This window comes from Schistocerca piceifrons, chromosome 2 (genome assembly GCF_021461385.2).
Source record: "Schistocerca piceifrons isolate TAMUIC-IGC-003096 chromosome 2, iqSchPice1.1, whole genome shotgun sequence".
In the NCBI taxonomy this organism is placed as follows: Eukaryota; Metazoa; Arthropoda; class Insecta; order Orthoptera; family Acrididae; genus Schistocerca; species Schistocerca piceifrons.
The window spans coordinates 648,558,827-648,619,774 of NC_060139.1; the positions used below are offsets into that span (position 1 = coordinate 648,558,827).

Sequence of the window (60,948 nt, forward strand, 5' to 3'; positions counted from 1 at the left end):
CTGCTAGACATGTGCAAAGTGATGTTAGAGGAGATGTTTCTCAAAGCAAAAATGGACAGATACTGAACATTGGATTTGTAGCATAGATAGGAAATGTAAAAACTGTTGTAAAGGTTTATCATGTTGATTCCACGGGGAACCAGTAAAATGTTTTCTGTTTCAGGTATTAAAAATTGCAATCATGTTATTCATTGAATGAAGTGTACATCATTGTAAAAATTGTAAAATAAATTGTACATTCATACTACCAGAAAACAGAATTGTAATGGTGATATGAAATGTCTCATAATATAAAATAAAATGTGTCTAAATTTTAGGTGTCAGAATTGCAACGATGATAGGAAATGTAAGAACGTAAATGTGTTTCTCTTCCATGAAAAGATTTGTTTATATGTATTTCTTTAGTTGACTATTGTAAATCATTTATGTATGTGTTTTGAGTATATTATAAAGCAATTGAGTACTTTTCCAACTAACTGAATAAAGCTAGGGCAAAAATTTTTAGTCGCTGAGGGCAGTGCCTGCAGATTTTTCCCCAACAGTGGCAGGTGTCATGTATTTAGAAATGAAACATCAGGAACGCCAAGAACAGGAGTCAGAATGAATAAGCTTGTTAGCAGAGTGCAGTTTGGTATGGCAGGCGGTGACCATACACAACTGCATGTGCTGCCTCGTAGAGTCATGGGAGGAAACCAGCATGGAAGGCATGGTGCAGTCTACCACACAGTATAAAGATGGAGGTGGCAGTGCCTGTCAGAGTTCAGTTTAGACAGTCATTCTGAGAGGGGCTTCAATGTAGGCCAGGCCTGGGACATAGACTTGGCAATATTTGCTCTGGCTGTGCTCGCGTTCATATTTAGCCATGTATTTCCCTACTGGGGAACTTGATAGGCCAAAACAGTGCAATTTCGTGGAGTAATTCATTCAATTTCTGCTCAGACAAGCATTTTGAATTGCTGTTGTTCAAGTCTTGCCTTCTGTTCATTTATTTCCCAACCAAGTTCCACAATTCCTTCAAAATATTCAGCTAGCTATCTCCATGTCAGGGAAACGGACGGACCTTTCTGACTCTGTGTGTCATTAAGTGTCTAACCTGCTCACTGGATGTGACACTATGCAGAATATTTATATCATTATAATCAGTCTAATATAAATTACACTTCATATATTTGCACCATTGAAAGGCATATAAACAAGACAGAAAAAATTGCTAGCTTTTGGACAAATAATTTCTCACAGTTAATGGAATACACATATACATCTGCACAGCTACTTTGTTCCCACTAACTACTTTGTGCCAGAACTGCAGCTGAACTGGAATCAAGGGTTGTGTTGGGTGAAATGGGTGAGGGTAAAAAGAAGGCAAGGAGGGCTGGGGAAGGCCTGTTGATGGATAGGAGGGAGAGGCAGTCAGCACATGGGATTTTAAAGTGGCACCAGTGAGCTCGTTCCAGCCACAGACAGGGAAGTTGTACATAACACACAATGCCTTGAAGGAGTGGATTGGGAAACGGGAGACATTGAAGAGAAGGGTATGAGGGCAGAGTGAGTGAATTCTGGCATTGTTGTAGGGCAGGGAGGGGCTAGCAGAGATTGAGGGTAGAATGATAATGAGATCAAAGGATTTGTTGTAAGTACAACTCCTACATATGTAAGTCAAAGAAGCTGGTATTGGAGGAAGAATCCAGATGATACAGACCAGGAAGCGGCCCTTGTAATCAAGCATATTATGCTCAGCATTATGTTCTGTCACTGGGTAGTCAATATTACTCTTGGCCACTGTCTGGTGGTGACCGTAATTTGGGTGAACAACTGGTTATTGGTCATGCCCATATAAAATTCTGTGCACAAGTTACAGCAGTGCTGGTGTATGATATGGCTGCTTTCACAGTGTCTCTAATAAGATGGGATAGGTCTGTGACAGGACTGGTGTAGGATGAGCTGGGTGGGAGAATCAGACAGGTCTTGTGTTTGGGGTAAGAGGTTGGGTGTATGCGTTGCATAAAGATGAACTACAATGATGGTTTTATGCTTCTTATCTGTACATCACCAGCATCGTTACTGGTAGTGAACATTAAATACTTTTGTGGAGCACAATATGTTGCAATATTTTTGGTGGCATTAGTGAATACGGCAGGGGCAGTGTCACCTGAAATGTGGTAGTTTGACTTGCTGCTCTTGGACCTAACAACCTCAGGTTCAGCTGCACTTCTCTGAAGTTTACTTAATGTCAGAGTTGTAAATACTGTTTTGTGCCTTTTGATTTCAAGTGATACATTATATAACGCACTGTGTTCTGTCAGGCAAGTTGTGCTTTCTGTTTATATCAGAAGATTCACATTTATTTTATGATGGGTTGAATACTCAACATTTATATTTCATTGTTTATAGTGGACTCAACTGTATGTATCTGATATCCTTGCCTTCACTGCATTTTCTTGGCCAGTGCACAGTGCTTCACATCCAAAACTCCTGGTCGAGTAGATATAGTCCCAAAACAATTAATCAGTGTCAAGAAAACACCTGTCATCTATTGAAACCATTGTTCTCTTCAGAGTAATGAAAGTGACTTATTAGTTTAGTCCTTGCACATACAATTTATATTATTAATTATTGACATTATCTGATTACTTTTGAAGGTACAAGTAAACCTTCATATATATGTAATGGGTATGTTCAGCAAGAACACCATGAGTAACATAATTGTATAAAATTAGAATAATTTTCTTAGGCCACTATTTACAATGATTTCGCACAGTTTTTAGTCTGAACAGAACCACTGTTACCTCTTTGTAAGCAATTTTGACTTAGAAAAAAGTCCTCATTTAGCATTTGGCAGCTGTAACACATAATAATGACAACCTTCGACCACAGAGATCCACGTCAGTTTTAACATCATGAATATTTCGTACCTGGCACACATGTCAGTTGATATAAATGTATGCAACATATGCTCCAAATGGGGAGCTATATGCTTGAATACTTGTTTGGTAATTAAATATTTTTACATGCAGCTCATGGTGTACTGCAAGATGTTTACAACAAGTACTTGCAAGCTGTGGAGCACAAACCATACAAGATTTTCTGTAAGTCATCTGCACATGCAACTAATCCATTTACATTTTTGTTGTGTACCCTCTGTAGTGCAAGGTCCACTACTACATTCAAAGACCATGGATCACAACTGACCCATGGTAATAACCTTTCCGAGTGGCCTCTGTCAATTCCTGCACAATTAATTACGTAGTTTTTTTGTGATCCATCTTATAAGCAATTCCGTTGGGGTCTCCAAGTTCATCCAATTACTAAAAGACAGGCATAAGAAATTCCCTAAACACCCTGTAAGATTAACCTTTGTTGTCATATACTTCCCTACATTGTATGTACTGTAACTAGTACATTCAGTAAGGATTGCTACAAATAAAGGAATTTGTAGGTTTAGGTGATGTTGGCCCAACACTGAAACATTTCTTGCCACTACTGAACTCATCTAGCAAACAAAACTGTCTGCAGTAACACTGCAGTATCCACTGTTGAATCCCTTGTTTCATTCTCTAAGCATAACTTGTAACAATAAGTATCATCTTTGAAGGCAGTTTTAGTTTTAATTTTGATTATACAAAACATTTAATCACTAATTATTTTCATATGTCATTTCCACCTTCATAATTCATCTTTTGATAAATTACCACGAGTTGTGGTGTGGTGTAGTAGTTAGCATCGCCAGACGGCATGCTGTGGGTACCCAGTTAAAATGCAAATACCAGCAATTATTTGTTATTTAGTACGTATCATTTATAGGTTCTTAAAATGTCTTACATTTGTATAAATACCAGTATCGTGGAGTATTCTATGTTTGTAAAAATAGCATCACTCTGCATTCCAGAATTCTGTTCTGGCTGTACGTTGGTGTTCCTAATAAACTTGTTGCTAGTGTTAAATGTGTATTTCATTGAAGAATCTACTTTTGTATTTGGACTTGAGTGTGGTAATAACATGGCAGGTTGCAAGAAAGAGGATGTACTTGTTTCCTCCTCACTGTTTCTTTCCATATGACACTGTGGGAAGCTTTCAACTGCTGTCAGCCACAGTGCCAAGTTCAGTGAGGTTACATTTATTGTGTATTTTGTGGATGTGCCTCTTCTCAATGTATAATGATAAGAATCCAGTTTGTGCAATAGGTAGTGAAGGGAGATGGTCAGTTTGAGGGGCCAGCAATAATTATATGAGTAGGGAGAATGTGGGTGGGAGATGGGTTGCTGGTTTTCAAGTCATTCATTATCTTTTAGCTGGATTATTTATGTGAAATCCCTCTTAGATGTTTCTGTTCCTTATTATAATTACTGCTGAGTTATTCAATTGTCATTAGTCAAATGTAAGGTGTTCTTGCAGAAAATCAATTCATCATAGGTGTTCGTGCCTCCTTCACTGTTAGATCGGTCTCTGTCGCTTCCTTAACTTTTACATCTGCCTTGCGACAAAGGGATCTTTCAAGTGAACTTTTACGATGAGTTAGTTTGTTCTATAAGCCACGATTTCTATCCTCCCTTAGCATATGACTCTTGGAACGCACATCAATTTATGACCCTCATACAGTACTCTGTTTTTCTTTTGTCCCTCTCTCTTTCTATTGATACTTTGTGTGTACCAAATAGTCTGCCTATACCTGTCAGTAACCTGATGTTTCTAAGCTATAAAGGTCATTTCTTCTTTTAAGAAAACTATTTCAAAGTATTCCCAGCTTATCTATGGGCAGACTCATTCTTTTGAGTTGCAATATGTCAGAAGAAGTACAAGGGGAAAAGCATCTATTCCATTTTCGGTATGTCTGTATATTCTACAATTACAGTAAGAGTTACAAAGTCTAGTAACCTAATGAGTCACATTACCTCTTCACAAACCATTCAAGAATTGATTTGAAGTTGTGTTACAATCATATTTCTCTGATGGGAGGTCTTTATTTTGTCTTGTTAGCTGACTGCTGTCAGCCTCATACTCCTTTTCTCACTAATTTTCCTGCAGTGAAAGCTAATGACAGGTGTCGTCTTCAAGCTGCACACTGGCACGTTCCACATTAGATCTGTATTCCACAAGCCACAGTACAGCATGCGGCAGATAATATTCATGCATTTTTACTATCCTGTCTTGTTTCATTATAATGTGTATATCCTCTATGCCCATCAAGATGGCATCGAGTGAACATTTTTCGTGTAGTGATGTCCCAGTTTCTTTAAAAAGTGATAGTGAGATTTGTAAAATTTGCGTGAAGAAGGTCAAAAGAGGTATCCTGTGTGCCGACTGCAAGTGACTCATAGTCACAGGCAGGTGGCATCTGCATCAGTGACACTGCAAGGCCACTGACTGCAGTAGCCTCGGGAGTAGGCGGCCAGGGCGAGCATGATCACGATGTAGACTGCGGACAAAGGAAGCGCTGCCCGCAGTGGAGTATGTCCACAAGGACAGTGCAGGCAGCTGGAAATTTGTCCACATAAGTGGAACCACATGAGCAGCTCCATGTCCCTGATCACACCCAGCAATTTGAGGATATACTCTTTTCAAACGGAATTACCAAAGGAATGAAATGTGTATTGCTACCTCCAGCAGTGCTAGACAATCTGGAGTGGATCAATTCTTTCTGTGTCCTTGGGATAGCTGAAGGTGTTTCTTGTTTTCAGGATCCAAAATGACATCTTACATTGTGCGCTAGGAGCCAGGCAGTTTGTGAGAACTGTGTTACGATAACTGCTTGTATTCTTTCCTGGTCTTGAGAGAGTGGCCCAGATATTTTCTCTATAGAGTTACAGTATTGACTTCCAGACAAAATTTTGCTAAAACAAAGGCAAATAGGATTACCTTGGATGGCATACACAACATTTTTTTGTGACTTAATGAATCATATATGTTCCTGCAGTGATGTGTTGAGAGGAAGTCAGTGCAGTATGAAGTTGTAATATGTAAAAGGGTTGTTTGTCTATTTAGTCATTTTTGGAATTCCAGTTTGTTCTCCTCTTTGGCTTGGCAGTTTGTGCGAAAGAAACAAACTCTGACTCTCAGAAAACTTAATAATGCAGAAAAATTGTGCCTTTATTTTAACTTCCTCTTGCCATGCCTTTGTGAAAATACCTTTATTCAATACTACTGTATAGTGGAATGATCTATCTTTACAGGAAGCCCTCCTTACTGACTACTATAAGTTGGAATGGTTGCTGGAATTCAGAAACTAATACATGACTTTGTTCTGCTTTTTAAATTATCTCCTGGCGGTTATCTCTCAGTATTCAATATGTTGTGATTTTCCATTCATGAACTTTCTTGACCTCCACAGCACTGCGTGCATGAGAGATGGCCTCCTTATTGCAGCGTAACTCTACTCATTCCGCCATGGGACAAGTTTTCTTCTAAGGTGTTCTGAAGACCATGGTTTAGGTATCTTCATGGCTGTACAAAACTGCATTGGATTTACGTTTCGTACTGTTCTGAAAACTTGTCTTGCCACTCAAATATAGCAAAATTTAACAATAATCCAATTTTGTCATCTGCTTCCACCTACTTCTCTCCAGGAAGGTGCATTCAGTTTGGTGAAGGGTTACTGAACACTATCTGCATGTTCTGGAGAGCAGGAGATGAAGTTAACAGCAAAAAATTACTCTGATGATGTGTCAAAAGTGCATTAGGCTCCCTTTAGTAAGAAGGCGTATTTCTCCTACTAGCAAGAGGCTTCCAAATCTTAGGGCATTGTTTTTTCTGTGATGCCTATAGCCCTGGAACGCAAGTGTTTAGGACTGTATAAAGTAAGTTTCTTTCGAATGCATAAAAATGGGTATTTCTTCACAAGTCTTAAAGCCATTTTTATTCAGCTGTACAACTGAAGCCATTTTTTGTTTGTTGCCTCTCATATAGTCATATCTTTCAATATCAATAGAAAAACAATCGAGATGGTTGATTTAGCCGGACTTAGTGGTCAACTCATTACGACTTCATCAGGTATTGAAGTACCAAGATCAGTTGCCACTGTTGTAATGTAGGCCTCAGTAAATGTTACATTCTTCCATTAAGTTCATTACAATTGCATCCTATATGCTTAAGAGGAGATGGTACACTGGATGTCACTGATTGCACAGTTCATGTCAGATACAGTGTTGTGCTCAGCCAGTGACCTATACCTTGGATGTGACCGCAGATTCAATTGTTGGTCTCCTTTTACAAAAGGCACAAGTGCTAGGGAACATATTCCATCTTATGACTATGTCTGCATGGTAGTAGATTTTTCTCTACCCACCAATGAGCATTGTCTGCTCCAATGCAGATGATTATATGAACAGTTCAGACATACCAGAGGATGTACTTGTGGTACGAGGCTCACGAGCAGCCATAGTGGACTATCCACAAGTTTGATTGCCTTATATTTTGAAGTTAATTGATCAAAGTTCTGACCCCTGCAATATGTGTTTGGGTTTGGGATGTACGGCTGCAGGTGTAGAGATGGAAACACTAAAACCTACCTTGATATATTCAGCTTGAACAGGATATCTAGTCATGGTAAAGTCACTAGACTTTTCTAATTTGCCCTTTATCATTCTTATTATATTTTTCACTTCTATGAATCCACCCTCACCACTTTCTTTCAGGTGTTATGAAGTGTTCTATTCCATAACGTCAATATAAGATGCAACACTTTACCAGGTGTACCAGTCCGAAATGAGCGTTAAGATACAAATGTGTCGATAGGGAACATTTGTTGTGAATGAGCGTTAATTTTTTTTTTATGTGGTTGGTACGACATCTGTCAAAGATATTTAGTATACATCAAGTCATGGAACAAAGAACATCATATGTTTTCATCATGTTAATAATGTTGCATTTTGTGCCAGAAAGTGATGATTTGCGGAAAGCATTAATTGTTTGTTTTTATTTGAAAAAAAGTGCTGCTGAGTCGCATCGAATGCTTGTCGAGGCATATGGTGATCATGCTCTATCAGAAGCAACATGCAAAAGATGGTTTCAACAGTTCAGAAATAATGATTTTGATGTAAGAAATGAAGAACGTGGAAGACCACCAAAAAAAGTTCTAAGACGCCCAATTGCAAGCAATATTGGATGAAGATGATACTTTGAGTCAGAAGCAAATGGCAGCAATGCTAAATGTTGCACAACAAACAATTTCTGACCGTTTGAAAGCTATGGGAAAGATCCAAAAGTGTGCAAAATGGGTACCACATGAATTGAATGAAAGACAGATGGAAAACCGAAAAACCATTTGTCATATTTTGCTTCAAAGGCATGAAAGAAAATCAATTTTGCAACGAATTGTTACTGGTGATGAAAAATGGATTTATTTTAAGAATTCTAAACAGGAAAAATCATGGGTTAATCCGGGACAACCATCAACATCGACTTCAAAACCAGATCGATTCGGCAAGAAGACAATGCTCTGCGTTTGGTGGGATCAGAAAGGTGTGGTGTATCATGAGCTTCTAAAACCCAGTGAAACTGTGAATATTAATCGCTACAGACAACAAATGATCAATTTGAACTATGCATTGATCGAAAAAAGACCAGAATGGGCCAGAAGACATGGCAAAGTAATTTTTTTACACGACAATGCACCTGCACACAAAGCAAAACTGGTTGAGGATACAATCAAAACACTTGGCTGGGAGCTGCTACCCCACCCGCCGTACTCACCGGACTTGGCCCCTTCTGACTACCATTTGTTTTCATCAATGGGACATGCATTGGCTGAGGAACACTTCGATTCGTACGAAGAAGTCAAAAATTGGGTGTCTGATTGGTTTGCTTCAAAAGACGAACATTTCTATTGGTGTGGTGTCCACAAATTGCCAGAAAGGTTGTCAAAATGTATAGAAAGCAATGGTCAGTACTTTGAATAAAATGTGTTTACTTTTCAATTCAAAATTAGTGTTTCATTTTCACAAAAAAACGCTCATTTCATACCGGTACTCCTGGTAGTTACAAATGAGAGACTTATGCACGTTCGTTTTACTGCTTATTCACGGACACTATTAATTCTGAGATTACTGTCCTGACTCGAGGCAAATGTTTCCAGTACCATAGTAGAACGATGTATCTACATCTCTGCTCCACAAGCCACTTTCCAGTGTGTGCCACCATCTCCATGTCCTTTTGCACTTACTTACTAAACAAACCTAAGACAAAATGCACGACTCTTCTTTGGATCCCTTCTATATCTTCAATCTGGTAAGGGTTGCACAGTAGTACTCAAGAATCAATCAACAAGGATTTTGTAAACTAACTCTTTCATGAGCGGACTAGACTTTCTGAGAATTCTTCCATTAAATCTGTCTGGCATCTGGCTTTTCTCCAATTAGTTTCATGTGGTTGCACTTAAAACCACTTTGTACACGTACTCCCAGATATTGAATAGATGTGAGTGCGTCCAGTGATTGTTTGATAATCATATAATAACAGGTTTTCTTACCTATTAATGCACATATGTTACATTTGAGCATGTAAAAGGTCGATTGCCAATCCCTGCACCAAGGTGTCAGTCCTTTGCAGGTCATTCTTGATTTCTGTACAGCTTTCTGGCACTGTGATTTCCAGAGTTCAAAATATTTTATATCAATATCTACAAGAAGCCTGGGGAGTTTCTTTACCCCCTTTTGTGTGTGCATTTTTTGTAGTGACTCAGTGAAGTTAATTTTTTTGGTATTGTATTACAATATTGTAATCAAATGACTATATTTCTTTTTTTTTATAATTTTTTAAATTGTGGTTCAGGACCAAAAACTATGGTGGTATGTATATCACCACAGCACCTTTGTGGCTCTTATTTTGGTGGCATGTGTATTTCTCGTTGTAGAAACAAAGCAATTTTTTCCAAATTCACAAGTGACCAAAGTTGTTATATCGTGACAAACAAAAACTGATTGTTGTGTAAGTTTTCATACTCTTGGCAACAGTATGCTACCACAAGATGTCAGCCACATCCGAAGGTGGTACACCATATTCCCAAAAACTATGTAAAACTACTAAGTTGGTCTACATTCTTTGAGAAACTACCTTGGTGGTAATCATACTGCTCAAGAGCCTTCCGAACAATTTTATTCCGTGGGAAGTATAATTCCCACAACCCTAAAAGCTATATTTCACAACAAACAGAAACTACAGCTGGTGCAGCAGACTATAGTAACAATAAATGCCAAGAGTATGCAGAAGTGGTATGATGTATCTCTAGCTATAAATGCAGTTAAGAAATACAGTTGTTGTTAAGTATATCCCCCATGACCCGTGAAAAGCCATCCACCTCATTAGCACATAGCACATATTGATGTAAAGAGATATTAATTTTTTTTATTTGACTGTAATCCTGGTCGGTGTTTCAGTTAAACTAATATTAGCAGGATTAAGAAGTTTTAATTAGATAAGAAAATCTGGATGATTACCAGTCCTATTGATGACATTGATACATGGCATTTCAGGCTTGCACCTTCTCAAAATGTTTGAATTTCCATATGGCACTTATGCATTTGGTCCCATTGTTGGAAATGACAATGCTTAGGTGTAGCCTGTACTTAAAAAGTGAGCACTACATACCTCAACTGATATTTCTGTATTTCGTGAAGTATTGCATAATGGTATTTATGAACTTTTTCATGTGCCATTATTTTAAATGCTGTAAGTTGTCAAAAAACACACATGTGTGGCTGGTTTAGCACTGACCTAAAAAAGAATGAGCCAATTACTCTACAACACATTAAATTCTTCAGTCAAATACTTTGGCTGGAGTCCATACAGAACAGAAACTTTTTAAAGATTTATCACACTTGCTTCAGCTAAAGCACAGAGAGCCACCACTCACTTCAATCTGTAGTGATCCTCTGGTCAGGTAAAAAGTTACGTAACTCTACTGAAATATGGCATACCAACTATGTACACTGTTGTAGTTGTGGTCTTCAGTCCTGAGACTGGTTTGATGCAGCTCCCCATGCTACTCTATCCTGTGCAAGCCTCTTCATCTCCCAGTACTTACTGCAACCTACATCCTTCTAAATCTGCTTAGTGTATTCATCTCTTGGTCTCCATCTACGATTTTTACCCTCCACGCTGCCATCCAATGCTAAATTTGTGATCCCTTGATGCCTCAGAACATGTACTACCAATTGGTCCCTTCTTTTTGTTGTGCCACAAACTCCTCTTCTCCCTAATTCTATTCAATACCTCCTCATTATTTATGTGATATACCCATATAATCTTCAGCAGTCTTCTGTAGCACCACATTTCAAAAGCTTCTATTTTCTTCTTGTCCAAACTATTTATCGTCCATTTTTCACTTCCATACATGGCTACACTCCATACAAATACTTTCAGAAACGACTTCCTGACACTTAAATCTATACTTGATGCAAACAAATTTCTCTTCTTCAGAAATGCTTTCCTTGCCATTGTCAGTCTACATTTTATATCCTCTCTACTTCAACCATCATCAGTTATTTTACTCCCCAAATAGCAAAACTCCTTAACTACTTTAAGTGTCTCATTTCCTAATCTAATTCCCTCAGCATCACCCGACTTAATTCGGCTACATTCCATTATCCTCGTTTTGCTTTTGTTGATGTTCATGTTATATCCTCCTTTCAAGACACTGTCCATTCCGTTCAACTGCTCTTCCAAGTCCTTTGATGTCTCTGACAGAATTACAACGTCATAGGCAAACCTCAAAGTTTTTATTTCTTCTCCATGGATTTTAATTCCTCCTCCGAATTTTTTTTCGTTTCCTTTCATGCTTGCTCAATGTACACATTGAATAACATCGGGGAGAGGCTACAACCCTGTCTCACTCCCTTCCCAATCACTGCTTCCCTTTCATGTCCCTTGACTCTTATAACTGCCATCTGGTTTCTGTACAAATTGTAAATAGCCTTTTGCTCCCTGTATTTTACCCCTGCCACCTTTAGAATTTGAAAGAGAGTATTCCAGGCAACATTGTCAAAAGTTTTTTCTAAGTCTACAAATGCTAGAATCATAGGTTTGCCGTTCCTTAATCTATCTTCTAAGTTAAGTTGTATGGTCAGTATTGCCTCACATGTTTAAATATTTCTATGGAATCCAAACTGATCTTCCTCGAGGTCAGCTTCTACCAGTTTTTCCATTCATCTGTAAAGAATTCGTGTTTGTATTTTGCTGCCATGACTTATTAAACTGGTAGTTTGGTAATTTTCACACCTGTCAACACCTGCTTTCTTTGGGATTGGAATTATTATATTCTTCTTGAAGTCTGAGAGTATTTCGCCTGTCTCATACATCTTGCTCACCAGATGGAAGAGATTTGTGATGACTGGCTCTGCTAAGGCTATCAGTAGTTCTAATGGAATGTTGTCTACTCCCGGGGCCTTATTTCGACTAAGGTCTTTCAGTGCTCTGTCAAACTCTTCACGCAGTATTGTATCTCCCATTTCATCTTCATCTACATCCTCTTCCATTTCCATAATATTGTCCTCAAGTACATCGCCCTTGTATAGACCCTCTATATACCCCTTCCACCTTTCTGCTTTCCCTTCTTTGCTTAGAACTGGGTTTCCATCTGAGCTCTTGATATTCATACAAGTGGTTCTCTTTTCTCCAAAGGTATATTTAATTTTCCTGTAATGAGATAAGCCCCTACATCCTTACACTTGTTCTCTAGCCATCCCTGCTTAGCCATTTTGCACTTCCTGTCGATCTCATTTTTGAGACGTTTGTAATTCTTTTTGCCTGCTTCATTTACTGCATTTTTACATTTTCTCCTTTCATCAGTTAAATTCAATATTTCTTCTGTTACCCAAGGATTTCTACTAGCCCTCGTCTTTTTACCTACTTCATCGTCTGCTGCCTTCACTACTTCATCCCTCAAAGCTACCCAATTTTCTTCTACTGTATTTCTTTCCCCCATTCCTGTCAATCGTTCCCTTATGCTCTCCCTGAAACTCTGTACAACCTCTGGTTCTTTCAGTTTATCCAGGTCCCATCTCCTTAAATTCCCACCTTTTTGCAGTTTCTTCAGTTTTAACCTACAGTTCATAACCAATAGAATGTGGTCGAAGTCCACATCTGCTCCTGGAAATGTCTTACAATTTAAAACCTGGTTCCTAAATCTCTGTCTTACCATTATATAATCTATCTGATACCTTTTAGTATCTCCAGGATTCCTCCATGTATACAACCTTCTTTTATGATTCTTGAACCAAGTGTTAGCTATGATTAAGTTATGCTCCGTGCAAAATTCTACCAGGCGGCTTCCTCTTTTATTTCTTAGCCCTAATCCATATTCACCTACTACGTTTCCTTCTCTTCCTTTTCCTACTGTTGAATTCCAATCACCCATGACTATTAAATTTTCATCTCCATTCACTACCTGAATGATTTCTTTTATCTCATCATACATTTCATCAATTTCTTCGTCATCTGCAGAGCTAGTTGGCATATAAACTTGTACTACTGTAGTAGGCGTGGGCTTCGTGTCTATCTCTGCCACAATAACGCGTTCACTTTCTCCCCTCCCTCCCCCCTCAAAAGAGCTGTTTTTCTTCTAATGTACATATACATGTATAAGGTAATCAAGTAGTTCCAATAATTATCACTGTGAACCGATTAGCACTAAAGTGGCATGCACGTAAAAAGGCGACAATACATGTTCTACTCATATGCGACTCAACTGCGCATTCACAAGAGTCCGCCCGCAACTGCTCAAACGAATCTAATGTAAGCTGCTGTCACGTCACGCTCATCAGAGACAATTTGTTGTTAGGAAGCATTGCATAGTCTTCCTAAAGCCTTTGATACACTTTGCTGTTGGCAGACGCTTGTATGAGCACTGTGTTTTATTGTTGTATATGGCATATTTCCTTTGCGACTTAAGTTTTGTTTTCGTTTTTTTCTCTCGTTCATGTTTTGTTGTTGCAGTATTATTCTGCAGAAGCGGGATACAGTAATATCCTTCTCAGAGTGTTAGTTCTTACCAGTCAAAATCACAAAAAGTTAACTGAAAACTAAAACAATGAAAAATTCCCGGAATTCAAAAAAAAATCCCGGGTTTTTCCCAGATCTCCCGGGTCGTATACACCCTAGTCTGCAGTAGTTGCTTCTGCATGTTAATGTATAACTTAACTTGTTCCATATCACTGATAGCTCTCCTTCATGATGTGTTAATGAATGACTCAACCAACCAACATATTCTGGTAACAACAGTGTGTTTACACAAGTATAAATGTAGCTGTCTCAAACTTGCAATTGACCCACATAAACATTTTTACACTATGGTTCATCGGGTAAGTGTCAGACAACAAATCCTCAAGGTCCAGTCATCAATCCATCCTAGGAATTTTTCCTGTCACTTTTTAATTCTTTTACTTCTGTCAATGACCTGTAATGATGAAAAAATCAAGTTGTTCTGTAGTTTGCAGAAACATAGGCCCACTTTAAAACTCTTCTCAACCAAAGGTTTTCTTCTGTACACCGCAAAGCACTTTCAATATGGAATAGCAAGACAATGAGCACCTCTTGTGACATTTCAATATGAACAAAACATTCTGCGATACTGTACATGTTCTGTTAGTTAATCTCTTCAGTGCTGTCATTCTTGGCGTAGTCCCCCCACCCTCAAGATATCTTTTGGTTGGCAGGCAGGGAGGGGGGGGGGGGGGTTTAACACTTGGTAGTCATTCAGAATTCCCTCAAACCTGAGTAATCAATACTTAAGAAACTTGCTCATACCTCCATTCACCACCTCAGGAACTGGGCCAGAAAAAATAGCCTATAAAGGGTCAGACCCTCTGAAAGGGATCATTTTTAGCCAAGTCAACAGTAGAAAATTCAACCACCGCACCAGCAGTGTCGCTGAAATTGGCCAGACATACTCACTCCAATTTCCAGCAAATACCTGTGGTGCTTGTGTTGCCAATATTTCTGTTATTATATTTTGCAAATTGCTTACACGTTATCTTTACATCATGTTTGCAATTTACATAAAATTTTTTAGTCCACAGACAAATATATGGTAGAAGACTGTACAGTCTGCCCATTTGGCTTTGTTGTAGTTTTTTGATACTTGTGGAGGTAGACATCTCAAATGGCTGCCCCCGAGGTTGAGGGCAAGAGAGAATAAGTAATACATTTGCAGTTATCACTTATCATTCCCTGCTGTCTAATCCCTGGCATATTATCTGATATGTTGTCCCTATTTAATTCCTGCCTCAATACTATTCATTGTCTTTTTCTTAGCAAAGCAAAACAAATACAAAAAGTTTATCATCTTTTGAGTAGTTGCCACTTTATGTCCTACCAATAAAAAATAAAGGGAGTTGTGTATACAATGGACCCTTTTTCATTAGTTTTTGTTTCATTTTTACTTCTGGAGCTGAAGAGGACAGAAATAATTTTTTGCAGTCTACGCAAAAATGTTATCTTTAATAAAAAGTGTAATTATAATCACAAAATATTACAACACTATTACAATCTATTAAGTAGTATAATTTCTAGAGTCAGTATCACAAACATAAAAGCATACCAAAACTGTTATACAGGTGGAAAAAGATCTTACTTTTTTTGTCCAGCCTTTAACTAATAAGAGACTTCCTTTAGGGCCACATTTTATCAATTAATGAGCAATTCAGTCATTTCGGTTGCATATGTGTCATTCCTGAGCAATCTACTTTGAGCTCTCTGAAGGTGGCAAGGCTTAAACTAAAGCCTTTGCTTTTTGTTGTAGAGACTATTAGTTAGTTACATCCTCTCTGCATAGTCTAAACTGAAACAGTTTTTGGCTACAGTTGGTTCATACCGCTGTGGCATCAGTACCATAAGCAAGTGGGAAATTCACTGTGTTCAATGCTTACATGATTAATGGCAACTGTAAAAATTACCACTAAATCATTTATTATATCTGCTGCTATGCTTTAAAATTTGATGAAGAATGTTGAAATTACTGAATTTAGAATTCTTGACTCTGACATGGCATATCACGGGTTAATAAATAGACACAACATAGATGTCAAACAAGGCATGAGGGAGCAGATACTTCTACTGATTGTAATTTCTCAGAGAAAATGACATGGCATATCATGGGTTAATAAATAGACACAACATAGATGTCAAACAAGGCATGAGGGAGCAGATACTTCTACTGATTGTAATTTCTCAGAGAAAATCCGTATTATGCCAGTAATTTAGTGTTTTGTTTCTGAATGCTAGAGAGCATAGTAACTGACTAGGTTTGCATGTCTCATAACTAAATGTTACTTTTTTTAAAAAAAAATTGGCTTCAATTTTAACAAATTTTGAAGAAGTAATTGTAATAAATACCTAATAAATGTACTCTATCTTAACTGCAACAGACAGTCGATAACTAATTACAAATAAATGGCACATGCAATTTGTTTTTAGTAAATTCCACATTTTTCAGAATACATTATGGCATCATTCTTACATGAATAAGTTTTAGACTAGCTCAATAATCTGGGTAACCAGGCAGAGAAAATTTTCTGGCAAAGGTTTCCACTTCTTCTCGTAGTGCCTTCACCTTAGGCACAATGTTGGTATCTGTCGCCAAAACTCGCTTGAAGTCTACCATCTTTGGCCCAGATATGGTGGTTATGTCTTTTGCAAGCTTCAGTCCTGTTTTAGAAAATTACAATGACACTTTAAACATATTTGGTGGTCGTGACAATTACACACAGTAACACAAACATTAAAAACTCAACTACTCAGGTATTACCTTTTACTTACGGATAATAAAGTGCACAAATTTTTGGTATACAAGATACTTTGGTGGACATGGAGGGACAGGTAAGATTAAATGGAGTAGAACAGAGTAAACTGAAGTGTGGAGAAAAAATAAAGATCAGAAAGAGTTACAATCAGAGGGTTTACTACGAATGAACAGAACAGGGAGGAAATTAATGTGTAGGCATTATTGTAGACAAGAAATTGAAAATAATACTACCGATACTGAAGGAATCTCAGACAGAATAAATAGCAAGACTTTATTTTCAAAAGATATACAGTCTGTGCACCTACGTTCTCTTACTTTGAGAAGGATGCACAAAATATCTACAAAGAGCTGTAGAAAGTCACAAACGAAATCACATCCGACAACAAGATGATAATTCGGGTAAAAACTTTGTGTATGATACCAGAAATGGCAGAATTTGCCAATAGGAACAACATATTTGTTCCCAGCACATTCCTCCCAAATAAATATAGAAAACGAGCTTAGCTAGAACTGAAACTCAAAGGAATTCTGCTCAGTGGCACAAGAGTTAGGGACCAGACACACTCAGAATATTTACCTGGACTTGCAAGGGACCTATGCTAGTAACTGAAGAAACCATGACAGCTGTTCATCTTGATGTCTTCCCTTATGGTGGACATCTTCCGGCAGGATAACTGCCCATGTTAGAAGGCCAGAATCGTGTTTTGGTGGTTTGAGGAGCACGACAATGAACTCACATTGACATTTTGGCCACCAAATTCACTTGATCTGGGCTTGATGTAATACATCTGGGATGATACTGGGCACCAGCTCCGCACCCAAAAACGACCGGCCTATAATTTATAGCAGTTATGCGACTTGCTTGTAGACATGGTGTGCCACATACCTCTGAAAACACATCAAGGACTTGTCAAATCCATGATGTGCAGAATCACTGTGCGTTGTCTTCCAAGGGTGGACAAATACACAGATAGTAGTAATGTTTTGACTCATTGCATACACTTACCATGTGTAAAAGTGTGTCATGTAGCTAGGAGGACTTATTCTACCAACTAGAACATTTCAGGTTATACATTTGCACATACTTCTGAACTCTGTGGCTAACTTCAGACAACCTCTGATCAGAGTTAACACTTACCATAAACTGCAAATATTTGTGTAAGTTTATAAAATAGTTTGACATTTCTCACAAAAAATGTCAGCTTGCAATGGAAACATACCTCTGTCTATAAACTCCACCACTTTGTCAATATCACTCTCCACTAGGCCTCTGGTGGTAAGAGCAGGAGTGCCAAGACGAATGCCACTTGGGTTGAAGGCACTTTTGTCACCTGGAACTGTGGCAAAACAGATTTACAGCTGCAGAGATTTAGATAGAATAAGAGATCTCCACCTTAATAACTTAAATGAAATTTAACACAGACCTAAATTAGAAGGATAAGAAGCAAGATTGGGGTTTTATACCCCATTTATGAGAATGTAATTATCAGCAGAGCACAAGCCAGGGGAGGAATTGGGCAGGAAATCAGCTTTCTACTTTTCATGGGAACTACCCCAACAGTTATTTTAAAACGATTTAACTGACTACAAAACTCTTAACTTAGTAAGCCTGAAAGGGAAATGGAGCCCAGTCTTTCTGAATAAGAGTCCAGTGCCTTTAAAACTGTGACAGCTTGCTCGTGGTCACAGGACTTGCATACTACAGCAACATTTTATACTTCAAAACGCTGCCTTCATTCGTAAGATACATCAACATGAAGCACCCTACATCCACTGCCAGATGATGGTTGCCTCAACTTCTCCGTGTGTTACAGTCTTCTTGTATACGCATCCCTCTTGCCCCTACATCCTTTCTAGTTGTCACCTCTGCCTTTCCCTATCTACTGGCTGTCAGCAAAGAACATTCTTCTACCATCAACCAACATAAACCATCCATCCACTTCCACTGCATTTTTCTTACAGTACTGCTGTTTTCCTTTTGAGAGACATCAAAAGCTATGCCTTGAACATTACTTGTTAAGTCAAAAATATGCCACACCAGTTTTATTCCTCGAAGTATCTCTCTTCCTGCCCTTCAACAGCCGAAAATACAAAATCTGTTCAGTCAGTGCTATGACCTCATTGTTAATACGTACTACTATCTTCTTGATGTGTTGTTTATACATTATTTTAGAATTATTTTCATATATTGTGGGACCTACTGTCAAACTTGGGTAATCATGCTCTTGAACTCTATCTGTACTAAAGGAGAATCACACATTGTAGTCTGCATCTGCAAAATACAGATTCGTTCAGTATCTTCCACTAACACACAGTCGTAGAGGTGCTGAGACTAGACCTGGTGATCCCCTTACCTGGCTAATTCCAATTCTGACCTATTTACTATACTTATGCACCAATAACTCTAATGGAAGCTACAGTATTCATTGAGAAGCTTTTCAATGCATTAATGTAAGTTGAATCGTCATTGGTTGTCGAGGGCTATTTTTGTATAAATGATGTTGAAAGTATGCCTACCAGATTAGGTGAGTGAAACTACTTGGAAGACAGGCACAGTGTGCAGGATGAAGATTCATGCCTGGGATCTTCTCCTTTCACAGAGAACTGCTCTACTGACTGAGGTATTCAGGAATGATTCTTGAATTACACTCTACCACAAAGTTTTGACACTGCTCTCATTCAGCTCCATAATGCAGATTTATTTTAGATGGTAATTCTCTGTTGCATTCTACAATTCTATTCATGATTTGCAAATAGTCAACTGTGTTATATCCACTTTTAAAGCCCGCTTATTACTTTACCTGATGAAAATCAGGTGTTCTTTCAACATGGTTTGTGATACTTTTAGTTGTGTATTTTACATTGTTGAGAGAATGATGAAACCTATAATCTTTTGTGTCTTGCCTATGTATTTTCTTTTGAAGTAAAATAACTGTTCCAATTTTGAGGAACTATCTTCTTCTGCAGATGCATAAAAAAAGAATTTGCAAATTTTTCTATATTATTTTACTCCAATTTTAATCACTGATATTGAAGTTCCGCCATCTCTTGGCACTTATACTCAAGGTGGGTGTAAGGAACTTGCTTCGATGATATGAGCTTGAGTACCATTCTTTCTGCCCTCCATGTTGCTTCCATTGTCTTAAGATTGACCCTGACAATCAGCAAGTGGTATACCACAGTAATGTAGTATTTTAAGCCACAACGGTGTAAGACATGTTCTGGTAATGTCTCTCATGCACATAAAAAAGAAAGTTACACACCTAACACTCTTAAAACCACACTAATCTCATGTATAGTCCAATATTATTGAAAACCATATATTTTTGATTATGGTATTCTTCATGATAGATACAATCTCTATAACGATTTCATTTTGTTTGCCCTTACTTAAGTAACAAACTGGTCTTGCAGATTTAGTCACACAATTAATATGATAATTTAATATGGGATCGAACTTCGCCATTAATTCTCTTCACCCTAGAAAGTTTCTATTACATAGATGTCTAAAAATTTCATAATTGCCTTTTAATGGAAGATTTCTTTTGGCAAGGAAATCTACTGTGGAAAACAACATTAAGAAAACTGATCTCCACCTCTTTTCTTCCTATTCAGTTTGGTCTTGAATTGCTTGATCCATTAATTTTGAATTTTTAACTCTCTGTGGAAGCTCTTTCCACTTACACATTTCAGTAATATGGTTGTGGGGCAGTTCATGGTTGGAGACTTGCAACCAAAGCAATACACAGCATTTTTTTCTTTTCTTCTTTTTCTTATAAGTAGGCAGAAAACATCATTCCGACTATAGAAAGGTTTTTTTTCTTAAATCCACAATCTGTTTCACACCAATTTAGGTGCATCCTCAGGTGATATAAATTATTTTATGCTGTCCTGAAGCCTCTCTCCATCCTTCACATCACAGATATATTGAAACCCACTAGATGCATCAGTCAAATTGATACAAGGTGGGTGTCCCATATTATCAGCTGGAGGCAATGCAGGCACAGCCATACGAAACCATTAACTCAGTTCTTGGTGATGTCGGCTTGCTCCAGTTTCTTCCGTAGTGACACTATTGCACACTATTTCTGTTAGTGGAACTGTTTCATCACCCACTGGTTCTAGTTTGCACGAAGCATATGATTCTTCAATATTATCGAATGATGAAGCTGCAGTAACATTAAATTCTTTCACATACACTGTACAGTCACAGAAACACTTTCAGTTCGATTCACAAATTTATTTAATGAACCCTTTTGGCAGAACTGCTCTTTCACAATATCCCACCTAAGTTTCCATTTTTGACATCTGACAAGCACTTGTTATCCATTCTATTCTCTTGAAAAAAAATCACAGGCTCCAATAGCACCAGACATAGACATACAGGCTGCTTGAGTCTTCATGCCTGACTGGGCTGCTGAACCCAATACCAAAAACATTTGGGAGCTTTACTCTAAGATGCCCAGCCTACAGTTTAGCAATGGAAATTCCAAACCAAAGGCCAGTCGCAAGGGTTGAGGGCTGTCACTGCAGGCTACCTGTCTGTCTCAGCCTAAAAAATTGTACTTTGTCTAGAATCAAAGACAACTGCACATTTACTTAACCTTTACGTATGTTCTCTCCTGGCAATTCTTGGCGAGTAGATTTTTTTATAAACCCAATACATTGCTTTTTCAAAAACTGATTATTTTCGCTGTTTTACTGTAGGCAAAATCGTTTACCGCACCGATCAGCAACATCGAACATTTCCGGTATTTCAGCACAAGCCAGCAGCTGACTGGGAAAGAAATGGAAATCCGTATTGTCATCAGTTCACATGGAGAATGACTGCTGCAGTATTTATCAATGCCGACTGGTTTGAGGGAAAATAGAATCAATAATAAAGGAGTTCTCAACAGGGGGCTAGTGTAAATATAGCCTATTAACATTCTAAATTTGAAGATTTTTTTTTCTTTTACCAGGAAACCAGACTGTTTGCTAAGAAAGGGCAAATTCTGACAAGAACAAGAGGTAACCCACTCACCTGTATTTTTATTGCATGCAATAGATATTTCCTCAAGAATGTGTTCTGCCTTGCTTCCTGTCAGCCCAGCTGAACGAAGATCTACCAAGACCAAATGAACGTCAGTTCCATCAGTTGTTATCTTGTAGCCAGCTGACTTTAAGCGATCACTTAGTCTTTTTGCATTTTTTATAACCTGGAACAGATATCCTGCCTTGAATTTCACAAGTACTGTCCACCATGATGACAGCTTCCATTAAATTCAAGTTTTGCGCATAAAGAATTATAGCAAAATGGCAGCCATATATTCTACCGTTCAGAAACAACGATAACCAAATAATTGTGTCATGTTCTAGTTTGAGAAAGCATGATAAGTAGAAAATTTTAGGATCAGAGCTTTTGCTGTCATTTCCAAATGGAAAGCAAGGACCATTTTTACAAAAATTTTAAAACAGATAGGTAATATATATATTCTAGTGACTAGGTGAGTCCCTTCTATGCCGAGGCACAAGTGATCCGCCCCTAATTTGTAACCTTCCCCCAACAAAAACAGCAGTAATAATACAATTTTTTGGAATTGGATTTACTTCAGTAATTAACTCATATGCAGTTGCAACAGACATCATTTAATATTATGTGGAATTACAATAACTAATAATGCATACTGGAACTAAGTACGATCATTTCACACAAATATATATTTTTTGTACAATTTTAGTTCTGCGATTCATGGAGAATGTATAGTCTTTCTGATCCAAAACTTGCACACACATGCACACCCACACAATAGGCAGGCTTGGAAAGCAATGCTTCAACCTCCCTGCAAACAGCCTGCCAAGAATATGAACATGTTCCGAACCTGTGCATTGTAACATCCTTGTATCCTCAATGGCACGCTGTCCATAAGGTGGTAGACACACTGCCTCCTGAGCCTATCCCACTCTTCAATGACGGCCCTCCTGGGTCGTCCAGTGAACAAGGAGGCTGCCTCTTATGACACACTTTAAATTTTAACCGGGTGGTTCATGTCAGCAGAAACCACATGCCATTTTGTTATATAGATTCCAGCCTTTGGAGGAAGGTGTTCAGGAGATGGGCATAGTGTGTTCATGGGTTACTCTCTTCACTTAAATGTTGATGGTAAGGTTAGCTGTTACCTTTGCTCTCAAATTACTCTCTAGAGCAATGAGACACATCTGATACCTGCACACAATATCAACTCACACCAAGACTGACCTACTTCAATCCTGAAACCATGGGATCTACAGTGTAAGATTACAATGGCCCTTTGAGATATGCGGACAGATTGTACAGTGTGCACAAGTTGCTCTGTCCTGTTCATGAGTAGAGACAGTGTGTATCATCATCTTCAGTCTTGTGTAGCCAGAATTAAATAAAAATAGAATAGGCAACACAAAACAGCAAACTATAAACAGTATAATACTTTCATGGAAGTACCATGGGAAATAACTGAGCACGTGGCAGAAGAATACATTCACAAACCTGAAGAATGACCTACTAACACAATTAATGATAGTTAAAAACTTTTCGATAACATTATCCACTACATTACCTGTTCTTGATACTTCTTGAATTCTGGTGTGGTAGCCTGCTTCATTGCAGTTGCAATACCTGCAATAGCATTATTATGTGGCCCGCCTTGGAGTCCGGGGAACACAGCCTGGTTAATTTTCGATTCCAAGTCGTACATAATGTTTTCACCATTCTTGCCCACACTGCGAATACCTTTTCAGAAGAAAAGCAAACAAAGAAGCATTGATTTAGAAAAATAAAATTAATCCAGTGTGCGCTGATACACTGTCCAGTGACATTAATGTAACCATCTGTTGAAAGCCTGAATAACCCCATTTTTGCAATGCAGACCGCTGTGAGAGATGCAGAAAGCTAGTCAGTGAGGTTCTGAAATGTACCTACAGGCTTGTGGAGCCATGCTAATTCCAGTGCAGTGGCCAGCTGTGCTTGATTTCTCGGTAGAGGGACCATGGTGTGAACAGCACAGTTGAAGTGGTACCATAGATTCTCAACTGGATTCAAATCATGGGAGTTTGGTGACCAGGAGAGTACAATAAACTCAATGTGGTTCTCTTCAAACTTTGTATATACACTGTGAGCTGTGTGATACATTGCATTATCCTGCTCGTAGATGCCATCATGCTGAGAAAAAACCAACTGCATGTAGGGGTGGATGTGGCCCCTAAGGATAGCTGCATACTTGTGTTGATCCACTGTGTCTTCCAGAATAACACAATCACCCAGGGAACGCCCTCCAGCATGGAACCTCCCACCTGTAGTTGCAGGGTGTTTGCTTTCAGACATTTCACACTGTACATGCCAACAGCCACCTGTCCAATGGAGCACAAAACAGAGTTCATCTAAAAAGACCAGTGGACATCCAGTTGCAGTATTGGCATGCAAATTCTAGCCTTTGTTGCTGATGAACAGCAGTCAGCACGTATGCCACGAACAGGTACCTGCTGAGGTGGTCCATATGCAGCAACATTCAATGAATGGTCATTAAGCAGACGTTGTTAGTGGCCCTTTGGTTCATATGGGCAGTCATCTGTTGAACAGTTACACATCTATTGTCCCATACACATCACCATAGCCGTTGTTCACCCAGCCATCTATGGCCCGTAATGCACCACAGTTGCCTTGGTGCTGGTTTTCGATAGCGCCATTCTGCCATCCACGGTATACTTCAACCACAGCATAACATGAACAGTTTAAAACTTTGCCATTTTGGACATTATTCCACCTTTGGCCCGAAAGCCAATGACCATACCATTTTTGACATCAGATAAATTGCTCTGTTTCTGCATTATGACAAAGACAGCACTGTTGTCCACGCACTGATCCAACATACTTTATACAACCTCCATTGCTTGTGCTGCCATCTGCTGTCTGCGAGTGGTTATTGCACATTGGTGTCTAACACATGCAATGGTCACATTAATGCAACTGGACCATGAAATGGCTCTGAGCACTATGGGACTTAAAATCTGTGGTCATCAGTCCCCTAGAACGTAGAACTACTTAAACCTAACTAACCTAAGGACATCACACACATCCATGCCCGAGGCAGGATTCGAACCTGCGACCGTAGCAGTCGCGCGGTTCCGGACTGAGCGCCTAGAACCGCTAGACCACCGCGGCCAGCCCTGGACCAGGAAGCAGTACTACAGTAATCAATTAGTAATGAAACAAAAAACTAAATAAGCATATTCTACCATGTCAGAGGCAGGGCCACCTGTGACGGCAGTTTGTTTACCAGCTATGCTGGAACTTTGACACTGCATTTTATGTAGACATGACTATAAATGAACTGTCCACCTGAATGAATGGCCGAAGCTAAACTGTGGCCAAGAGCAGAGTTGATCACCCAATGGCACAACTCACTCCAGTCGAGCCACAGAACTGAGACAATGTACTTGTAGCTGCATCTGTGTTTCGTATAGTCTGTGACTCATTAGTAACGTAAAGGAGCAAAGATTGTTGCAATATAATCCAGAAGAGGATGTGCAGGGAACTACTACCAAACTGAAAATTGCAACATTCAAAAGATATTCCTGCAATAATAAGCACTGTTATGATACTAATGTGCAGATCTTCCTTTTAGCTATGTACCAAATATTTTAACTGGATTGGCTTTAAGTACTCCAACTGTTTATAACAGATCATTGAGACTAGTTTGCTCCTATCCCTCAGAAATACAGCAATGCTCAGAGTGGGAAACTCTGTATTTACCGTTTGACGTCCTATCAGGAAGAAGTGTGAAGGGCTGTTATCTACAAGAACAAATGAACACCTTGTGGATGACAGAGTTATGAATACAATGAAACAGTAGATACAGGAGTTCTACAGAAAGTTGGTTTCCTTGCAGTAAACTTAAAAATAAGATACCGTATTTACTTGAATCCAAGCCACACTCAAATCTAAACTGCACCTGAAAAATGAGACTCGAAATTCAAGGGGAGAGAAAAGTTTTAGACCACACCTACAAATCGAAACAAAAATGGTCCTTTGCAACATGAGACACAATTTAGGTTGAATGGATGAAGATACAGCTACAGTAGTTTGGTTCGAGTCGTAAGCTTAGAAGTTAAGCTTTAGCAGGTAGCCATTGCTACGCTTCAGGCACTCCGTCCGTATTTATACGGGTACCCTTCCTTTTTCAAGTGCTTCGTCTGGTTTTAATCGATTGCTTATTTTGCTTTGATCTGATAAGTGCCGTTCTCTTTGCTATAGGTGTTTATGTCACTCTAAGCTGAAAATGCATTATTGTACTGTGTCATGCATTGCCTGTCACATTCTTATAATGAGTGTTTAGGACCTGTCGCCGCTTGCGGCATGGCTTGCTTTTGTGTGTGCTACTGCCACTTACAATAAATAAAAAAAAAAAAAAAAAAAAGGAATTGTCTGATTAGCGAAACAATGGCAAGAGACTGCCATTTGTTGTTACTTACACTGCTGGTTTTTTTGATAATGATCAACAAGAACCAAATAATAGACTGCATATGATAGAAGATGTTCTGAACGAGAGTTTAGTGAAAATTTTTCTCCGTTTGAAAATCTTTCCAGATGCTTCTTTAGTACATTACATTCTGCATAGAAATTAAGAGTCATCTTAGATTTAAAAATCTAGTCGGTTGCCGTGCTTCATTTCTTACTGCATCACTATTCAGCATAAGAATAATACGAATATAAAGATGACGTTATATGTATATTCTTCCGCCTTTGCTGTTGTCTCAGTCTAGTTTCGTAGTTTATTAGGCAGACAGGATTTAAATGAGATAGCAGCAAACAGTAAAGAATACACAGCATAATGTTTACTTTCATATTAATCTTATGGTGACGAGAATACTGCATGTGATCCACTATTCATAAAAGTTGGCCATATTGACATACATCTCAAACAGTCTTGCCAGTCAGATTTTCATGGTAGATTTTTAGTGATGACTTCAAATGCAGAGTATGATGGTGATGGTGTTGTTGTTGTTGTTGTTGTTGTCTTCAGTCCATAGACTGGTTTGATGCAGCTCTCCATGCTTTTCTATCCTGTGCAATGCAGAGTAGCAACACTTATAAAATAAGAATGAAAATAACTTAGAAATTAAACGCTGAAATTTAAAACAAAATTTATTATGTTTGTAATACATCTTATACGAAATGTTTAAAATATCAGTCATGATTCTGAATCGCTATCACTCGATTCTTTGTTGCTCATTTCTTCATACAGAGCATCATCCTCCGTACCATGTAGTGCACTGGATATCGAGCATTTTTTAAATGCTTGTTGCAGAGTCTGATTTGGAACACACTTCCGTGCATCATAAATCCATTAGTACACTTGCGACAAACATGCAGTTCTACATGCCCTGTTGGTGTCAGTTGTCTGTCGCTTTTCGAAAACCAGTCTGTGTACATGCGTTTAAGCTTGTCCTTAAATGCTTTATTCAAACAGACGTCAAGTGGTTGCAGAATTGAAGTCATCCCGCCTGGAATTACTGCCAAATCCGTTTTGCTTTCCTCTAATTTTCGTTTTACTGCAGGTGTTGTATGGTGTGCGTACTCATCTAATATCAACAGACTGCGTACATCAAGCATTGCGCCCATGACAACTGTTCCACAAAAGCCTAATCCATTCCAGCACCACGTCCTCTGAAAACCACCCACTTTCGTTTGCTTGTACAGTTACACTTTTTGGAAACACTTCCAATTTTGGTAAGGTCTTTCGCTTGAAAACTATGAATGGGGGTAATTTATGTCCATCTGCTGTGCAAGTAAGCATGACGGACACCCGCTGTTTGTCATCCCCTCATGTAAGAACATATGTCTTTCTTTCCTTTGGCGTCAACCATATAATTTGACAGCATGTCAAAATATATGGGAGTTTGGTCATCATTTCTTATCTGACCAAGAAGGTATTGCTTTCCTGTGCGCGACCTAATTATGAAACGCTGAAATTCCACAAGTTTTTCTTCATAATTTTTTGGCAGCTTCTGTGCAACTGAAGTTCGGCTCCAAAGTGAAAAACCCCAGCACTTCATAAACAGAACAATCCACCTGTGACTAGCCTTAAAATTTTCAATTTTTTGCTCTCTAGCAATTTCATATGCCTTAATTTTTATAACTTCAGCGTTCACAGGCAGGAATTTCTGACGCTGTTCCTTGACAAATTCATTTAAAATCACTTCTAGTGATTATCGGCCACACTTTGGCCCACTAAATGTTTTCCTGCTACTTGAACATACAAATAATTTGTCTCTCTGCAGTCGCCATCGCCTGACACTGCTCTCATCAATCCCGTATCACAGACCTGCAGCACTGTTAGAACTTCATTCTGCAAAACAAATAACTCCCATCTTGAATTTGGCACTATAATGAAAGCACTTCATTATGGTTCACTAACACCAACAAGCACTTCACAAAACTCCACGAAGCAATAGGTGCCGCTACGTGAAATCTTAATGGGCCCCAGCACATCAACTTGTGCAACAATCCTAAAGCCTTGTGCATTGTTGGTATTTTTGTGTAAAGAAAATTAATTGTGTTGCTACGAATATTTGAAAGGCTGCTACTTTCGAAGATTAACAATATGGAACTTCTATTAACTTCGTTGGATATTGTATGAAAATGCAGTGGTCGAAACTCGGGGCAGAGAAAAAAAGCTCTTCTTCTACCTTTTTTTTTTTAATTTATTTACTGACGCAGAGGTTTTGGTGCCAGTATTTATCTTTGTGCCTGCAAATCATGCCTGTGTAGTGCTACATATATTCGATGGCAGAAGTTAGTTGTGGCGGCACCTACCAACATTTTTCAGAACTTCCGTTTACTTTGCACTCTATTCTAAGCTGCAGACAGTTATTTGGATGACAAAAACCGGAAAAATAGTGCAGCTTAGATTCGAGTAAATGTACAACTTTCTTCTTTTTCCCTTAATATTCGAAAATTAAGAATTTTTAAATACGGTATGTACTAGTTTCTTCTTTTCCCCTTAATATTAAAAAATTTTGCATCTTACCTTTCCTGAAGAAGATTATGCCAGCTCTAGGACCCCTCAGTGTCTTGTGAGTGGTGGTTGTGACAATATCACTGAACTCAAATGGACTCGGTATAAGTCCAGCAGCAACCAACCCAGACACATGAGCCATATCAGCCATAAGGTATGCTCCATTTTCATCAGCAATTTGTCGGAAACGCTTGTAATCCAGACAGCGCGAATAACAACTAATACCTGAAATTTTTACATGATACTTGATGTTATAAGTTCATATAGTGTAAACTAGGTTACATTAAAAGGCTTTATTTCACATAGAAAAAGCTAATACATACAACTCTTCTGTGGCAGTTTGTTTCTAACAAGAGAATGCTCAGACACATCACATGGAAAGCTCTTCTGCGGTAGCATCATGTGCACAAGGTATAAAAAGGCAGAGCATCAGCAGTGCTACCATTTATAGTAGGCTGATTCATGTGAATGGATTTCCAACATGATTATGGCCGCATGACGGGAATTATCAGACTTTGAATGCCAGATGGTAGTTGGAACTAGACGCATGGAACATTCAAGTTCCAAAATCTTTGGGGCATTCTATATTCTGAGGTCTACTGTGCCAACAGTGTGCAGAGAATACCAAATTTCAAGCATTACATCTCACAGAGGTCAATGCAGTGGCCAACAGCCTTCACTAAACTACTGAGAGCAGTGGGGTTTGCTTAGAGTTTTCAGTGCCAGCACACTAAATGAATTGACTACAGAAATCAATGTGGAATGTATGAGCTAGATATTCCTTAGGACAGTGTGGCGAAATGTGACATTAATGGGCTATGGCAGCAGATGACAATATGGGCATCTTTGCTAACAGCTTGACATCATCTGCAGCACCTTGACTATATCATTTGGAACCTAGACAATTGCTAAACCGTGTCCTGGTCAGGCGAGTCCCAATTTTAGTTGGTAAGAGCTGATGGTAGGGTTCGAGTGGGACACAGATGCCAAGAAGCTATGGTCGTTCCACTATTTGGAGACCATTTGCAGCCATTCATATACTTCATGTTCCCAAATGATAATGGAATGTTTAAGGATGACGAATACCATGTCACTGTGTCACAATTGGTCTGAAGCAGATTCTGGACAATTCGAGAGAATTATTTGGCCACCCAAATTGCCCTACCTGAATCCCATCAAATATTTGCGGGACATAAGTGAGAGGGCAGTTTGTGCACAAAATTCTGCACCCGCAGCACTTTTGCAATTATGGACGGCTATAGAGGCAGCTTGGCTCAATATTTCTGCAGGGGGCCTCCAACGACTTCTTGAGTCCAAGCTACATCGAGTTGCTGCACTATGCATGGCAAATGGAGGTCCGACATGATTTTAGGAGGCATCCCATGACTTTTGTCACCTCAATGTATGCAAAATTTCAAGTCCCGACATGAAATGGAAAATACGCAATAATAATTATGAAGTGTGACGGAGCTGCCTTGTGTACTGCCCTGAATTCTCGCACTGTGTGTGACATTGTTTTATCACTGCTCCCAATAGTTTGCATGGTAAACACTCCACTGCTACTCACAAGCACAACTTACATTTTATCCAAAGTGTTCTTTCCCAATTAGTAAAGAGTACATGAAAATAAATACAAGAGCACCATCACATCAAGATTAACTTTGTTTCTTCCAAATGTTGCAGAAGTATGATTTACAGGTACAATTCTGTGTGCTATTTATGTATATCAGGACCAATACCTTATAGCCCCATCACAGACAAACTTCCATGTTTTCATAGAAAATCGAATTAAGAGTTAGAAAGAGTGCAATTCCACACACATTTAATCAGATTTTGAAACCCGACAGCATACCATAAATGGATTTAAACTAGTCAGCATTTCATACCCAGTGGGCTGGACTACTCCCACCAGCAATACACAAATGAGAGCTGTACTGGTGTAGTTGGCTCCCACAGTCTTGTCACTCCCACTGCACAAAGCAGTGTGCCTGCTGGTTCTCAGAGAACTGTTGCAGCAGAAGACTCGAGTAACATTACCATATTGTATGGACTATAGGATGCACTTTTTTCTTTGAAAAATTGCCTTCATAATAGAGGTGTATCTTATACTCAAAATTTAATATTAAAAGTCCAGTGTATGACTTAAAATTTCCACAAGTCTTAAGAATGGCTGTATACTCGATTCCCAGGGTAACTTGTCCCTATCTGGCAACACTGGATGCATTTGCAGCAACAGTGCACCAATGCAACCAACATGAGTTCCAGGGATTCACACGCTAGCTAACACTGTCTCCCTCTCGCTTCGTCATCATAAACACAGAGCACTGTGTAGCATATGATGCGTCAGTGCCATCTACAGTGCCAGTGAACTTTAAAGTGATTTATGTTATGGGGAACAGTACAATATTTTTTGTAAGTCCATCCTTTTGACTGGAGGTCTTGAGGATCACAACAATTTACTACTGTGAGCAAATAAAATGCCTACAGCCATCCTCATGAACTATTTTAACTACCAGTTTAGGCACTTCTGTGTGCCGTCTTCAGACCTGTATGAATAAATGACAGCATTATCAACATATCAATTGTACAACACAAAAACAGATTAAACAAAATGAGAATCAGGGATGAGACTCTACAAATGAATTTGCAGTAAGCATTTGATAGACTGAACAGATACACCCATTGTCACATACCTGAAGAATACCACAACGAATTTCTACTTACGCATTGTATTATTTATTAATAACTTCCGTGAATAACTATTCCACGATTTTTACTGGCCAGTCGGGCATACATTATCTGCACAGCCCTGAAATAACCTACTGGAAGAGAAAATAACCGTAGAAGATGATAAATGTATGAAGGTGGTAACACCTCAGAAACAAGTAAAGCGAAGGAACATGACCTATACGTCTGTCAAAGTATGAAATGCTGAGTTCTGAAATTCTGAAAGAGACTACAACCTCAGAAACAAATAAAATGAAGAAATTAGATCCATATGCCACGTAAAAGTACAAGACGTGAAGTTATACACAGTTGAGGGATATATGTATGTCGTATACATACAATATATGTCCTAGACATGTCAGAGGACCAAAATAAGACCTACCTCAGATCACAACATATGTAGAACATTATATATAAAAAAACCACAAGAAACTGTTCGTGATTAAAAACATTCATGTGCAAACGCATCATGTACTACTGTGAGACAATCATAGGGACACTAAGTAGCTTGTGAGGGTGCAGTGCACTATAAAGGATGACTCAGCAATGTATATAAATTAAATATCAGAAACGCTTTCTGACTAGCAAACAACTCAAAAATTTCTCTTACATATTAAGCATAAGTTAACACAAAGAAATAAAATGAGATCTAAAAAAACATAGTTATTCATGAATGTACGGTAACCAGTACACACCTGAAGTATTTTGATGACATTAAAACCAAAAGCAATTACATTCATGCAATTAAAATTTCAAAAGAAAATAACAGCCATATATATTGTGTAAAAGATAAGCCACATTATTAATTGACCAATGAGAAGCCCACACGTCAAGCCAATAATTAAATCTTAAGTAAATTCTGTATTTGAGTTTGATTTAATACTATGAACATGTCACAGCAATCTACGAGTTGACAATACAGCCACTATTACCACAACACTGGTAATGTCACAGTTTTGTCCAGCAGAACCAGAGTGATGATAATTCATACTTATGTAAACTTGAAAATGGGTGCATAACCACTAAATGTGTCAAATACAGCTAAACTAACTGACCGACATGGTTTTCATGTGAACCATTATGAATTTCCATGTAGTTTGAATACACCCTGTTGTTGGGTTTCATCCTTTTATCTAAATATTTCAGTTACAAAATTCCCTGTACATGGCTTCGTATTGATTACTGTTATTGTGAGATACTCTCACACTGCCAGTTTTAATGTTGACTGACTTTGAGTATTTGCTGACACATATCTTTGGATGATGTATTTTGAATGTTTCTCTTGTCAGATGGCAGTTGACGGTTGGAGTGCTGACATCAAAGTTTACAGGTACTTCTGGCATTCATTTAATGGTAATTATTTCAGTCATACCCTCTGGTATACACTTTTTTATACTTTCTGTAGGTAGTCTGCATCACCAGTTATGCTGGCCACTGATGCGGTATATACAGGGATTGTGTCAACCCCTTCAGCATTAACTGCAGTGAGTCCCTCAGAGTTCTCTGTGTTTTTGTGTGTATTTGGCATACAAGTGGGGGAGGGCTTTTTGGTACTGACATATGCTTTCTTGACAAGCATCTTAATTGTTTTGCCTCTGCTTGTTATCTTATTAGTGCTACATCATTTGTAATTGTGGATTGTTGGATGTCTATTAGAATCTGTCTTGAGCCTGTACAGTTACGATAACTCTTCATTCTCCCTTCTGCACCGCTCCTTCTGCTCAGTATCTATTATGGGTCACGTTTCCATTCTTTCATGAAAGCTTTAGCATTGACTAGGTACTTTCCTCTTACTCACTCTCATTGGTAGTTGATTGTTTCATGACACAACTGTTACTGGACTTATTTAAACAGTGGAAAATCCACGATGAAATGTAAAAATATTATGAGAAAGAAAGTAAACAAATTCGGGGTACAGCTATGGGCTCCTGCATGGCACCATCCTGCCAACCTATTCATAGGCCATATAGAGGAATCCTTCCAAAGAACCCAGAATCCCGAACCCCTCATTTGGTTCAGATTCATTGATGACATCTTTGCTATCTAGATCGAAGCTGATGACGCCCTATCCACATTCCTCCAGAACCTCAATAACTTCTCCCCCATTTCCTTCACCTGGTCCTGCGCTTCTTAGATGTTGACCTCCACCTCAAAGATGGCTACATCAGTACCTCTGTCCATATCAAACCTACTAACCACCAGCAATACCTCCTCCACTTCGGCAGCTGCCACCCGTTCCATATCAAGAAGTTCCTTCCGTACAGCCTAGCCCCCCGTGGTTGTTGCATCTTCAGTGACGAGCAATCCCTCTCGAAATATACCGAGAGTCTCACTGAGGCCTTCACTGTCTGTAATTATCCCCCCAAATCTCCCACGCCTTGTCTTTCCAGTCTCCCACCGCCTCCCAAAGTCCCACCACCTGGCCTCAGAGGAGCATTCCCCTTGTAACTCAGTACCACTCAGGACTGGAGCAACTGAATTACATCCTCCGTCAGGTTTTCAATTACCTTTCATCGTGCCCTGAAATGAGAAATGTCCTGCCCACTATCCTTCCCACCCCTGCCACAGTGGTATTCCGCCATCTGTGGAATCTACACAATATGTTGTTGTTGTTGTGGTCTTCAGTCCTGAGACTGGTTTGATGCAGCTCTCCATGCTACTCTATCCTGTGCAAGCTTTTTCATCTCCCAGTACCTACTGCAACCTACATCCTTCTGAATCTGCTTAGTGTATTCATCTCTTGGTCTCCCTCTACGATTTTTACCCTCCACGCTGCCCTCCAATACTAAATTGGTGATCCCTTGATGCCTCAGAATATGTCCTACCAACCGATCCCTTCTTCTGGTCAAGTTGTGCCACAAACTTCTCTTCTCCCCAATCCTGTTCAATACTTCCTCATTAGTTATGTGATCTACCCATCTAATCTTCAGCATTCTTCTGTAGCACCACATTTCGAAAGCTTCTATTCTCTTCTTGTCCAAACTATTTATCGTCCATGTTTCACTTCCATACATGGCTACACTCCATACGAATACTTTCAGAAATGACTTCCTGACACTTAAATCTACACTGGATGTTAACAAATTTCTCTTCTTCAGAAACGCTTTCCTTGCCATTGCCAGCCTACATTTTATATCCTCTCTACTTCGACCATCATCAGTTATTTTGCTCCCCAAATAGCAAAACTCCTTTACTATTTTAAGTGCCTCATTTCCTAATCTAATTCCCTCAGCATCACCCGACTTAATTAGACTACATTCCATTATCCTTGTTTTGCTTTTGTTGATGTTCATCTTACATCCTCCTTTCAAGACACTGTCCATTCCATTCAACTGCTCTTCCAAGTCCTTTGCTGTCTCTGACAGAATTACAATGTCATCGGCGAACCTCAAAGTTTTTATTTCTTCTCCATGAATTTTAATACCTACTCCGAATTTTTCTTTTGTTTCCTTTACTGCTTGCTCAATATACAGATTGAACAACATCGGGGAGAGGCTACAACCCTGTCTTACTCCCTTCCCAACCACTGCTTCCCTTTCATGTCCCTCGACTCTTATAACTGCCATCTGGTGTCTGTACAAATTGTAAATAGCCTTTCGCTCCCTGTATTTTACCCCTGCCACCTTTAGAATTTGAAAGAGAGTATTCCAGTCAACATTGTCAAAAGCTTTCTCTAAGTCTACAAATGCTAGAAACGTAGGTTTGCCTTTCCTTAATCTTTCTTCTAAGATAAGTCGTAAGGTCAGTATTGCCTCACGTGTTCCAGTGTTTCTACGGAATCCAAACTGATCTTCCCCGAGGTTGGCTTCTACTAGTTTTTCCATTCGTCTGTAAAGAATTCGTGTTAGTATTTTGCAGCTGTGACTTATTAAGCTGATAGTTCGGTAATTTTCACATTTGTCAACACCTGCTTTCTTTGGGATTGGAATTATTATATTCTTCTTGAAGTCTGAGGGTATTTCGCCTGTTTCATACATCTTGCTCACCAGATGGTAGAGTTTTGTCAGGACTGGCTCTCCCACGGCCGTCAGTAGTTCCAATGGAATATTGTCTACTCCGGGAGCCTTGTTTCGACTCAGGTCTTTCAGTGCTCTGTCAAACTCTTCACGCAGTATCATATCTCCCATTTCATCTTCATCTACATCCTCTTCCATTTCCATAATATTGTCCTCAAGTACATCGCCCTTGTATAGACCCTCTATATACTCCTTCCACCTTTCTGCTTTCCCTTCTTTGCTTAGAACTGGGTTTCCATCTGAGCTCTTGATATTAATACAAGTCGTTCTCTTATCTCCAAAGGTCTCTTTAATTTTCCTGTAGGCGGTATCTATCTTACCCCTAGTGAGATAGGCCTCTACATCCTTACATTTGTCCTCTAGCCATCCCTGCTTAGCCATTTTGCACTTCCTGTCGATCTCATTTTTGAGACGTTTGTATTCCTTTTTGCCTGTTTCACTTACTGCATTTTTATATTTTCTCCTTTCATCAATTAAATTCAATATTTCTTCTGTTACCCAAGGATTTCTACTAGCCCTCGTCTTTTTACCTACTTGATCCTCTGCTGCCTTCACTACTTCATCCCTCAAAGCTACCCATTCTTCTTCTACTGTATTTATTTCCCCCATTCCTGTCAATTGCTCCCTTATGCTCTCCCTGAATCTCTGTACAACCTCTGGTTCTTTTAGTTTATCCAGGTCCCATCTCCTTAAATTCCCACCTTTTTGCAGTTTCTTCAGTTTTAATCTACAGGTCATAACCAATAGATTGTGGTCAGAGTCCACATCTGCCCCTGGAAATGTCTTACAATTTAAAACCTGGTTCCTAAATCTCTGTCTTACCATTATATAATCTATCTGATACCTTTTAGTATCTCCAGGGTTCTTCCATGTATACAACCTTCTTTCATGATTCTTAAACCAAGTGTTAGTTATGATTATGTTGTGCTCTGTGCAAAATTCGACCAGGCGGCTTCCTCTTTCATTTCTGTCCCCCAATCCATATTCACCTACTATGTTTCCTTCTCTCCCTTTTCCTACACTCGAATTCCAGTCACCCATGACTATTAAATTTTCGTCTCCCTTCACAATCTGAATAATTTCTTTTATTTCATCATACATTTCTTCAATTTCTTCGTCATCTGCAGAGCTAGTTGGCATATAAACTTGTACTACTGTAGTAGGCGTGGGCTTCGTATCTATCTTGGCCACAATAATGCGTTCACTATGCTGTTTGTAGTAGCTTACCCGCATTCCTATTTTCCTATTCATTATTAAACCTACTCCTGCATTACCCCTATTTGATTTTGTGTTTATAACCCTGTAGTCACCTGACCAGAAGTCTTGTTCCTCCTGCCACCGAACTTCACTAATTCCCACTATATCTAACTTCAACCTATCCATTTCCCTTTTTAAATTTTCTAACCTACCTGCCCGATTAAGGGATCTGACATTCCACGCTCCGATCCGTAGAACGCCAGTTTTCTTTCTCCTGATAACGACATCCTCTTGAGTAGTCCCCGCCCGGAGATCCGAATGGGGGACTATTTTACCTCCGGAATATTTTACCCAAGAGGACGCCATCATCATGTAATCATACAGTAAAGCTGCATGCCCTCGGGAAAAATTACGGCTGTAGTTTCCCCTTGCTTTCAGCCGTTCGCAGTACCAGCACAGCAAGGCCGTTTTGGTTATTGTTACAAGGCCAGATCAGTCAATCATCCAGACTGTTGCCCTTGCAACTACTGAAAAGGCTGCTGCCCCTCTTCAGGAACCACACGTTTGTCTGGCCTCTCAACAGATACCCCTCCGTTGTGGTTGCACCTACGGTACGGCTATCTGTATCGCTGAGGCACGCAAGCCTCCCCACCAACGGCAAGGTCCATGGTTCATGGGTTTCTACACAATATACTCGTCCATATTTACACAACCCCTGCTCCCAATCCCTACTTCATGGCTCATACATTTGTAATAGACATAGATTCAAGACCTGTCCCATACATCCTCCCACTACCATCCACTCCAGCCCAGTCATTAACATCACCTATCCCATCAAAGGCAGGGCTACCTCTGAAACCAGTCATGTGGGTCACAAGCTAAGTTGCAACCACTGTGCTGCATTTTATGTAGGCATGACAACCAACAAGCTGTCTGTCCGCATGAATGGTCACCGACAAAATGTGGCCAAGAAACAAGTGAACCATCCTGTTCCTGAAACACTGCCAAACATGATATCCTTCATTTCAGTGACTGCTTCATGGCCTGTGCCATATGGATCCTTTTCAACAATACTAGCTTTTGTGAACTGTGCAGGAGGAAACTTTCCCTGCAATAAATCCTATGTTTCCGTAACCCCCCTGGCCTCTACCTTTGTTAGTCACTGTCCTCGCCCATCCAGCCCCTTCCCTGTTCCCATTCCAGTACTACACATCCGTCATTCCACCACCGCAGACAGTGTTTTTATTTCTCTCCTTTTCTGCACTCCCCCTCCCCACCTCTCCCCTGCCCGCCGTCTAACCTGCAACAGTTCACCGTCTGCGACGCCCACCATATTATCCCTCCCCCTCCCCACCCAGCCTCCTCCTAATCCCCATCCAGTTGCCACTCCCATCATGCACTGGTGCTGCTACTCGCAGTGTGGTTTCAGTTGCCTGAGGCCCATGGCCGAAAGCTTTAATTGTGAGAGTCTTTTTGTTTTGACTATCTGCAACTCAGCTACTCTACTAAATGATGAGTAGCAACTTTCCTTCTCATAATGTTGTTACTGGACTTAGTTTGGGTTATCTGACGACACTTGTGTTCATACGCGAATAATATTTTGTAGCGTATCTCATAGGACTTTTCAGGTACTGAAGTATGCTGGCGTTTACATTGCTGTCATGTGTTAGCACTACAATTACAACTATATATCTTTAAAGGTCTCTCTTTCACATGCAATTATTTTAGTTGTATGTGACACATTTAGTGGTTATGCACCTATTTCCAAATTTACGTAAGTATGCATTTACCATCACTCTGGTTCTGCTGGACAGGACTGTGGCGCTGCCAGTGTTATTGTTGTAAGAGTGGATGTATTGTCAATTTACAGATTGCTGTGACATGTTCATAGTATTACATCAAACTCACATACAGGATTTACTTATGATTTAGTTATTGGCTTGATGTGTGGACTCCTCACTGGTCAACTGATAATTTGGTTTGCCTATTAAGACGATATGTATGGCCAGTATGGCTCTTTTGAAACTGGATTGCATGGATACAATGGTTTTTAGTTTTGATATGGTTGAAAGACCAACATGTGTACTGGTTACAGTGTATTTACTCATAAGTATATGCAATTCAAATTTCATTGTATGTTTTGCATGTTCACTTGTGGCTAATACATATGAGTACTTTTTGAGTGGGTTGCTGGTCAGGAAGCTAACTGACGTGAACATTGCTGTCATTGGCCTCTAGTTAGGTGCTTGGTGGTAGAACTGTGTATGTTAGCCCTAGAATTGTAACTAGATATCTTTGAATGTTTCCTCCTCTTTAGCATGCAATTATTTTAGTCATATGTGACACATTTAGTGGTTTTGCACTGGTCTTCAATTTCACGTAGATTTATATTAACCTCACTTAAATTTCGCTACATGCGACTTGTGGTATTGGCAGTGTTTTTGTCGTAATAGTGTATGTATTGCCAACTTATAGTTTGCTGTCGCATGTTCACAGTTGATGGCCGTTATTTTCCTTTGAAAATTTTATCGCTTTTAGTTTCAATGTCATCAAAAAACTTACATATGTACGCATTACAGTATATTTATGAATAATTATATGTTTTTTTTTAAATCCCATTTTATTTCTTTGTGTTAACTTATGCTTAATATGTAAGAGTACTTTTTGAGTTGTTAACTAGTCAGAGAGCTTTTCTGATATTTCATGTATATACATTGCCGAGGCATCCTTTATAGTGCACTGCATCCTCTCAGGTCACTTAGTGTCCTTGTGCTTGATTGCTCCACAGCAGTACACGATATATGAATGCATCCGCACATGAATGGTTTTCATCATGAACAGTTTCTTGTGGGGTTTTTTCATGTGTTCTACATATGTTGTGATCTGAGGTAGGTCTTATTTTGGTCCTCTGACACGTCTTGTACGTTAATTGTATGTATACGACATCCATATCACTTTATTTCTTTCTGAGGTTGTAGTCTCTTTCAAAATTTCACAACTCAGCATTTCATAATTTGACAGATGTGTAGGTCAAGTTATTTCACTTTACTTGTTTCTGAGGTGTTACCTTCTTCATACATTTATCATCTTCTACAGTTATTTTGTCTTTCAGTAGGTTATTTCAGGGCTGTGCAGATAATGCATGTCCGACTGGTCAATAAAAATCATGGAATAGTTATTCACAGAAGTTATTAATAAATAATACAGTTGTACAATCCATAGAATGGAAATTCGTTGTGGTATACTTCAGGTATGGGACAATGGATGTATCTGTTCGTTCTATCAAATGTTTATTTGTAAAGTCTTGTCCTTGATTCTCATTTTGTTTAATGTGTCTGCCTTGCATGACTGCTGTTTAATCCACACAGGCCTGCAGATGATGCATTGAAGTGGTGAAACTGGTAGCTACAAAATAAATAAAATAATTTTCTCGTAGTTGTGGTGTCACCGCCAGACACCACACTTGCTAGGTGGTAGCCTTTAAATTGGCCGCGGTCTGTTAGTATACGTCGGACCCGCGTGTCGCCACTATCAGAGATTGCAGACCGAGCGCCGCCACACGGCAGGTCTAGAGAGACTTCCTAGCACTCGCCCCAGTTGTACAACCGACTTTGCTAGCGATGGTTCACTGACAAAATACGCTCTCATTTGCCGAGACGATAGTTAGCATAGCCTTCAGCTACGTCATTTGCTACGACCTAGCAAGGCACCATTACCAGTTACTATTGATGCTGTAAAACATGTACCGTCAAGAGCGATGTTCACCAATTATGGATTAAAGTTAAGTATTCCAGCAGCTACGTACGTTTTTTGTTAGTCTCATTTCCTTGGCCTGTTCCAGACCTCACGCCAGCCTGCGCGAGCTAAAACGCGTGCCTTTCGGCTTCCTCTCATAGTGGGTTGGCTCTCTTGCCAATCCACAACAATAGTATAATATTTTTGTTATTAGCCAGTTTTGTAATGTAAAAAAAGGAAAGGTATTCATTATGACGTGGGCTGTAAACTGAAAGTAATAGCATATGCAGAACATGGAAATGGAGCAGATGAGCATCATTTGGTCCCTTCACCAACAGAAAAAAACCATTCGCGATTGGCGGGGTCGTAAAGAAAAGCTGATAAGAATGAGGAAGTCCAAATGTGCAAACAGAGGACTGAATGCAAAAATGGCCAAAACTAGAAGACGATTTACTGAAATGGAATCAAAGACACTGTCAAAATGGCACTGGAACTAATACAAAAATGATTCAAATATATGCTCGCTAAGCTAGCACTTAACATACTTTAAGGATGGAGTTGGTGGTTCATGAAGCATCATGGGCTGAGCATGCAAACCAAAATATCTCACAAAATGCCACAAGAGTATGAAGAGAAAATATTATCTTTCCATTGCTTTATTATTCATCACTAAAAAAAAATAAAAAGAAGGAAAAAAAACGGTGTGGAACTAAGCCAAATAGCGAATATGGACAAAACTGTCCAAGACTTGATGTGGCGAGTAATAGAGCTGCTGCCACAAAAGGTGTTACAACTTGATAATGACATGAGGATATGAAAAAATGCCTACACTATTATCATTTCATGTTGTGCTGATGGTACTGAACATAATCTAATGATCATTGTCAAGTGCAAAACCATGCCAAAACCTTCTGAAATACTGCCAGGGTGGTGGCATTCACGTACATGACAAGTGTTGGATAGACAAGGCTGATATGAAATTATGGATTAACAGTGCGGGAGAGAAGGACAGATGCTTTATTGAAGAAGAGTTCTATCCTTGAGCTAGATCACTTTAATAGTCATTTGAAAAATTCTGTGTAAGAGAATTTGAAATAGGGAAATACAGAGCCTGCTGTTATTCCGGGAAGACATACTTCACAAATGCAACCTCTTGATGTCTCAATAAATAAACCACTTAAAGTGTGTAAGAGACGAATAGAACAAATGGATGAAACTCAACATGAATTCATGCTGAAGGAAGGTTTAAATTGACCTACAATGAAACAAGTGTGTCAGTGGATAAAACGATCATGGTCTAGAGTGAGAGAAGACATTATTGTTAAATCTTTCAAGAAGTGCTGCATAAGTAACTTTTTTGATGGCAGTGAAGAGGACAATAATGATGATGATGATGATGATGATGATGATGAGGAGGAGGAGGAGGAGGAGGAGGAGGAGGAGGGGGGGAGAATAAGAAGAAGAAGAAGGAGGAGGAGGAAGTTCAGATGACAATTTTCAGAGATTTAATTAGGTCATTCCAGTTTAATAAACTACGAATTTTTTCTTTTAGCCCAGCTTTGCAGTCTAATAACAAAAATGGTAAAAACATTACTTTTTTGAAAACTGCTTAAAAATTAATGTGCGTCTTGTAGTCCATAAAATACAGTAAGTTTCCTATGCCTTATAATGCATGACAAAAGTATTGGAAGGGGTGGGGGATGGGAGTGTCAAAACACTACATCTTTATCAACCATGGCTTCCAGAATTTTAAATTCATATTTGTTATAAGTTAAATACTGACAAATTTCAACAATAAAATATCACCTTTTCTGAAGCTTACACACTATAAACATAATACAATACAACATGTCACTGCTAAGCGAGCTATTATTGTAAGCAACAAAATAAAATTATATCAGCAACTTCAATAGCTTTCACAATATGATGAGTCGAAGCTATTGAATCGATGGGAAAATTTCACCTAAAAATAACACATCTCCCACTCTAATTAAAGAAAAAACAAATTTTGGCATTTTTAGAGTTACTATACAGATGTGTACCAAACCTCACAGAGAGGAATGCTGCAATAGCTGTGTTTGTCATGACTTTGGACCTTAAATGTAAGATGCCAATTGATTTAAATCAGACTATAGTGATTATAACTTAAGCATATTGTCACAATGGTGAACTGGAAGTATAATAATAATAATAATAATAATAATAATAATAATAATAATAATAATTCAGGGCTATCCATATCTTAGTCCCGAGTGTTAATCTAGAAAATAAATATTTTTGCAATTTTAATGTAACTTTCAGTGTGTACTGGCAGCTGAAATTTGGCGTGTGGCTTTTAAGTGGCATTAACCATGAGTGGTAAAAAAAAGCTCTGGCAGATTCTGATGTGACAAGTCTAAACACTCCCTCTTAAGCAAATAATTGCTGGTGCTCCTAACAATTTTAAAACAACTGGGGGGGGGGGGGGGGGGGTCCAGAAACAGAAGATAGGGGAAGTGGACCTCGATGGCAGACAATGACGACTGGGCCAGTTTCAAAAGGTCCCTGCACTTGAGGGGACAAATTGGGCCTCTTGTTGCTAGTGGTGACATAAAATAAACATAATGGGCCAGAGCCAGCTGTCCATATGACTCAAGGCCAACACCTAAAAAAAATTTTTATCTCTGGAGGGAACACCAGCCACCTAACTGGGTTTTGCCTACCCTCCGCGCACATTGCACCTTTCCTTTGTGAAACATGAGACTTGTATGTTAAGTGTATCTGATACATGCAGATGATTATAATGGGTGTGAATGTTTGGTAGAGTCACATTTGTGTTGCAGAAGATGAGAGAAAAGAGAGAGTGAAATCTCCTCTCCAATAGCACCATGGGGGCCACCATGCTTAATGTCCTCATCCAGCGGACGAATCAGCATTTCACATGCCCTCACTCCATGAAACAATGCAGATAGGTTTGGAATTTAATCCACGACACTGGCATAAAGTCTGCTGAACAGAAACTTTACGCCACCACCCTCTTCTCCTTTGCTGGAAAGGCAAAGGCAAAACTGCCAACAGCGTGGGACATGACTGGCAGTTACCCAACAAGTAAGGACAACACTGGGTGTTACTTAGGAACTTACTGACAGGAACCAGGGTATTCAATGTGGCAAACACGTTATACGGTTTTGGAGTAAATTGCTTTATCAACAAGTATGGAGTGGGAAAACTGACTATACATGTCATGATGACTGTGTTAACAAATAATTTGATTGACTCATCCAAATACACACATTGGTGCACAAAACATATGAGTCTACTCATATGAGAACTGCTAAAGCTACTAGAGAATGTGTACCCCACTCTTCTCCCTCAGACTTACATCACAACTTAGTCCATCAGAAATGATGAGAGAGCTATCTGCCCAACACACCTGATAGTTGTCCAACATGTCAGTGAGTCTCGTTTGGATGTAGTTTCACACATCAGCTGCAGGCTGATGCAACAGGGTTCTGAAGTGCTTCTTTACAGAAGTCATGTGCCTCATCTTGCTGTAGTCAGCACCCAGTGGGTGGGAATGAGAAGTGCTAATATAACCAAGTGTGACACTGCCAACCTAATGCTGTTAATGGTAATTAATTACTAAATTGTGTCTGCCAACCTGATGCTTTTAATGAGAATGAATTATTTAACTGTATCTACAGACCCCATGTTTCATTTTAGCACATTTACTCTGAGCAAACCAAAGACAGTGACTGCATGAGGTTCAGACAAACAATCTATTATTACAGTGCTACTGTATCATAAAAACACTGAAGACTTTATACATAACAGCTGATATAAGAAAAAAGATCGTGAGAAACAATTACGTCTCAACACTGCCTGTGTTTTGAGCTTGTCTTAAAGCCAGAAAGACTTAAGAGCTATGAATAGCAACCCCAAAATCATAACTAAAATGAGAAATATTTATATGTTAATTTATTATGAGAAAGTCTAACATTATAAAAAAAACTCCAATAGCAAGTGTGTTTAGTGTTGTGGTGTTTTTAAACAGACAAGCACAATAAAATTTTAGCCATGACTTAACATAAATCAACCATGAAAAATAAAAGTGCCATGTATCTTTATTCCCTTCTTGGGTACAGACAAACTGTTAATTACTCACCTGCAATGATCAGTTTTGGTTTGAACAGTCTTGCTGTCTCTGCCAGCTTATCATAATCAATCAGTCCTGTTGCTGGATCTACTTTGTATGGCATGGATTCAAAAAATATCGAAGTTCCGGATATCTTCTTGTTAGTTGTCATGTAGCCATGTGTAAGGTGGCCACCATCAGGTAAATCCAAACCTGCAACAAATTAATATGTTTTGCTTTGACTACCACACCCATGTTCTACACAAAGAAGAATTCCATATTAAGCAGTAAATTACACACTTGATATTAAGACAAGCTTCATAAAGCTATTATAAAAACCATTCCCAAAACATCTCGAGTTCTGAAACATTCCACATCCTAAAACAGAGGACTGAGATGTTATGTAATGCAAATAATGCCTTATCCAGTTCCGTCCACTACTTGGAAAACACATAATGCTTACAGTTGTTGGTTTCAAGATCATCATTTGTAACTGTTTTAACTAGCTTGACACCTCACTGCTGTCTTTGTGAAGGAAGCATGTGCATAGGTTTGTTAACAGCTTAAAACCTTTGTACCTCTCTTTCCACGTATTAGTATGTCCACCCAATTATCATGTCACAAAAAATCATTTGCAGTTATGTTACACTACATCATTAAAAATTGCAACCTTCACATAGAAATAAGGAAACAAAGAATCACAATTTATTCTCTTTGGTTAGCATTCAATGCCTCCATAACAATAGGGTCATTAGAGTACTATTGAAGAATGGTGCAGGCCATGGCCTTCTGAACAAAATAGTTAGATTTATATTAACTATTTTGAAAATAGCAAGAGAAAGCAAGAACATGAAAGATTTCAATCTACCTTCTTACAAACATTGTACCATTTCTTATCATTATGGTCCCACATCAATCAAATAATGTACTAATGCTTTGACAAGTATGGCACCGTTTCTGTTGCAAGACAAAATCTTGAGATAATTTCTCCACATTATTGTGCTTTTCTTTCATCTGAGGCTCCTTTTTGTTCTGGAAGCACAATTTTATGCCTCAGCACATAGTAGTACCCTGCATGGCTTTCCCAGAACCGAATTAGTGATCAGTTAGGGTTTCTTACAGCCTTCATAGCTACCTTAATGGTCCAAGGTACACAAAGGCCCCACTACAGACTATCCTTTACTTCTTATCATTACTAAACTACCATGATTAAAAACAGTCTCCAAACAAAAGAAATAAAATCTCTCTGTTCTTGCCTACATAACAAAATTGATAAAATAATGAATGAGGATATCCAACAACAGCTAGAATTAGAAAGAAGCCTGCTGGAAAGCAAAGAAGCAAGTTTGTGGTTAAAATTCTTACTGCTGATGAGGTCATTAGAGACAGAACACAAGCTCATATTGGGTAAGCATGAGGAAGGAAATACACTGTGACCTTTCAAAGATAGTATCAAGCTTATTGGAGACCCTTGAACTAAAGTGTTTGCCATGGTATGGCCCTATGAAGACAATAGCTCCCCAAAAGAGCCTTTGGGATTACTTTAACCAGACTCTCCCAGGGAAGACCTAGTGAGAGCTGGGAGAAATAGATCCTCACAGACATCCTAATTCAGTGCATCCCACAAAGGAGCAGCAACTGTGGAAAGACAAGAACAGTCAATCACATCTGGCTTACCAGAGCGGAAAAATAATCTTTTCTTGAAGACTAAAAAACTAATCTAAGCTTTTAGACTCTAGGAGGAGGTCATCCAAACCGCAGTACAACAAAAACATGATTAACCTTTATTTAGAAAGTTAAATGCAATGACCATTCCAAGAACTAAAATAAGTCACATTTCTGAAGATAATTCCTTTCCTCATTGGCATGAGGCCAGAGCTCGATCAACTGACATGATACTTAACCCCAGAAAAACTACATGAAAAAATATTATATTACTATTTATAAATAAAGTCTGGAAGTGAATACTGTTAAAACATAAAAAATTTGTGAACTAAACTTACAGCAATATGTGGAAAGTAAATGTTGTTATAGTGTACAATAATGAATTATACAACAATTTTATCTGTAAGTACCTGAAGGTAGAATGCGTGTTTAAAACATCTATAGAACCATTATACTGATTTACGAGTTTTTAGGTTTGCAGTCGAAATGGCATAATAAAGAAATTTATTTAGAAATCTAGACAAGTTATACACCAAACATCCATAATTATCACAGGCATGTACAGGAATTTATTTACCTTGTTAACAAAATAATAAGCCCAATTAGATGTGTAAATATCCTAAATAAAATCCTACTGGAACTCACCCATTATTCTGCCATGTGGCTCAACTATTGCAGTGTATACTGCGAAGTTGGCAGGAGAGCCCGAGTACGGCTGGACATTAATGCCCCACTTCTCCGGGTCCAGGCGATATGCCTCCAGCGAACGCTTCTGGCAGAGCAACTCTACCTTATCGATGAACTCATTACCACCATAGTATCTGCAGAATGGGGGATATTTAAAGACATGTCAATATAATCAACCATCTTCACAAATATATTATTCACAAGAAAGATGTCTTCAGTTACAATATTTTATTTTCTAGTTGAAATCCTATTCGTTTTGAAACTACTAATTCATTTTCAAGACTGCATCAATACTTTTGAGGATTTCTGTTCTTTATTGTATGACCTAGCATTTACTGGCACACATACCATGTCATTTATGAAAATATACCAGCTCTGTCCCAGTTTCATAAGAAATCATGCAGGTATTAAGATAGCAATATTAATTTTACTATGTTAAACTAAGCTTTAGTATGCAGAATTAGTTTACAGCAGTTTGGCGACAGTTACTTTTTATGCCAGCTTTTACAGCTGCTTCACTTTACTAATGAATACGCTGACTTATTTCATACCTCAGATGGTACTCTTCCATGACAAGAACTACCTAACACAATAAATGAATGACTGATTTTTTTGTTGGTCCTGTTACATCGCACAGCACAAATTGTACAATTATTGATATTGAACAGGTCACAGAAAAGTTGAAGTAATACATAGTCTTAGCAAACAGTAGCAAATTAAAATTAGGTCCATATTCCTATAATTTAATTTTTAAGTTACTTTATTTGTTATATATTCAGAAATTCTTTTACAGAATAGAAACAGTGCTTTATTAAAAATGCCTTTAGTTCAGTTTTAAGTTTTGATTATGTAGCGATTTTTATTTCCTCCAGTATCTTATTGTTCAGTATTACATCAATGTTAATTATGCTCCTCTGATACAGCATAGCTCTGTGATATTTTTGTGAATATTTCATATCCCTATGGCACAATAGTTGTGTACATTTTTGCTTTGTACTAGTTTGTCCGTTTTCAAGAGGTAATCTCTACTAAACAAGTTAGTTTCATAAATGAACAAGCTTGGAACATTCAGAAAACCAAGCTCTGTAAAAAGACATTTACAGAACTCCATCTTTTTAAGGTCACAAATTATTCTTAGAGCTCTCTTTTTGCATTCCAAAAACCTTTATGCTGAGTGTTGAGTGTCCCCAGAAAATGATCCAATATTGAAGCAGTGAGTGGAACTGTGGATAAAAGGCCTGTGGTACTGTTGTTTTGCTTGTTGTAGACATTAATATTCTTACACCATAGCACACAGCTGAGTGTTTCCTACACAATTTATTTTTGTGTGTGTCCCACTTTAAGTCTTGCTGAATCCACAAACCCAAACATTTTGTGACATGTGCATTTTCTAGGGGATAATATTTTAATCATGTTTGGACGAACATTGGGTTAGGTTGAGGAAATGAATGAAAAATGACACACAGTTTCTTCAGTACGAACTATGAGTCTGTTCTTTGTGAACCACTCAAAAAGTATTTTGTTAGAACTTTCTGCTGTTGACTGCAAAGTTCCTGGACTGGATTCAGTAAGCAATATGCTGGTGTCATTGTCAGATAGGATAGGTTTTTGGGGACTCATCTATTCAACAAAATCATCCACATAAATCAAGAAGAGTGGACCTAAGACTGAACCCTGCAGTACACCATTTTTTTTAAATTGGTAATTCACTAGAAAGGAAGGAGTTGTTTTGTTCTTAGTGTTAAATTTGTACTGAAGTGATAGTATCTGCCTGCGGTTTTTTAGGTACGAACAAATCCAGCTATGTGCTACACCTCTTGCTTCTCATCTTTCTAATTTTTCAAGCAGAATGTTATGGTGTAGGACATTGAAAGCTTTTGACAGGTCAAGAAAAATACCTGCACCTAATTTACGTTGATCAAGGGATTTTGAAGCTCTGTCTAAGAATTCAAAAATTGCTGTCTGTGTGGACTTAAACTTTCTAAAACCATGTTGTTGTAGAGCAAGAGGTGAATATTTATTTATGGAACTTAAAAACCTATCATAAAAGTCTTTTCTACAATTTTTAGAAGAAATTTGGCTGTGACACAGTTAGGTAGTTTGATATTTGATCATAAGAACTTTTTTTTCCCAGCAGCGGTGAAACTTTTGCTATTTTGAGAACATCTGGAAGACACCAGTTTCTAGAGAGATGATGAAAATTTTTGCCAATGGTTTTACTTTGTGGTGAGCACATGCTTTTAATATGAAATCAGGTACTTCATCAAGGCCACATGGAATTTTATTGCTTAAGGATTTCATTTTACTTATAATTTCATTGGAATTTGTTTCATTAGCATACATAGAGGCATTCATGATCACTAATTTGCTGGAGGAACTTGGGACTGGTCCTTTACAGTTTCTAGGATGAGGTCTTCAGCTAGTGAAGTGAAATATTCATTGAGTTTTTGAGCACTCTCGTGTCAATGACACATTCATGATGGATGAACGAATGAATGCAGGAATGAACCAACCAATGAATAAGTTCAGTGAGGCTCTGTAGTTGTCATCTCAAAGAGGACAGGTGTGCTACTGGGACATTATGTCATATTCATTTTTGGATACAGCAGCAAACCCAATATTTGGGTTTAATATCTTTTCTGATTAGTGGACGAGCTCTAACTGGACTGTAGGAATTAACAAAACCTGGCATTCCCATAAGACAGCTCAATGCTGATAATAACTTTAAATTAATGTTTGAAGTTCCATGTGATGTGAACATCACCGATACAATGGTCAAGAACATTACGGGGACCCAATCACAAATCTACTATAAATATCAAGGAAAAGCTGAAATAGCCTCTATCATATTTTATGCTGAGGGATTATACCACACCTCTAGAAAGTACTGCCTCAAATTCCAGAATTGTATATATACAACTGTGTGGCATTAATGGCCAGGAGACCTCACCCAGTGAATTTAGGTCACTGAGTTACATATCTTTTCAGTTGACGACACACTGGATGGGCTCCTTATCAATGATGATGAAATGATGAGGAAAACACAACAACCACTCCTAAGAGGAGAACATCTTCAATTTGCCCAGGAATTGAACCCAGGTCAGCTGACCACTCAACGAAGGAGACACACCAATGCTGCAAAAAAATTACTGTGACACAGAGGATGTAGTAATATGTAGAACCACTTAATCATGTAACAAGTATTGTGAAATCATATGAATCACTGGAGCTATTACTCAAAATTAAAGCGAAATGCGTTGGGCATCAAAGCCAACTAATGAAATTATCTCTAGTGAAAATAAATACACTCCTGGAAATGGAAAAAAGAACACATTGACACCGGTGTGTCAGACCCACCATACTTGCTCCGGACACTGCGAGAGGGCTGTACAAGCAACGATCACACGCACGGCACAGCGGACACACCAGGAACCGCGGTGTTGGCCGTCGAATGGCGCTAGCTGCGCAGCATTTGTGCACCGCCGCCGTCAGTGTCAGCCAGTTTGCCGTGGCATACGGAGCTCCATCGCTGTCTTTAACACTGGTAGCATGCCGCGACAGTGTGGATGTGAACCGTATGTGCAGTTGACGGACTTTGAGCGAGGGCGTATAGTGGGCATGCGGGAGGCCGGGTGGACGTACCGCCGAATTGCTCAACACGTGGGGCGTGAGGTCTCCACAGTACATCGATGTTGTCGCCAGTGGTCGGCGGAAGGTGCACGTGCCCGTCGACCTGGGACCGGACCGCAGCGACGCACGGATGCACGCCAAGACCGTAGGATCCTACGCAGTGCTGTAGGGGACCGCACCGCCACTTCCCAGCAAATTAGGGACACTGTTGCTCCTGGGGTATCGCCGAGGACCATTCGCAACCATCTCCATGAAGCTGAGCTACGGTCCCGCACACCGTTAGGCCGTCTTCCGCTCACGCCCCAACATCGTGCAGCCCGCTTCCAGTGGTGTCGCGACAGGCGTGAGTGGAGGGACGAATGGAGACGTGTCGTCTTCAGCGATGAGAGTCGCTTCTGCCTTGGTGCCAATGATGGTCGTATGCGTGTTTGGCGCCGTGCAGGTGAGCGCCACAATCAGGACTGCATACGACCGAGGCACACAGGGCCAACACCCGGCATCATGGTGTGGGGAGCGATCTCTTACACTGGCCGTACACCACTGGTGATCGTCGAGGGGACACTGAATAGTGCACGGTACATCCAAACCGTCATCGAACCCATCGTTCTACCATTCCTAGACCGGCAAGGGAACTTGCTGTTCCAACAGGACAATGCACGTCCGCATGTATCCCGTGCCACCCAACGTGCTCTAGAAGGTCTAAGTCAACTACCCTGGCCAGCAAGATCTCCGGATCTGTCCCCCATTGAGCATGTTTGGGACTGGATGAAGCGTCGTCTCACGCGGTCTGCACGTCCAGCATGAACGCTGGTCCAACTGAGGCGCCAGGTGGAAATGGCATGGCAAGCCGTTCCACAGGACTACATCCATCATCTCTACGATCGTCTCCATGGGAGAATAGCAGCCTGCATTGCTGCGAAAGGTGGATATACACTGTACTAGTGCCGACATTGTGCATGCTCTGTTGCCTGTGTCTATGTGCCTGTGGTTCTGTCAGTGTGATCATGTGATGTATCTGACCCCAGGAATGTGTCAATAAAGTTTCCCCTTCCTGGGACAATGAATTCACGGTGTTCTTATTTCAATTTCCAGGAGTGTATAATAACTACAAGAAGAAAAGGATAAACTGCTACTGGGACATTATGTCATTCATTTTTGGATACAGCAGCAAACCCAACATTTGGGTTTAATATCCCGTACTGGAGGCATTGGTCGCAGATAAGCACAATGAAGAAGATGCTAAAATATTAAGCTTTCAGACAAAGTCCTTCTGAAATAGAGAAAACACACACACACACACACACACACACACACACACACACACACACACACACACGGCCACTGTCTCCAAGCACTCCACTGGGCTCCAGCATATGGAAACAGTGGCCACGTGTGTGCGAGTTGTGAATGTGTTTTCTATTTCGAAAGAAGGGGTTTGTCCTAAAGCTTACTATTTTAGCATCCTTTTTCATTGTTCATATGTGATCCAATGCCTCCACTATGGGATGAGTAACAATCTGTCCTCATAGTTGTTACTCCATCTAGGACTTTATACTGTGTGATGATAACTAAATTCTTTGGTTTCAGTATACAACACGTTCCAAGCAATCATCTTTCCTTGTTAATGGATTGACATTTCCACAAACAAGATGATCTAGGTCACCATCCACAAGACCTGAACAGAACACAATTAAGGAAAGAGATGAATGACCTCTAGAACTAGAGCATACAAACAAAGGCACCAAATACTACATCTATGAAACATACGATACTGAAAATCAAAAACTACAATAATGATGCTAGTTGTTCACTATACCACGTACATTTACCTACCAACTGCAATTCAATTGGCAGGATCACCCACAAAGTTACTAAAGACTTGAAAATTTTACAACATCAAAAATGATGACAATCTTCAAAAAGTCACAAAGAAGAAAACTGTTTCATTATAGAATTATTGAATCAATCACTAAGACAATGAAGAATCCTGTTGTTCAGAAGTATGCACAAGCAGTAATAATCCAGAAGAGTATGAACAGAGATCTAATAGTTCCCAAGAGCTACAGACCACTCTGTCTTCTGAGCACCTTGGGTAAAGTACAGAAGCATGTTGTAGGTATTCTGGTTGACAGTTTGGATGCATTTGACAACCTGTGGCTGCCAACAATTTTTGCCCACCTAGGACAATTACATGTCCCAAGATGTTTGTCCCAGAGCTTCCTAGATTACTGTGAAGGGTGAACCATGGAGTGGGGCACATCCTCAAGCAATATCAGTGAAGCAAATTATTAAGGATTGATCGCAGGGGTCTATACATGAACCAGTTTTCTGAGACCTTACTCCCAAGCCATTGCTAGCAATTCTGACCATGCTTAGGTGTCAGAAGAAATAGCCTATGCTGATGACATATTGGCTATGGTGGCAGAGATCTCTAGAGCCCAGCTGGAAAGAAAAGTGTGTGAAATGCTTGCTCAGATGTAAAAGTGGTCCTCACATAATAAATTAGAAATTGTGGCTAATAAGACTGCCTACCTGCTGCTCAAAGCCAGCTCCTCCGACCCGCAAAATACTACTTTGACTATTGGGGGAACTCTTGTACTACGCAGTGGGGTACATAAGTACCTGAGTGTACACATGCACAAGAGGAGTAATATTCACACACACATCTTGGGTATGTCAGAAAACTACCAAAGTTTTGCATAATTTGACAAGACTTTAAGATCATTTTATAAAAGCTTAGACTATCATGATGCAATTTGCACCACTGCCATACGATCTGCTGCCAGCATCTGGACACAAACCGTGATATAACATACAAGTCAGTCCTAAGGTGCACACACAGGAGTGTGCTGCTGAGGCTGACTGGAGCCTATGGGACAACACTGGTGGAGGCACTATTAGTCATATTAGGCACATACACAATGAATATTACTGTCAAGATATGGAAGGTCTCTCCAATGGCTTTGCAAAGGGAATGTTCCCAAGGTGTGAAAAATAATGGGTCAGGAAATAAAACCAAACGAGAATTAAAATTATGTGAAGCATGTGAGTGGCAAGGAGACATCGTTGCTATCACAACAGGTTGCAGGGTATATGGTGTACTTCTGAGACATCAAGAAGAGCATTTTTATGAGCTATGTAAATGCATCTAGAGGCCTGTTTCACTGCCTGACAGGTCACGAATCACACCTTGAATATTTATATGGGATAAAGAAATGTCCAATAAATATGTGTGAGTGTGGCAACAATGGTACACCAGACCATATTGTACTAGAGTAACTAACCTACAAGAGATTTGTGGACAGGCATTGCTACACTAAGTAACAGTATTAGAGGCAAAGATGAATGGCATCTAATAAATGAGGCAGGAAATAAAATGTCTGGGAGGGAACTTAGAAAATATTTAGAGTAAAAGAAACCCAAATGTAAGCGATAATACTGAAGTGCGTATTGCGAGTGAGTCAATGAATTAGTATTATCGAGGATTCACTGACTCTGAAATTAATTTCCACAAGAGGACAACCAAAAGCAGTGAATATTTGACCAACAATGGGACAGCTGTGGCAGAACTGAAGGAAAGAATGGAAAATTATATGTGGCTTATTTTGGCCTCCCAGCAACAGCAGGTTGCAGGGTGGTAAATATGTTAGGCTCCATTAGTTGGCTCTACTGGGATTACAGACGATGACACCATCTCAACTCTCAGGCCATCTCAAGGCTGATGCATGGTGGGGTCACAATTGTTTGGGATGGTACTGGTCACCTGGAACTCCATTTCTAGAGATTTAGCATGCTGTCCCTAACACTCGAGACTTCATTCGCATGAGTCATAGATGTAGAATTCCACAACAAGGGCATCCCAAAGAATATGTCTTGCTTAACCATGATGTTTCCCAATGGTTAGGATTAGGAACTGAAAGTAAGTGATCTGCCGTGATGGTAGTGCAGACGTTCAAATAATCACTGTTATAGTTTACGGGCTGTGTGTGTTTTTCCTAGTCATTTAATATTTTCTAAATTTGCTATTTCCTTTAAGCTTAATTTCATTAATTATCAAAAATGCTTAAATCAGAGTTATTGAAGTGAATATTAATAATAGTTACATCCAACTTTCTGTGGCTTTGTGAAAATACAACCTGCATTTGGTTCCAGTTAGCAGGTATTGAAATTGTAAGCAACAATAAATAAATGTTTTATATATCTACACAAGAAAGTAGACCAGATGCTACTAAGTCATTAACTGAGAGCTACTATATGAAAATGGGACCTTAATGCCGTGTTCATACTGTAATAAAAGTATTGGAAATGCTTTACAAATCAGTGTGACCTGGAAGTACACCTAAAATATAGTTAAGTAGTTTATTTATTACATAGTTCACTGATTTCATGTTCCGTACATCACATATACGATATACATCACTATATGTAATGTGTCAATTCAACAAAGGATTGCATAGGCAATTTTTAAAAATATACTGTATTTTTAAATGGCTACCTTCCACCTCCTTAAGCCTACAGTATATATATACACAAGAATTTCACTATGATACTGAATGAGTTCTTAAGAAGAGAGATTTAATCTATGCTGAAAACACTTCTGTTGTCTACCTGACATTTTATTCCCTTGGGCAGATTATCAAAGATCATGTATTTTACTCCTTTCTGTGCCAAAGTTATTCACTAGTGAGAAGTGCAGATCAGTTTCCTCTGTTAGTAGTGTTCACAAGAATCTCTATTTCTCTCAAACTGCAACTTATTGCCGACAACAATAATTTCATCTGTCAATAGAGTGAACATTATCCTGCAGGTCATCGGTGAATGATTTATTTGTCCCACATCTGCAAATGGTTCTGATGGCAAAAGTAACTCAGTCTAACCGTACCCAAAGATCTACTACGGGGTTGTTTTCCATTTTATATTTTCCATCAACAAGGACACCAAAAAATGAAAGAACTCTGTACCTTGTTAATTGCTTTTACATTTGTGTAGTGTATTAATAGGAGGTATGGCATTTTTCACAGTATAACACAGGGTAAGAGTTATGTAGTGGATACCCACTGCATTTTTCACAGTTAAGTACTTTGTATATTGTATGAACATAACTGGTATCAAAAACTCGTCAGTCTTGCCCATTATCTAATATACATTTTCTGCATTTGCCTTGCTATTTTATTAGTTTTTATGGTGAAAAGTGCATAAAATATAGCAAATTGAAGATACTAAATTTAAACATGTTGCTAACATAAACATTAGGCTGCGCTACAGGTTAATCTATTTGGGCAACCTTTCTTTTTTTTATTCATTGACTTCACCAACATACAGCCAAGCTGTCATGTTTCAACGTAACCTAAACCTCAGGCTACACTGCAGATCAGTCTGTCACTACAACAAAGATTTTGTGAGAAGTATAGGAAGTTCCAATATCAAACTCTAACTGAACACTGGATGAGCTATGTATTTTTCCAAATGCCACTCTTAGAACACAAGGCCAGAATAAAGTGTGGTGTCACATAAACGGTACCTCTGTCCGGGCAGGCCCTCCGAGTACTTGTTGTGCAGGCACGAGCTGAGGCACTGCAGCACGGGCACCGAAGTGAAGTTCTCGGAGGCGATCATCTCCAAGCCGGCCCGCTGCCGATCTTTCTCGTTGCAAATGATCTCGTACAGCTCCGGGTCTGCCTGTCCCAGGGTCTGGTTCATGAACGACGCGTCGCCACTCATGTTTGCTGCGGGTATCACTCTACTGCTGACTTACCAGTTCTGCAAGTTAAGAGATTAATAAACACCGATCAGTAGTTTGAAAAGCTTTGGCCAGGGTGCTGTGTTACATTGCCACACGACCATTAGGCACCAAGTACTAACCTCGGGCAACTGAATGTGGCTCCGCCTGTGCCGTCCCGTTACGTGTAATAACTAGTCTCTCCTCTCAAGAGTTACGGCCGTCCACTACACCCCCCGCGGATGTTTTCGACACGCTGATAGTCCTGACAGCTATCTGCTAGGCCAAAGGGTTCTGCTGATAACCCCTGTATGACGTCCAGAATGCTGCAACAATACTTTTATCGAAGTGGATTTGTCTTATGTAACTCCACGCGACGCTGCCAATAACACCGGATGATTAAAATGCTAATGCAGGGATTTTCTGAGCCATCTGTCACGCAGTCGCATTACTGAAACTAACGCAAAGCACAGCATATACACTGCTGTTCCGGACACAAATTACCGTTATGCACACTTCGTAAACAGGCTAATAAATTTCATTAAAGTATTGGTATCATTTTTTATAAGAGTCTCATTTAATACAATTTCCCGCCTTGACATGTGCTGATATGTCATACCACAACACCGTGCAGAAAAACACCAAAGAAGCTTCAAGAGGGAATATCAAATTATTATTTACGATTTCAAAACGTTGGCGTAGTAAGAAACTTAGAAGTAAAGATTGTTGATGCTGTACATTTGCACGCTTTCCACGAGTTCTCAATCTCACAAAGTTCACAGTCTTCGCGAACCTTGCTTGTAATGTGCTGTTCAGTTACATTTCCTTGCAGAAGTTGCTGAAGTAGACGTTTACTTTTTGTTTGAGACAACCTGTTGCTCAGTTTGTTTGTGTGTGTGCAGCTACTCATGTTCTCGTTTTTTGTGTTTACTGTCATCCATGGGTTCTCTTGTTGTTTTTGTTACGTACTTGTAGTATGTAACTTCGTGGTACTCTTGTTGTTTTAATACGCGAAGCGTCGTGGATGTTTATCATATTTGTACCACCTACGCCATGTCTGCTAATTCTATACTGAATAATAAAGGAAATAATAGTTAAGATGTTATCTTTAACCTCTGTAATACATGACTAATTTAAAAAATGCAATTTACTTCTGAAAGGGATCGGTTGCTAACTTTGTGCGAGTACGTAAAGACGAACCCCTGTAATACGTCCCATCATTCCTTTTTTACTTTTATAAGTCTATGTGCCACTGATGAGCATAGTTCTCAACCAAATTGTATGCCTCCGTCTTTTCAACAAAGCTGTCACTGTAAAAACTAGTTTTACTCCGGTACTAAAGCTTTGCATACCATACATGCAGTTACGATGTCTTCCGTTCTTGTCGTCACCTGTTGATTTGCCGCTGTCACATCAGTTTAGTTTGTCATGTGCAACTGCCCCATATTAGTTCCAGTATTATGGAGCAAAGAAAACTAACACAGTTAATGAACAGTTAGGATGTCATTTGTATACTGATAGTTATTCGTGTAACTTCGTAGTGCAACTACTGTGAAATAAAGTAAACTCATTTTGTCACCACACAAAACTATAGATTTAAATGTCAAGACACCTTACTACATAACTGTAGCAGACATGTAACATCAGATATCCAGTGTCATATGATTATGTCAATTCCATTCGGATATTACATGCTCGTATTTTAATTTTCTTCACCACCCCCCACCCCACCCCACCCCCTCCCCCAGCCCTCACTCGCACTCTATCCTTTCAAGGTACACGGAATACCCTCCAGCCTTATAGAGTCTCTCAAAGCTAATAACAAAGAGGCATTCATTCAAGCATCCTTCTGGGATGTGGAATGAGTCCAGGTATGGATTAACGTGAGACAGGGCCATAGACACTTAATCTGCATCCCGCATGAACAATCACGCTGTTCACATCTCTGCCATTTGTAGTTAATTGAGTAAATTTGTAGGTAACCTGCTGCTCTGAAAAAGCTGCTGCATTCTATAACAAACATTGCTACTGCCACATGTAGCTAGCAAACTTTTCAGTTCCAGAATCCAGATTTTCAAATAATTCTGTAGAAAGAGTTGCAGATGAGGCATGTATTTAGTTTTCTATTGAATTGGTAAGTATTCCCCATTATTTCCTTTGTTAGGTGGGAGAGTATTGAATATCTGACCAACAACGTTCATAACTCCATTCTAAGCTCTAGAAAAGGAGGCAGGTTTAGATGATTATTTTTGTCTTGCATTGTGACTGCCTTCACAGTTCACTTGAACTGGTTTTTACTTCATGCTGTGAAAACCATTGAGGAGTAATTGTATTGGGAAGTAAGTGTAAGAATTCAAAAAATACTTCACACAGTATTTGTACTGATCACTTCCGGTGAATAAACTCTATTTTAGGTACACTTTCCTGAAGATAATACATAGGACAATGAAGTGAAGATGAGTCAACATACTTGTTTTCAAGGCCACACAATGAGAGATGCTTCTAGAGTCATAACACATTGAACTGAGTTTCTTGATTGACTTATCTGTGTGTTGAATCCATTTTAACATGGTAACCAGTTGCACTCGCTAAGAAATTTTACACAGTGTATTTTGTTTAGTATATGATGATTAACATTTACTTTTGTTGCTAACAGGTCATTTCTCATTGTTTGGAATTTCATGATGTGAGCCTTTGTGAGCTTATGGCTTAAACTGCTAGCTGTGAATCACTTGTAGATGTCTACAGCTATCTTTGCTGTTTATTCTGTGGTTGATTTTAGACCCTCAGTTATTTTGCTTGTGTCATAACCAAACATTACATTTTCTGACTACCCTTTAATGTTATTGCAACATCATACATGTTGGTTAGAAATAAGACTGTACCAAGGACCAATCCTTGTGACACCCCATACGTTGCATTCCCCCATCCTGAGGTGAATTTTGTGACAATCAAAGGTGTTTTTTTAGACCATAGCATCTTGATAATTTTCTGTGAAGAATCCTTTATGAAAGTGAAGCTGAGAGGCAGTTAACAAGTTCTGCTCAGCTATAAATGAGTCAGTATTCTATCTTACAGTAGTTTTTCAAACACTTTTTAAAAGACTGGAAGAAGTGATAGGACCTATAGTTTTGTAATAAGAGTTGGTTTGTTTAGCTTCAGTTTTGCAGACATGTTGTTAGGTCAACATATGTAAATTTGTTGGGAAATACTACCACAAATGTTGACTGACTAAAGATAGCTTAGTAGTAATTCTACCAAGTCAGCATAAGATATTAATATTCTACTAGAAACAACATTATAACTAGCATTATTACTAGCATTATTACTGCCTTTTCACAACTTTTTAGTGACTGATGACTGCTGTAATCTCTTTAGGGGCAGTATTTTTAAAACTGATGTATGCTGGTGGCATGTGCAGCATCTGCACAAGTAAACCTGGTGCATCTGCATTTTGTTGTTAATTAGCAGCTGCAGTAGTTGCAGGCACAGCAAGGAATATTTCATGGAGTTTGGTTGGAAAGTTTCACCAGTTGTGCCAGAGTCATTTTCTAAGGGCTCAATTACACTTTGATAACTATGTTTGTTTTAATTTTAACAATATTTCCAAGTCCTTTTTGCCTTGTTTTTGGAGAGTTTTATTTTTTAGCATGGCATAGGAGTTTTCTTTTTTAATGAAAGAGTGGAGGATTTTACAATAGTGGTGGTAATGTACCTTCAAATCTTAATCACCACTCATTCCCCAAATTACATAGAGCAATCTCTTCTTGCATAAGATACATTAATCCCAGGAGTTACTCATCCCTTATTCTTGCTTATGTCCTGCTTTCTCTGATTTGTTTTATGAGAAAAGAAAACTTGAAGTGCTGTAGGAATAAGTTTAAGAGAAAGTTAATTGTTCCATCAACACTGACTGATTTATAAATTTCTGCCCAGTATTCGCATAATTTCTCTCCAGACACTGTTATCAAGTCATGGTTTATGATTTTGTGATATGATACTTCCCATCTATGATGTATAACCAACTGAGAAGTAATTTTTATTGTTAACCTTTGACCATCACAGTCAGATAAATCATTGAGAGCTCTACTGCTAAATCACTGCATATTGCTGCGTCTAAAAACAAGCTGTCAGTAGCTGTTGTACTACATCCTTCAATCCTTTTGGGGATTATACGGTGGCGAATAGTTTAATGCTGGATATCAACAACTCAAGGTGGCCCTCTGTCAGAACTATCTGATGGAAAGTCAACAGTGTAGCATTATGTTAGACTGTATAGATGAAGGTGATTCTGTTAAATTTTCTGATATGCACGACATAGACTATCTGCTGAAAATTCAATCAATCCCCTCGTTTTCCTGGGTGAATGTGAGAAGTTCACATTGTTTGTGTTTGTTTGTGAGGCTTGTGCTGTTTGACTGAACACATTAAATGCATTTTCTGTAATATCCTTGGCTTTGTCCAAGCTCCTGTATTCTGTACTAGTAGTCCAGACAACAAAGGAAAGTTAGGGGACTGAGCTAGATGGCACAGTGGTTAGCACACTGGACTCACATTCAGGAGGATGACAGTTCAAAACTCATGTCCGGCCATCCTGATTTAGGTCTTGCACGATTTCCCTGAATTGCTTCAGGCTAATGCCCAGGGTGGTTCCTTTGAATGGGCAGGGTCGACTTCCTTCCCCATCCTTTTCTAAT

The 60,948-nt window shown here is 39.1% G+C and overlaps 1 protein-coding gene across 1 annotated transcript; it reads right to left on the reverse strand.

Moving 5' to 3' along the window:
• Positions 1 to 16,390: 16,390 nt before the first annotated feature.
• LOC124775300 (serine hydroxymethyltransferase) lies at positions 16,391 to 56,820 on the reverse strand. The gene is made up of 9 exons (XM_047250137.1): positions 56,395 to 56,820; positions 56,054 to 56,292; positions 46,861 to 47,036; positions 44,581 to 44,763; positions 28,774 to 28,986; positions 23,305 to 23,477; positions 21,753 to 21,927; positions 17,950 to 18,066; positions 16,391 to 16,632 (listed from the first exon to the last, which is right to left on the reverse strand). The coding sequence occupies exons 2-9, from the start codon at positions 56,251 to 56,253 to the stop codon at positions 16,466 to 16,468; spliced, it is 1,404 nt and encodes a 467-aa protein (XP_047106093.1). The 5' UTR covers positions 56,254 to 56,292; positions 56,395 to 56,820; the 3' UTR covers positions 16,391 to 16,465.
• Between the last annotated feature and the right edge of the window lie 4,128 nt (positions 56,821 to 60,948).

Excerpts from the sequence above, each read along its gene's own strand:
- LOC124775300 (XM_047250137.1), bottom strand. The coding sequence starts at position 56,253 with ATGAGTGGCGACGCGTCGTTCATGAACCAGACCCTGGGACAGGCAGAC. Across the intron at positions 44,764-46,860 it reads GCCACATGGCAGAATAATGG|GTTTGGATTTACCTGATGGT; the intron begins GTGAGTTCCAGT and ends AATTTGTTGCAG. Across the intron at positions 23,478-28,773 it reads CATAATCTTCTTCAGGAAAG|GTATTCGCAGTGTGGGCAAG; the intron begins GTAAGATGCAAA and ends TCTTCTGAAAAG.